Here is a 60948-nt window from a genome sequence, read left to right as displayed (position 1 = left end):
TTCTTTTGGTGTTGCGAGAGTTTTTCTGTTCTATGATTGGTCCGTTTTGTTGAAAAAATGGTGGTCTAGTTGGTTTTGGAGTGAACTAGGAAACTCCGGGTCAAAAATTAGGTTGAAAAAGTAGTGATGAGATAACATATTAAGCAAATGGTTGTGAAATGTGAAGTGGTGGGTATGACTTTAGGTGTGGGATGTCGAGTTGGGTCATGGGCATGCGCGGATCCTTTCTTTATCCAAAACGATGTTGTTTTTGGTCAATGTCTTCTATATAAAAGCCAAGTTTTTTTTTTAGTTCATTTCATCATTTCCTCAAAAAAAAATGCTCAACTTCAAAAAAACTCTCTGGCCTTGTCAAAATTTAGTGTTGTATCGTCACGCCAGTCGTCGTTTGAAGTCGTTGTAAGTGGTTGTCGTCGATGGTTACCAATGATCGAAAAATATCAAAAAACTTTCAAAAGCTCTCTTTAAGGAGATCTTTCAAATTCGATATCGTTTTAATCGAAAATAGCCTTAATCAGTGTAGATCGAGGTTTGAAGTTTTTTATCTTTTTTTTTATTTAAACAAAAATTGATAGCTTTTTTTTTTTTTTTGCAGGTAGCTCGTTGGTGCTACTGGTTTCTTCTTATGGGGAGGACTGTGTTGTTTTTTGTTTTGGTTTTTTTATTTTTTTATTTTTGGTAAGTGAAAAGTTTAGTCGGGGGTAATTGAGAGCTTGAGTTTTTAAGTATAGGATAGTTGGGGTTTCTGAGTGTGGGAGCTAAGGTTTTTTGGGTGTGAGATAGCTAAGGTTTTTGTGTTTGTGTGTTCGAGATCTTCAAAGGGAAAGAAATTGGGTGCTTTTATATGGCTTGATGCCTGGGATTGTGGGTGGAGCAAGTGCCTGGCTTAGTATAGGAGTTGGTAGGGTAAGATCGATGGTTCTAGGTAGTTAGGGCAACTAAGGTGCAAGGGCTCTGTTAGGGTTGGGAATGGTGGTGGCAAGGGCAGGTGAACATGTTGGTGTTGTGCATGATATTATACCAGTCCCTGTCCCAACCCTTTTTTTAATATTTTCTTTTTAACTCTTTTTTTAATATTAATTAAACTAATAATAATAATAATAATATTATTATTATTATTAAACAAAAACTAAAAATGAGTTTTATCTAATAGATCCGAATAAAATTTGGTGTCTATATTGTATAAAAGAAATAACAATTTAAAAAATAGAGAAAGAAGTAATATTTGTTGCGTTTTGAGTTTTAAATTTATTAAATGTCATTTTTTAAAAATAATTATATAAATTAAATGAATTAAATTTTGTATTAAAAAAAATATTTTTTGATAAAAGATGCATGAAACTTTTAACAAGTAACCAATATGATTAAAAATTTATCATAATTTGCAATACCACCAAAATTCGAATGTAGTTAATTGTCATGTATAGGATGGAAGATTAGACCAACCTAATCACGTATTAGCTTTTATTTCAAAAAATGCGCTCTATCCAATTGTCATGACATTTTGACATTCTATCTTACCCACTTATGCAACGGTTTGTTGCATAACTTTTTTCACTTATAGAAGAAAGGGATTTACTTTGATCCGAATTTATTTGGATTCTTGTATTTATTAAATAAATAAATAAAATAATAAAAATAATAAAAAATTTAGTTTTGAGGTATAAATAATATTTTTAAAAATAATTATATCTATATAATATAACAAAAATTTAAACTTTTCAATAAAAAATAGTAAAAATCATTATACCAAAATATTTATTTATAATAAATGAATAGATATAAATTTTTATTTAAATAGTTATAACTTTTTGTATAATCATAATATTTATAAATAATAATTTATTTATATTCAAATAGTTATAATAATTTATCATATAATAATTATTTCTATTTAAATATAATTATTTAAAATATGAATAAAATTAATATAAAAATTAATTTTATTCATCAATAATTAAAATTTTTATCCAATATGAGATGTATTACATTCTAAATTATTAACCGTATCTCTCATGAAACTCACATTAATAAAAAAAAATTAGGTTTACTTTGATATTATTTATCATAAGTCCAAATTTTTAATCTGAAAAAACTTATTTATTAAATGAAAAAAGATTCATAATTTATAAACTTAAAACCAACTCATTCTCTTATTCATGTGAGATTCGTAATATTAATATAATTACAACATTTCCAAAATCTTTATGTACCGGGCTTTTTGTATTCTTTTTTCAATCAAGTTTTTCTTACTTTGATTGAGTGTTCTTTTAAGTAACACACTCATCTATAATGATTTTAAGTTGAACTAAGCATGCAAGCCACACGAACACTCTTGGACCTGTACAAGCAGCCAACAAAGCCATCGCCCTCGTCTCAACTCGAGAGCTGAAGATGTGGTCAAGTGAGCAGTAAACCACCGGCCTTGTTCATGTGATCAAGGACCATACGAGTTGGCTGTTCGTTAGGATCTGTGAACTGATTGTGTTAATGGGAAGTTAGCCGCACCTCCGACCTTCGATCGTCATATTTTGAATAATCGGAATTAACTTTCATTTGATTTTATTTGATCGATTTTAATTATTTATAATATTTATAATAATTTTTAGTAATTATTTTTGATAATTTTCAACTTTTTTAAACATTTGGGCAGATTTTTTTATTTGGTTTAAAAATATGTATTAGAAACCTATTGACCGGATCGGTTGGAAATATTTTTGACAAAATTATTCAAAAAAAATACATTATTTTAAAAGTTTGAATATTAATTTGTATACTTTTATTATCCAAATATTAATTTATATATTTTAAAAAAGTCAATTTTTTAAAAGGACGGTCTCTCGTCACCAAACGACGAGCGTCTAAGATAAAAAGACAAAAACGAGTCTGAGAATTGAGAGCGGCGGAGTAGTACAAGAAAACGTACGATTCAATCGCTTTTACTTACTTTCCAAAAATCCATATTTTTTCTTTTCATCCCAATAAATGCAGTTTCAGAGTTTTTATAAGAAATAGGAAAACGATATCACCCCGGAATTTCAATATTAAAGTATTTCTTTCTTTCGTTTTCCAAGTCTCACTGTCTCTTTCTCTTCGTCTGAAGAAATGGCTTACGTCCCAGCAGAATACCCATCATCAGCTGGAAGAGCGGGTTCGCGTGCGGCGGCTCCAACCATTTTCGGTCCAACCCACAACCATGCTTCTGCTGCGCATCATAGAAGCCTCTCCGGTATCACACGTTTGATTCGAGGGCTTGATCACGAGGAAACCCGAGAGCAGTCTCTTGACCTTCTTTGCAAGGTATCAACTTTCTTTCTTTTTCGTTCTTCTGAAAAAGAAAACGTGTTAAAATTGTTTAGAATTTGACCGCATCATGGCTAGAACAAGAATCTATTTTCACAGCATAGAAAATATTATACGGTTAAAAAAAATCGAAAAAATCGAAAATCGATTCAAAATTAAAATATTTAATTTAATTTAGGTCAAATTTTTTCTTATTTTGTTCGGATTAATTTTTTATTTGTATATTAAATATATTTATTAAATTTGAATCAAATTTTAAATTAAAATATAAAAATAAAAAAATAATCAAACTAAATTATATATATTTTAATTTATATATATTTTAAATATTTATAAAATAAAAATAATAAATTTATATCAAAATTTATTTAAATATATTAAAATAATATATAAAAAATTAAAAAAAATTAAAAATTAAAAATCGATGAATGAATTAAATTAATAAAATTTAATTTAAATTTTTAATTTTCATGATATTATATTTGATTTAAAAAAATTAAATCAAATATAATCTTAACGGAATCGTTATCATTTTTAAAATATAAAACAACATAATATAAGAATTTAAGTTCAAAATTTACGTTATTAAAAATTGTTACATTCACATAAAATTTCAGCAATAATAAAAATTTACAGGTGCTTTTCGCTCAATAAATTTCATAATAAAATTGCTAAAAAAAATCAATAGATTAGAAGAATAATATTTTTTTTTTCTTTTTCTTCTCTCCCTATTTACTAAAAATTATTATGGAACATTGTACAAAATTTCGATTTACTAAAAATTTTTATGGAACATTTAGTTTTAAATAAACTTAATCGTTAAGTAATTCTTTAAACTCTTTAAACAATGGGATTTTTTCATAATTCAAAATGATTCCAATTAGAATTTAAGTTAATATCTAACGTAAATAAGGAAAAACCCATTTTTTTTCATAAAAAAAATGAAAAATAAACATAAATATAAGTTAAAGTAAAAAAGAAAAATTGTGGTTGGATTTTTAAACTTTGTATAACAAGATTTATGGAGAAATTATTGAAGGTCTATACTATCAGCAATGAAGTGAATTCGGATTAAGCATGTATTATTTAGAAAGCTAGATAAAAGAAAGAAAAAAAGTTGAAACATTCTAATGGTTTGAACTAAAAATAATACACTATTGGTATGTACAACATAAGGGTTCTTTATTATCATGCCATAAGGGAATTAGAGACTGTTAATGCTGTTATTAACCATGTTTCTTGAAAGAACTGATCAGGTAATACTGAAATCCTTTCTCGATGATTGTAGTTTGTCTTTTAACTTGACTTGTGACCTGAAATTTGTCTTTTAACACAGGGCACTGGTACAGTTTTAGAATTTGGAAGCTTGTTAGTATAAGAATTAAGTTGTTCCTAGATAGAGGCTTTCAAGGCTTTGTTTCATGACAGAATTTTGAGCATGTTGCATATATTTTAGAAGATAACATATTGCTCTTGATCAAGGCCAGTGTGTTAGAGGTTACAAATCATGTTTTTGAAGGGGAAAACAGTTTATAAGAGGAAAGATCATGGTCTAAAATTCTGTTGTAATATTTTTCTTATCAAAGACTGAAACCACATAATTCAGAGAATAAAGTGAGCCTACTAGTTAAAATAGTAGTTGGAAACAATTTGAAGTAATGAGCATGATATTTCCTGGATTGGCTCATTTGTAATATTTTCTTCTCTCCCCAGTATAGACAAGCTCGTGATGATTTGGGAATTTTGTTATGGAATTCTTTTGGTACCGTGAAGTTACTTTTACAGGTAGGTCTCGCTATTTAATTTCTCTAGTGTTTCTCAGTTAGCCTGTTTCATGACATGTTTCTCTTTGAAATTTTCTTGCTGTTATTTTACACATCGTATTAATTAGTTCTCATGGATCTCTAGAGTACTGCTATTTCCATACCATGTCACTCTCCAAGAAAATCATAGATTTGAAAGGTTTATTGATAGATACAACACCTACACCAATTCAATACTAATGATTGTTTACTTATTTATTATTCAGGAAATAACTTCAGTTTACCGTCCACTACTATCCGGTGGCCTTTCAGAAAGGGCAATGACACAAGTTTGCAATGCTATTGCGCTTCTTCAGGTTCACCTCACTATGCTGACCTCTTCTAGTTTCATTTCTTACTGCTGCCCGTTTGTTCATCTTATTGATCTATCTTCTATGATACTTCTATTATTCTCCTCAACTCAATAGTTTTTGTTAAGTTAATTCAGAAGCTAACTTTCAAGCTTTTACCAATACATTTCCTTTATGGTTAATGTCAACATGGTGAACATGAAATTTTGTGCCTGAACCTTGGCAAGTTTCAATCTGTTTTATGAATGAAAACCCTTGACCGCTCATGACGTCTTATTAGTGATATTTCTGAAAGTTTTTTTATCCATATCTTTGACTCATTGATTGATTTTCTACTTCTATCTTGAAAGAATTTTCGTGGAGATATACTTTGCTGTTAATTTCAGATATTATTTAGGTTCCTTATATTTACTCTCTTCTAGTTCGATAAAATCATTAACATTATTAAAATGTTAGTTTTTTTTTTATATTTTTTAGCAATTTTTCTATTAATGGATTCTGGTCCAATCTTAACATTATGATAATTATAATAATTTTATTGAACTAGAAAAGAACATAAGATGAATGAATATGCTGTTGTCAAGATATTCTTCATACATATCAGTTATGGAGTATTATTTGAAGGGGCATATTTGTCTAGACATCTAATAGGCAATGGTGAGACATGCAATATTGCTGAGAGATATTGGGTGCTTAGTCTCAGTATTCATCTTAAAGGAAAGAGGTGTATTATCACATGCCAATGAAGTTTATAGACAGATTTCTTTTTTGGCCTGTATACACCGAATGAAGAGTACTTAGATGTATATTTAATTTGTCTATATATATTTTTAGATTATGTAAATTTTCATTTCTTTGAAAATGTTAAGGACATACCATTCTGTTTATTCTCTTTCCAGTCAGTAGCTTCTCACCCCGATACAAGGATGCCATTTATCAAAGGTAATTATATTTGTAATCCTCCAAATATGTGATTATGGATGTATAAAAACTGTTCTAAGTGAAATATTCTTTGCAGCTTCTATCCCGGTGTATCTTTATCCCTTCCTGAACACTATGAACTCTGAAAGGAACTATGAATGTTTAAGGCTTACCAGCTTAGGTGTCATCGGGTCCCTAGCGAAGGTAGTCTTACCTCATATCTTCTGATCTTCTTGTGTCCTTTTTGGAAGAACTTTTATCTTTGGTTTTGATTTTGAACATAGTTACACCCAGAACAGATACCTCATTAGAGCTCATGGAGTTGAATTAAATTTTTTTAGTTCGGACTTATGTTTATGAAGTTTTTCAATTTCTGCAGGTTGACGATGCAGAAGTGGTTGATTACCTTCTTTCTACTCAGATATTTCCTAGTTGCCTACGCTGCATGGAGGTTGGCAGAACATTGTCAAAAACAGTGAGTGACTGAACTTTCTTCAATTATAGAAATCTACAACTCATTGTATCTGTTGTTTTCCATCATGTTCTTTCTTACCTATCTCATTCAAAATTAAGAATAATGGTCAAACCATTTGCCTTATGGGTGAATCAACGTTATGAGCTAATTAGAAATTTCAAATAAATTTGTATCTTTGGAGTTCGAAAGCATGGAGGTTAAGTGAATCCCAGGAAAACTGGAAAAAGTTGAAAAAATGAATTAAACAACATACTTTGTGGCTTATGCTTACACTTAAGAAAGAAATATTATTAATTGAGAATGTTGCAAATTTGATATTATTTTCAGGCCCTTGGGGAAAAAGTTTCTGGCTTGGCAATTATTATGAGGGAAACATATGAGCAGTTTGAAAGGTTATTAGGACTCTGTGTAGAACACATTTTGGCTTAGACTGATTTAGTAAGAAAAGTCGAAATCTCACTAAATCTAGAAGGGAATGGATGCTTTTCACAGACATTCGAAATTTCTGTTTACTGTGTGATCTTTTTTTATATATATTTGAAGCTATCATGGATTAAACCTTAGTTACTTGAAGTAAGAGTCTAGCACTCTATCAACAAATCACATGGCTGTCAGCGTTTCTGTGTGATCTTGTGGCAATTGTGCATTATGCCACATTTTCACTGCAAAAATGAGAATAATAAGTTCTTAGTAAGTTCCACGATACCTTGGCCATGGCAATGAACTCAAGGGACAATGTGAGATCTTTGGAATAAACCAATGAGCTCAAACACGTATAATGATTTCAGGACCTTACTTCTATGGCATTACTACATCTTGTACATGCACGCTGCTTAGCTATACTCTTGATTGTAAAATGTTTAACTATATTAGCTGCAAATATATTGGAATCTGCAGGTTGCCACATTTATAATTTACAGAATCTTACTAAATGAGAAAGGGCTGAAGTATTGTTTCATTCTTGCGGATCGATATCTCTCGGTAAGCCACGCTTTGGCAAAAATGGTTGAAGGACTTGCTGAAGAAGATGAAAATTCACCACGCCTGCTAAGAAACATCATTGGTTGTTATCTTAGACTCTCAGAAAACCAAAGGTTAGATACAAACACATATATTTTCACAGTTGCCTGTCCTGTCCAGCATCTAATGTTCGAAACTTTTTGTTTCAAAATGTAGGACACGACAACGATTGTCAACTTACATTCCTTCAAAGTTAGTAGACAACACATATATTGATATCCTTCGAGTATGTCCTTCAAAGCCTTGTCTCTTGCATCTGGTTTTTGTGAAATTTCAAACCCAAAAGCTTAGAGTGTATCTAATGTTGTTCTTAATGTTTAAAAAATAATGCTAATCATCTGTGTTTTCCGAAAAAGAATGTCTTCGAAATAATTCCTCATGCTAATTTATTTTCCAGGGTGACCCAGAAGCCATTGGTAACCTACAACAATTGATCTACAATTTAAAAACTAGCCAGAGGTCTAGAACACAACCTATAGGCTTGGTCATTGGGGCCGTTCATTAGATGGAGAATGCAATTACTTTATTCAAGCTGGCCAAGGCAGCATCATTGGGCGCATACATTATACTGCATCACCACAAATTGTGCTGTAAGTGTGAATAGAAATGCATCTTTACATGAACGTAGACCAAATTTGTTAGCCCGTGCTGGCTGCTCCTTCCCGTTGCTTTTCTAGTCCCCAATCTGGGAAGAAATAAATTTATCCTTAAGTATTATCAGTTCACAGTTTTATTTACATGCCAATTTGCTCGACTTTGCTATAGATCATTAGTCGTTTCGGGGCAAGCAGCGCCCCGACTTTGTGTAGGCATTGTTCAGGTTAGATTATAATTTTAAACATATACGGCGACAATATAAAAAAATATGAAAATAATATAATTTAAAATAAAAAATCATATATAAATTCGACAAGAAAAATATAATATTTAATGTGATAACATAAATTGTGACAAAATATTTTTCTTTTTTAATCCAAGAGAATAACGAAATAAAAATGATAGAGAATGCTGAAAATTATGGCAAGACATTTTTCATAATTTACACATTAAACACAATAAATAAGTACAAATTTGAATATACGAATTGTTATTTCTACTTTATTAACAATGCAATTTAGCTCAATCAACGTTTTTAGTATTATAATTAAAACAATATAAAAAAAAAAAGTGTCTATGACGTTTGTTAAAGATTTCATAATACATTCTTCTGCTAATAATAAAAGGAAGAGCAAAGCCATAAGACCACCACTGAATACGGTAAAGAATACAGATACATGGACCAATCAAAACTATAATACAGAGCAGTCAATAACCGGTAAAACAATAAAGAGTTGAGAGAGGAAAAATATGGCTCCCAATCTTTAGATAGTTAATTATGCGCATCTACTTTTGGAGGTATTGAATGATTGCTTTCCAGCATAAAAGATAGATCATGCAGTTGTGACATCAATATCTCTATATCATCAGTTTTTGACCCTGTTGTTGCACTGGAAAAATCTCCATCTTTTGAAAGCATTATTATTACTACCTCCTACATTTGCATCAGCCATCCTGAAACATGTGAAAGCAACTATGAGAAGTTTCTCCTCAGGTTCTCTCTCTCATGTGCATGCTCATGTAAGCCCATAATTATTGGGGGAAGAAGTGAAGGGCTTGATTTAACATGACCTTCACCAGGAAGAAAACAAGAGCAAGTAGTTTCCATGGCCTGATGCAAGCAGTAGGGACAGAAGCTTTCATGACTTTGTACGGAGATCCAAAACAGGTTTTTCACAGGAGGCTCAATAGATCCTCAATATCAAGAATTAGAAAAAAATTTTGAAAACAAATTCCCTGGTTCAGGTAACAACGGAAGTACTCGGGACTTGGGAGAGATCTGACACAGCACAAAAAGTCCATCTACAATTTGAAAGTCTGGCAACAGTAAAACGCATCTTGGCACAAAGCATAGATGATATGACCAGTTAAATCCACATAGATGAAGTCACAAATAACAAGATACCGATAAAGTTTAGTCTCAACCTAACTAATCCTTTTTATCCAATTCCGCTAATCATGAAGTACCTCTTTTGGGATGGGTTAATACTTACCAACTAAGCTATGACTTAACACACTTTAAGCCTCCTTATTTGCAGCAATGCTGCCATTTTAAGAACCACACCCTGAAACAGAGGCAGCAGCCCCGGTTATCCTCCAAAACAAACTAGATTTCTTTATTTCCAATGAAACAATCGTCCCAGAAGGCCAAATCAGTATCATTCCCTATCAGCAAACACATTTTCTTTCAATTTCCTGAGCCCTGCAGGAATCTCCAAGTTGTACAGCCACAGTTATTCTTTCTTTTTAAACAATACATTGTACAGCACTCATAGGAGTATTACAACCTTATAAAGAGACCCCCATCCAATCTACCAGATTGCATTAACAAATATGTCATCTACCCCTATTCTACTTTCATAAATTTAAAAAAAAAACTCCCCACATCAGTATATTAACAAAAAGGTCAGAAAGCTGTGAAAAATGGTATGTCCTTTTCTAATTCGGCTTTGTGGAAAAAAAAATTTTTTCCAGTTCCTATCCGGAGCTCCACTTGTTTTATCTTGTTTGATCTTCCAAATATATTCTCTCAAATATTTCCAATAACAATTAAACAATTGAGCAAAAACTGAAAATTGCAATTACTAGAAGTAGAATATCTTAGCACCAAATTACATAAGAGACAAAAGACAATAATATAAATACAGTTTCACAGGATACTATAAAATTTCAATTCTGTTAGAAGGAAACTGACAGAATAAGCATACAGACCTGTCTGAAACAGGAGCTTCAGGCCGCATAATATTTATTTCAGTAGAGCCATATTGATTGCTGAATGCCCCTGAAAAGAAATCAGCTTGAGATAAACTACTAAAATTATTATTATTATTATGAGAATTTCCATCCATACTGAACAAGTTTATTTCTGAAGTTTCAATAGAAGACTTCCCGTGATGGACAGTTTTTTTGAAAGAAATACTTGAAGAATCTTTTGCACTAGTTGAGCTAGTAAAATTGTTCCAGGCAGCAGACAAGTCATCATTATCATCAATGGTCTGATAATCAGGTCTAGCAGCTTGTTTCCAAGAATTACTAAAAGCGTCTTGGGTAGTAGTTGAGCTTTTAAAATCACTCCAATCACCAAATGAATTGTCTGATTCATCAACAGTGTTTCTATCAGATGCCTTGTTGTTGCCTGTTAGCCATTGATCATCTGGAAACCAATCAATATTCATGGAGGGAGAATTATGCATGGTCTGAGCCGTTCTAGAATCCATAACATCAACAGTTGCATCAAAGTTTTCAGCTTGACAAGTTAACTTCGAGGTAGAATTACTCCATAGATCATCCTGAAACCAACTGTTAACATTTGGTGCATTGGATCCATCTTTGGCTTTCCCATCAACTAAATATTTTCCAGATGGAAAGACTGTATCCATGTAATAGGAAAGATCAAACGAGGAACCGACAAAAGGATCAGATGATTTTGATCCCTCGTGATTACTTTTAGAATTAGCAGATTGAAAGTCAGTGTTCCATCCTGAAAACGGGTCACTACTCTTTTCTTCAGTAGAACTAGTATCGATAGTAGGTTCTTTCCAAGAACTTATTGAAGAATTTAGGATGTTTGAGCTTTTCAAATCATTCCAAGCCCAAAATGAATCATCATCTTCGTCATTGGTTCTGTTACCAGCTTCTTTGTTGCTACTTGTTGGCCATTGATCATCTTGAATTCTGTTTATACTCATGGAAGAATTATTTAGATTTGATAACATCTCACCATCCCTACCACCCACATTTGCATCATATTCCTCAGCATGATGAAGAGTCCCTGAGGTGGAATTACCCCATAGATCATCCTGAAACCAATTAATAGTGTGTGATGAAGTTGTGTTATCTACTGCTTTTCCCTGAAACGAGTCTTTTCCTGTTCCAAAGACACTATCCATGTGAGTAGAAAGATCAGCAGAAGAGCCTGCAAAATGATTAAAAGATTTGGATACCTCTTGGTGAGTTTTAAAAACAGTAGATTCAGAGCCAGCCCCAAATCCAGAAAAAAGGATCACCACATTTTTCATGCATCGACTTCAACCATTAACAGTCCGGTCCCAAGAAGTGTGAGCAGCATCTTGTGCACTGGTGGAACCCTTAAAATCATTCCAAGCATCGAAAGAATCATCACCATCATTGGTAGTTTTCTTACCAGAGGCATTTCTGGCAATGATTTGCGCTAGATCACCTGAAGCAGAATTACTCTTTATATCATCTTGAAAACAGTCGTCTGTTTTGGATTCCGAAGAAGTTTGATTGGCATTTTCTTTTCCATCAAATAAATTTTTACCCTGTCCAAAGACTGTGCCCATGCGGGAAGAAATACCTTTCGAGGAACCCACAAAAGGATCAAATGACCGAGAGCTAATAGCATTTTGATCAGTTTTAGTATCAGCAGACTGAAAGTCAGCCTGCCAACCAGAAACAGAGCCACTTCTCTTAGAACCCTGAAAATTATCAAACAAACTAAGGTTTTCATGCGATTCAAACGCTTTACTTCCAGCAGAATCAGTCTCTTTATTTACTGTCAATGTCACTTGGGATGGTACCGAAACAGATTCTCCTTTTCTTTCAGCTAAAAAATCATCACCAAGATCAAGTCCAGCCAAATTCAATGGATTAGTCATTCTCAAACCAGATTCAAATTTCTGGCGCTCGTCATCATTCCATCTTATTTCTAAATCTAAAAGATCAGATAATTGAAACTCCTCTCGAGGTCCTCTGTTTGATCCATTCCCTTCTAAAGACTCTCCCACAATTTCCGACTATACCCAAGTTTTATTTTATAAAAAAAAAAATCAAAACAGAAACTAACAACATAAAATAAAACTTTAACAGATAAATAATAATAATAGAAAAAGAATGACTTACAGATCCATCTAAGTAAAGGGAGTGGAGGAACCAGCGGTAACCGGAAGTGGACTTGAATTTGATGGGTGAAGGCCGCATATTGGTCTGGTGTTTGCCACAGAAAATGCAAAGGAGGGAGCCGGGGCCTCTGAGGAGATGGGCTTTGCAGTGGAGGCAGCGGAGGCGGGGAGAGTCGGAGATTGAGTGAGGTAAGGAAGGGAGAGTGGAAAGCGACGAGTCGCTCGGATCGTAGGAAGGAACGTTTAATTGCTTGCGAAGTGAGATCTGGAGTTGGGTTATTAGATGCTTTGGGATTTCAACCGCCATTTCTTGCTTTACGCTTTTCATCTCACCATCTCATCTCTTCTCATTTCGAAGGCGAAGATGGTGAATGGCGAAGCGGGGGGCTTCCTTCTGTTCGTGATTAAACGACGTCGGTTAATTCCTAGCCGTTCTTCGGCTTTTAAATTGGGTCGTTACTCTATACCGACAGGAGGTAATTTTTGGGGTTCGGCCCAAGTCATAATTGGGTCTTGTCAAATCAAAAATTGACATAAACTTTTAATCTTTTCCTTGAAGAAGCCTCGGTCCACGCAGTCATGGGCATATGGTGGGCAATTTTATTCGTTGCGATGGAATTCAATTCGATTCGTTGATTTTTTTTTTTAATCAAATTTCAGGTTGAATTAGATAGCGAGTAAAAAAAGGTTGAATTCGGAGATTTAAATTTTAAATAAATTTAATTTGATTTAATATTATATAAAAATAAATTTTAAAATAATTATTTATTTAAATATTTATATTTAAAAAATAATATTTTATTAATTTCGAATGATACATTTATATAATATTTGAGTTTAAATTTTAATATTCAAAAAATAAAAAAATTCAAATAAAATTAAATTCAAATTTAATGAGAATCGAATTCGAACGGAATAAAATCTCGCTCCGACATGACCCGCTGCCATTCCTAACGCTACGCGTATTTTTGTTCCATTCACACCCTCTTCGTTATAACTTCGATGAACTATGGACAACAAAGTACAAACGCACAAATTACAACCGTCAAAAAACTCGAAATCCTGAGCAATAGGAAGTAGGATTTGAGACTCGCCCAGTACTATTGCATCAAACTGGTTTCTGAATCTATAAAAATTGATCGAATCTTTCTTCATTTCATTTTCGGGTACTTAAAAAGTTAAGAAAAAGAAAGAGATGACAGTGAACCAGGCGACGGCGTTGAAGGTGGGGTTGGGTCTATTGGGTCTGTGTTTGTTTGGCTACATAGTGGGTCCACCTCTTTACTGGCATTTCATGGAAGGCTTAGCGGCCATCAGTCACACCTCCACCACTTGTCCACCTTGCGTTTGCGATTGCTCTTCCCAGCCTCTTCTCACAATCCCTGAAGGTAATTCCAGATCTGGGCTAGATCTCTACTCTTTTTCTTTTCTTCATTTGTAAATCAAAATTACATTCTAGCAGTAAACTTTACAGTTTGGGTCGATATGAAATTAAACTTTTTTTTTTGTTTCAAAGTATTTTATGTGTGTCCTGTTTATCTACAATTGGAAAATGGAGATCTTGTAATTTCCTTTTTATTCAGCGAATGAACAATTAGTTACTGCCAAATTTTATTTTTCAGTATATTGTTTGGCAATTATATGATAATCCAATATTCCTTCCCAATTTAGGTAGCATTTGTGAAATTCTCTGTGGAATTTGCCCCAAAGGCATAATCTTTAACTTAGCACATTTATATGTGTTGCTTCTAAATTAAAACACCTTACCCTTGGTTACGTAGGTATTACTTGGTAATTATGCAGCTAATTGTTGAAAGCTGAAACTTAGGCCTGTTTTATTTGTGCTCATATGTTTTGAGTGACGTTCATTTTTTTTTTCTATTTCTCTGCATGGTCTTTTGAGGCTTATTGTTTTTCATTAGCATTCCATGTGCTACTTACCCTGCGAGGTTCCAAGTTTCCATCTTTTTATCCAAAACCCCTTTCTTCCCTTTTCTTTTTTGGTTCAACTCTATGCTAATTTTGTGATTGTGTCTTTAATTCATGCAGGGCTGAGCAATGCTTCCTTTTCAGGTCAGTTTCCAGTTTCTATATCATGGATATATTCAGTGGAACATCAAACTAAGTAACTTAATTGAAAGGAAAAAATCGGTGATTTTTGGTTATGCATGATTATAAGCATGTGATATTTAGAGCTGTCCTAAGTTAGCTTTCTTCCCATATCTACTTGTGTAACTGGCATGTATTATTAGTGATCAAAGTGGATATATATATATATATATATAGAGAGAGAGAGAGAGAGAGAGAGCGAGAGAGAGAGAGAGAGGTACATCAGGTTAAGATTTCCCTTCCTTCTCTTTGGCTGTCAACTCAACACCATATGAGAGAAAAAGGTGGAAGAGTTTGTTCAGAAAAGTAGAGAATGGTTATCACTGGGTCCTACACTTGATTCTTTGAATGCTGTGCCTTTAGGATTACCCCTAAGTTTAGCATGACAGCAGGCGGATACAGGATTTCTTGGTTAATATATGACCTTTTTTGCTCCCATCACTTTCTTTAAAGTGTCGATTTTAACAGATGTTATACCTTACATATCATGAAGTGAGATCAGTAATTTTCCACAATTTCTCTTATCCTTCTGTTTTTATTCAGTTATTGCTCTCTAATCACATGAAAACTCGACGTGATTTCCCCAACCAACTCCCCCCCTTTTTTTTTCTTTGTTGTTATGACTGATTGCAAACGTAACAATGAATAATTTTCTGAAAATTGAACTCTGCCACAGTAATACCTAAATAAGATCAAGTAGCACCTCTGGCAGAAACAAGCATACTTTCCTACACAATGATTTGACAAACACAGTCCTGCTTTCTTCGTTTATCTTCTTGTGTTGTCTCAAGGAGATTAGAATGCAAGATTACAGTAGGTTGCTGAGAGATGTGTTACCTTCTGTGTTATGTCTGAAATTAAACTTTGGGAACCTTAAGCAATATGAGGAGGTGGAATTGGCAATAAGGTGAGACTATGTATTTTATAAGTGACAGTTCATATTGAGGCTTAAGAAAGAATCAAGAATTTTTAAACTGGAATAAATAGTGCTTTGATGGTAATATTGGATTTGTTTGGCATGGTACTACTATTTTCACTCTTAATTTGTTCAATGTTAATTACATTCTTCTAACATGCTTCAGTTAAAATTCCTTAATAATTGATATTGTGGTAATATGTTATCTCAGGTAATTTGGTAATATTGTATGTATTAACCCTTTCTCATTGCGTTGACAAAACCACTGCCTTCAAAGATTTGAACAAATTGTGGAGTAAATGATTTTTATTCCAGGGTGATGTCAGTCATTTGGGTTTTATGTTGTATATGGTTGGTGTGTTGATAGTTGAATTTAAATATTCTGCAGATTGCGCAAAGCATGATCCTGAGGTGAGTGAGGATACTGAGAAGAGCTTTGTAGAACTTTTGACAGAAGAACTGAAGCTAAGAGAGACTGAAGCTTTGGAAAGTCAGCAACGTGCAGACATGGCACTACTTGAGGCTAAGAAGATAGCATCACAGTATCAAAAAGAAGCAGACAAGTGCAATTCAGGTATGGAAACATGTGAAGAAGCAAGGGAGAAAGCTGAAGCTGCACTGGCAGCTCAGAAGAAATTGACAGCAATGTGGGAACTAAGAGCTCTTCAAAAAGGGTGGAGAGAAGGGGTATTCAAATCTCATACACAATCAGAGGGTAGAGTCCAGGCTGTCTAAGTGATCCACCATGGCCTCATAGGAAAGTATTTCTTTTTCCACACTGCTTATTGCTCTGCATGTTGATTCTGGAGTAACTTATTGCATCTTACCGCAAAGCGGGCCATATAGATTATTCATGAATTCCAGAGTTAATCCTATACGTGTAGTCTGGTTCTTGTGATTTATCGTAAGCATAGTTACCCTTGTTCTTATGGAGCCACTAGAAACAACCACCTGCTTGGAAAGGCCATGTTGGAATTATGGGTGAATGTTGCTCTTTTAAGACCAGTTTAAGTTGCACTCCTGTAAGACTCTTAAAAGTGATTATGGTTCATGTGGGAAAAAAAGAAAAGTGGGAATATAAAACTTGTTTGCTAGTGAAAACATAAACAACTATGAACTGGAATTTACTATCAATCTATTGTAATTTTCTATCATATGGAGATATAATTTTCGACTTTTTATCTTTGATAGTGACAATTGTACTAGAATTTTCCCTTTTTCCTTAGCCGTTAGGAATTCTAATACTGGAGTTTGTGCTTGGGTGCGAATAATTTCTTTTTGTACGTTAAAAGGAGTTTTGTTGCCTCCAAATTTTTTACGTGCGCAAGGATTTTAAAGTTACGTTTTCAGAGGGACAGTCTCTCCTGCCCTATAAATAGGGTTGTAAACGAATTAATCCAATCAAATGAATGTATTGTTGCGGTTTATTCCTTTAATTGTATTAGTATTCGAAATTGATTTGTAGTTAGTAAAAAAATTACTTGTTTGTTCGAGATCGGTTTATTTAAATAATAAAATATTTACATTCGGTTTATATTTGATTTGATTAAGTTAAATGAATTTATAATTTAATATTAAAGTAATATACTCATCATCATATATGAATGAATATGTTCATGAATAATAAATAAATTATAATTAAATAGATATAAATAAATAAATCATAAACGAATATAAATTAATATAAATAAATCTTAACATACAATTAAGTTTAAGAATAAATGATAAAAATATAATGTTATTATTATTATAAACAAATAATAAACGGATGAATTTTTAAAAAATTTTAAATGAGTTTGTTTGAAAATATAATCAAATCAAATAAATTTTTATTCGGATTCGATTCATTTAATAAATAGACGTAAAAATATTATTTAAAATCATTTATTAAATTTAATATACGAACATAAATGAATAAAAATTGAATATATTTAAGAACGATTCATTGAAAACATTATTTGTTTATAGCTCCACCTATAAACTTATCTCATTTATTTTAGAATTTAAAATTTGAATTTGAAGTTTTGGTGTTAAAACTCATAAATGTTTGTTAAGATTTTTTATTAAAATGTATGAAACTTAATTATTATTTTAATGTTAATTATCTCTATACAAAATAAATACACGAATTAATTTTTGCTGTAAAATCAACGAAGAGCAAAGGCCCTAGACAAAATTTTATATACAAGAATATTAAGGTTTTTTTTTTTTTTTTTTTCACGCATGTAATTTGGTTGTCTAATGATACTTATATTTAAAAGGTCATCAGTGCAAAGGGTTTAGTATCATGCTTGTAATCTCTCTTTATTCAAAATAAATTCGAACTAGTTTAATCCATAACCGATGATTGTCCAATCCAAAAAAGACACGACAAATAACATCCGCATCTAACTCGTTTTCTTTGGTTTGGTTTTTTTTCCCACTTCCCTAACACTCTCCTACGACCAAAAATGCATGCCCTATACTCTCATTCTCCAAACCTTCTTCGGACCACTGACTTTAGTCATCGGTGAGTTTTGTCAGAATCACATCTGACATTCGTCATTGTTCTTTGATTTGGTCATGTACATACAGACAGGCAATCTTTAGTTATATGTAAAAGTGCTTGAAGAATATATAGGACTAGACAATCCAATGAAATGACATGAATATGGCATAAAGAAATTTTAAGAACAGACCCGATTCTTTTTGAGCGATTCCTCCAAGGTTGGCTCCATCTTCCAAACAGTTATTAAAAAGAACAAACTGCTCCGTCTTCCAAACAGTTATTAAAAAGAAGAAACTATCTTCCTCCTATGTGCCACTCCATGAAAATCTTATTACGCTTACTTTTGGTGTCTACAATATGTGAAAATCACTATGAAAGTTTATATCTTCTTGTTTTCTACTTCTCTGCTACCCTTTTTTTCCTAAATTAAATGATAACTAAGGCGCTGCATATGGAATGCCGCCGAAGCAGCATCATTGAAGATCAATGGAGCGCTCAGTCAACAGGCGATCGGCTGCTCTAGGTGTGAACTTCCTTGCAAATAGAAAACAAGGAGCAGTTGTAAAATTGACATGGCACGGCTCCTTCTGGTCTTCATACTTATAATAAACATGGTTGATGACCTGCATGTGTCAATTGTAGTTTGGTTAAGCAGGAAATGTAGTGTAAGCACATAAACTCAACGCAACAATAATATTAAGCATCCAACCTAAAACCATTGGCAATAGGTGGAGATTTCAATTTAAATATAAAATCACAAAAAACTCAATATTTAACAGATGCTGGAAAATACCACTTAAACAAGCCCCCACCACATGTGGGCAGAGACAAAAGCATTCTATTTGACAAAATTGTAAGGGTAACAAGTAGAGTAACAGGTAAATACCATGTTAACCAAAAACCAATTAACAATAGGTGGAGGGATGTAACTTGAATATAAAACCACAAGAAAGGCAATATTCAACATATGTGCGATAACACTACTTTAAACAATAGAATTTTACTGATAGAGCATTCTAAAACACAAAACCAATATATATAATCCTGGAGACTGATAGAAGAAGAAATCCCAAAGAGAGTGCTATAGAGCTGGCCAATGTTCATTGCTCAGCACTCACCTTTATTTCTTGAATTAGTTGGGGACCCGCATCAGCATAATCAAAATGAAAAGGGTGCCATAAGCTCATTTCCCCTCCTTCATCAGATTGATTCCATAATGAATAAGTCAATGTTCTTCGTTCAAGTTCATTTTCAAGCCCACCGATCTAGTTGTACAAGTGGAAGGCAGTAACCACATTTGAACGAAATGCCAAAAATAAAAGAAGAGAGGAAAACAAATTATACACCAGAAAATCTAACACATATTACCTACAGAAGAGCAGTTTAGATGCTTACTTTGAGCAATGTCTGGACATAGTGTTCATCAGGTATACAGTTATGGCCATTCTGAATATTCCGAAACAGCTCCTACATGCAATTTCTAAGAAAATCACTCACTTGATTGAACCAAAAAGAATTTTAATCATACATATATATAAATGTTAGATACAGATTTGTTTTGCCTTTTTTTTAGTCAGGATATGGTAAGACTTTGTTCACTTACAAAAGCCTGCAGCATCTGCCATCTCATTTTTAAGTTTGCAGGCGGCCAGCGCTGAAGATTAAGTAACATTATTAGAAGCAATCTATAGCTGCATTCAACAGCAATACATCAAGAAAGAATCCTAGAGTAGTACTCAAACCAGATGAAAATTGAGGAGCATGAAAGGCTTTCCATGGAGTATATACCTTACAAAATTTCCTGAAAACAGGAAAAACAATATCATCATCTACGACAATTACAGCATCTCTTCTAATCAACGTGATCCACTGAATTTCAATGAGTAAAATTTTCATCATCAGCAAATTTAGGTCATTTAAAAATGTTGAAGTATCATACAAGAAGTTCAAGATCCTTTTCAAGTTGCATCCACTTGAGAAATATAGCTTCCTTGAATAGTTAGATGAAAAATGAACAGGTAAAAACGATAGTATAAAGCAAGAACCTGAGATCCTTTCCTCCATTTTTCCTTTGGTATGACAGGTGACATCTCAGGACTATACCGATTTTCTTTAACATCAATAAAGCTGTAGGCAACAGACTACTGAAGATTCAGCTTAACTATTGCACATGCTATGAATTCAATTAGAAGATTTTGTTAAAAATTCATTGTTATTTGCTCTACCATTATATATATACCTTTCCACAAAGCTTTTGGGAGAAGACATTAAGTAGCTGTAAATATAGCTGAAGTTGTACAAAGGTATGCAGCTGTAAAATAGACAACTCATGAAACAAAATTAAGTCCAAAATCTCAATCTATATGCATACAATTTCTGGGAAAATGGAAATTTATCAGATAAAATCTAAGGATTATTGTTTCACATTCAGCTAGTGGAGTGTAAAAACTCCACGAGTTTATTTTTTAATATCCCGCCCCTTTACTACAGTTTAAGGAGAGGATGTATCAACCAAAAGTATACTCATCTTCGCATTTACTGGACAGTAAAACATGAAAGGCAAAAATATATATGTAATTACTACAGTTCAAAATTTATAAAATTAATACTTTCAGATATTAGGAATAAGAGTTTCACAATAAGCACCACCACTAACCTATCAGAGAGAAGTACAAATCTCTGATTTGCTGGATCATCTAGAGCAGCTTCAAATAATAATCTCTCTGCTTCTATCATACTTGATTCTCCCCATGCTACCTGAAATATGGAATATACATAAAAATTATGAAAATCAAGCACTTTGATCCAAATATAAATTGCAGGTGATCTTGAACTCCAGATGAGAGCAGGGGCATAAATGATATCCTCCGCATAATCAACCACTACCTCTATTGGCATGATCTCGTAATAAAGCTAGATTTGCGGATCCAAGGGAACCAAACTTTCTCATTCCGTTTGTTTTCCCTTATCTTCATCTAGAAATACTAAGGTTCCATTTGATTAATGTTTTATTTGCAAAAAATAATAGAAAACAAAAGACAAAGTATACAAGTTGAATAGAAAATAGAAGACAAATAGCAAAAGCATTAACCAAACAAAGCCTAACTTAATCATCGGAGGGTTATGTTGGATCAACTTTGACACTGTTTGTTGCCCTTATTTAGATCTATTAGAAAATAAGATGCTGTTCAATTCGTAGGATTCTCCATCATATATATACAACCAAAACAATTGGGACTCATAGCAGGGCACTTGTTTGTTAAGTAATGCAGGAGGTATTCGGAAACTGAGGCTTTCAATCAAATCAACATGGATTACGTTAAAGAAGTACCTGAATGCTATTATTCAAGTGCCGACCATAAAAGAAACGTGACCTCGTGTTCGATTCGTTGAAATCAAAACCAGGTTCCGAGTGAACATAAATTGAGAACATTCCCGCGTCAACATTCTGTAAGTTTCACCATTCTCTTAGAAGATGAGCCATAAATACCTTATTAATGTTATCCCCATGCAATATACATTTTCGTCTTTATTCTAATAATAAAAAATAAATACCAACCTTAAAGAAGGTGCCCCAAAGAAAATCAAGAGGCAGGTTTCTGCGAGCAAGAAAGAGAAAAGCGATCTTAGGAGTACCTTTAAAGGGATCATCACCGAAAACACGAGATGACAGATAAAAAGAGTGCATCAAAGACTGAAACGTGGTGTGAAAGTGAAGTCTGAGAACAAGCACAAGGCAGAGAAGGATGATGAGTTTCGAGCCAAACTTGGAGAGTAGGCGTGCAGGTGATAATATTGCTCTCTTCCTCTTCATGGCTTAGTTAAAGAGAAAGCTTGCTCGTGCAATGCGAATGGCAGTGAGGGATTTTAGCGGGACAGTTTTAAGATTGGAGCAGAGCATTTATGCATAGGTTTAAGTGCATTAAATGAAACGTTAAGCTCCTTGGACGTTATAAAGTTTGATTTCTGATGGAAATTGAGATAGAGTTGGTTGAGAAAACCTGTTATAGATTTACAGTGAAGCACTCAAATGTGTTTTTTTCAGGGGTTTCAGCCACTTTTCAGATTTTAATTCAGGGTTTTCCTGACGTATTCGAAGTCATCAGTTAGAAGGGATCCATCTGGGACTGGGTAAACCAGCAGCAACTAGTTCATTCGTCACTGAGTTATAGCACAAGTGCTTCGTGGTTAAGTCTGATCAATACATGCCCTTGCCTTGCACTTTCTCAGAGGTGGATTGAAGTCTCGAGAGACATGTAACGTCTGGTCTTGTGTAGGTCTTGCTACAAGAACTCAAACACACCTGCCAAATTCGGTCTACTTAGGTATAGATCAGTAACTCGTCAAAACTGGCCTTCAGATATCATACAAGAACTAGTCTCGGTCGCAGCCAATCAAAAGGGAAAGATATTGAATAATTGCATTGAATCTGCTGGATAGAAGGCATGATGTACAGATTCCAATTGTTCACACTTATCATCTCAGCCTCTCAGCCAAATTCGGATATGATAAAATATAAAATGGCAAGGGCAAATTAGGAGAACAAACCTCAAGGGCAAATTTTTAGCAATTTTCATAGAAGGCATATCAGGCGCAAACAACTCAGTATAAACAAGTTAATGTGAAAAAGAATTCAGGAAGGATATTCATAACTATATTTGTCCTAAGAATTGGCAAAGCAATAGTATATAATTGAAGTCCATAGTAAACAAAAATCAGTTCATATTTATCCTCTAATCACTTTACAAGGTTTCTACAATAGAAACTTTTAAGTTTTGACACCAGCTCTTTCTTCCCCTCCTTGCCGAGATTGATATATACTCCATCCCGTTACTGAAGGATAAAGAATCAATGTTGTTTACGTAACATCCTAACCAGAATTTCGCATCAGAAAAGCCACTATGAATCCCAATAAAGCACCAGCAACAACCTGACCATACCATATACAATAATTATTTATGCCCATAGGTAAGATTGTTAGAGTGCTTAAATGACTTATGTCTCCCTAGGTAAATAGATGGATGCTACACTCCTTTTATTTTCCTTGGTAGATTTTATATATTAGCATGCCTAATCCCATCTTATTTATGTGAAAGAAGGCAGATATTATCACTAGACTTGATTAGACAGCAAAAGTTGAACATTCACTAAATGGTACAATACTAATTCAAGTGGGAAATAATCTCCCAAACTATAAAGTGCTTCTCCTGGCTTACTATGTGACAATCCATTTTTGTGGCAAAAAAAAGTGACAAGCCATTTCTTTAAAAGATAAAATAGGAATGAAATTATTGAGCCCCATGGAAAGCCTTGTTGTTTTGCAGCTGGTAATTGATAAGTGAGTAAACATCCAGAGTTTCAATTTAACATCCTTAAAAAATAGAGGGTAGGGTTGCCAACAGATTTAAGACAGCAATCCAAAAGGTTGCAAATTTGGCAGACTAAAAGAACCTTTCTGCTGCGGGGATTTCAACTGTAGACTTTGAAGCCTTAAAGACATTGTTTCCTCCTATCTTTTGTTTTGGAGTTAAATCATTATTTTACTATTTGAGTTTGCTGAACGTTAAAGGTGGAACCCCAATTTGATGTCAGGCTTACAGAATCATTGACATTTATAAAAGAACAACCAACTACAGTGATATGCTGGGAAACAAATGCTTTTGGAAGAATTAACAAAGTAATAAGCAGTACTTGGAACCAAGAAGCAATAAGTTATTTTAACTAAATGTGCAGTGCAGAGAGTATTAGACCTGGAGTGGGGTATGCCCAAGTAATTCACGCAGAGGCCTCATACTAGATAATGGGTGTTCAGGAGGAAACTCACATACAATTTGATTCAGCAACTGCCAATATGGAAAGAAAAAGTATGAACAGTGTATCAGGACATTGTAATATAGCTGAATCAAAGGCAAATAAACTTTGCATCTATATATCCAGCAGAGTAGGACTTACTTCAGCTTGACGACTGGCATGAAGTCGGACACCTGAGGCATCATACATCACCTGCATATATTGAAAACTCATCAAATAAGCATGTAAATTCTTTTTCATTGAAAACTATTTTCAGGTTAAAACTAAAATATCGGGGAACAAGAGCATCAATGTCAATACAGTGCAAATATTTTGATAACAATCCTGATTCATTCATCCATATTTCGGGAGAGCCTGATATATGGTCACTTTGGTCTTCCAAACATAGTGCATATAAAAATTAAAGTACTTATCACTAACATTCTATGCATAAAGCTAAATATCACGTTTTTGCTTCATGCTTTCTATTCTCTGTCCTTAAACAAGTGCATCTCCGGGTTGAACCTAACAAAACAGCCTCTCTGGTATTCAAGTATAGATTGTAGAGTCATCTGAGCAGGAAGCAAACCCTAAAGTAGCAACAATAAATTCATCTAACAGAACTATGCTGTAATTATACCACATATAAAAACTTCTCTTAATGTGTCCTAGATATAGCTTAATCAAATTTTTTTGAAACATATTCTCTAAGCAGGTAAAAAGAATTTCAAGCATCATAAGCAGCAAAACGAAAAACATAGCAAATTGGGATAAAGGCTGAGTTCACCACTGAACTTATAACCACTATTTAACATTGGGACTCCTATTTTCTTCAGTTAGCCACTGAACTTTAGCTTTTATCCGGTTTCATTCAAAATTTTACTATGAAAAAAGAAGCAACATTCTGTCAAACATTTACTTACAAATTAAACCATGAATCAGTCTCAACTTGATCTGGACAACAAAAACCAAATTCTTCACATCAGCATCACTCAAACCAGTTGAAAAAACCAATCTAAACTCTTTCGGAAACAAGATAATAATAAAAAAAAAAAAAAGCAATCAGCACAAATTGTTACAAATGAAATGCATATAAAAAAAAGTGCAACAATGAAATTTTTGAAAATTGTGTAGAGAGGATATGTATTGTAATTAATCAGAATGCAGAATTACCCGCAGAATTGCTAGTACACTGTTGATCATGGGAAGGAAAGAAGAGGTTAGTGAAGATTCTCTGGAAAAGTGAGAAAAAACCACAGAGATCATTGTTGAAGGACATGCAGGCAGCAATCTGAGAAGGTGGTACAGGCCTATGGTCATGGAGGAGATAAGAGGGAAAAGGAATGAGAGAAAAGAAAAGTGAAAGGAGGAATTACCCCTGGTCACCTTCTCATCTGAAACATTCCATGCCAGCAGGAGCGACAGGTTCCAGAGAGAGGGATGTCTGTCTCTGTCTCTCTTCATTAATTATTTTTCTTAATTAGATTTAATAAGGCTTTACTATGATTTAGTCATTTATAAAATTTATCATTACGGCATATAATCCATTTATTTGTTCTCCTTAATCAACATTAGTGCTGATACTTAATAAAGATAGTAGCTACATGATTACATGTGACTGCCTTCTTTACTTTTTAAGCAAATAGCACCAAATCTGGAGTTCAGTGAGCTAATTGAGAAGAATTAAGAATTTTGGGTATAAGTTTGGTGGCAAAACTGGCCATTATCCCTAGCAATTTCTAACTCAAATTTAGCAATAATACAGAAAATAAGCATCACCAAAATGAAACTTATCAAGTTCAGGGAAAATTTTGGTATACAAAAACATCAGAGATATGAAAATCTAATATAGATTCTAAAATTAGATTAAAATGAGAGAGAAAAAAAAAAGAGGCAAGGCAATAAATAAATAGATTGTATGTGAGAATGTCACCACAAGGATATGAAAAGTTAAGAAGCACATACAACACATGCCAAGACAACTGCAATTGCAAAAGCTGGTCCTCCTGTCCCATCCTGTAGACCTATAGCAACTGCAAGAGCTGTCACAGTTGCAGAGTGTGATGATGGCATACCACCTGAATCAATCATCCTCTTAGAATCCCATCTCCTTTCTTTAAACCTGAGTATCTAGGAGAAACAAGTTCAAATGTTTGAGCTACTATTCAAAAAGCACTGGACCAGTGATCAAAATCAACTGAAACTCGAAAACCCAATTAAAATTAATACTTTGTCGAAAAGTAAATAAATAAATTAGCTATGCAAGTGAACACAAATTTAACCTAAAGAAAAAACCATGCATACACAAAAAAATTTTAAGAAAATCCTTGTGTTAGAGGGTTACAAAGAACAAACTCTTAATTTCCAGAACCCAAGATGTATTGTAACTTCTACTCGGGCAGTATAGTGATTTCCCCTATTTGAATCCTCTCTCAGATGTCGTTGTTTGAGTACAGTTCTAGAACCTAGAATTAACATATGCTTTCAATGAGTCCATTGCAATTCTAGAACTTAGAATCTTAATTTCACCAAATTTTAAGAATGATAAAAAGGAAAATGCCAAAATATTTTTGAACGCTTCCTCTAACCTCGGTAAGCATTTTCTTTTCAGTTCCTCACAATTTTTAAAGACATGCAGGCATTTCAATCTAGGCTAGTTCTATGAAATCAACTTTTCACCTTTTTCTTAAAACAGTATTAAAATAAAAAGAAAAAAAACCTAAAAATACAGTACCAGATCCAGGGGACTAAAAGCAGTGCCATAAGAATGAGATATAATCAGTCCCCTTTCACAAGACAATTCAGTTAAGCATATTCGTAACAGCACAAGTCATCGAATCGAACCAATCACACAAGAATTCAAACACAGGTTTCCCCAACTAGGCTAAACAAGTTCTTAGCAATCAGGGTTTATTAAATTAACAAATATACCAACATTTCTATTTACATTTTCTCACGGTTAACTGCTATGTTTTTTTATGAGCAGTTGATAGTTAAATTGTATATCAAAACCCTAACCAAATTCCAAAATGTTCCAAGATTCGAGTAGATGAAAAAAAAAAAACAAAAACTGAGATTAACAAAGAACGAACCAATTAGTGAAGAGTTTAAGGAACTGAGCGATGGCGAAGGCGAGGAAGGCCGTGATGAGAGGGAGGTTGTTGAGAAGCAAATTCGACGGAGACGTCGCTTCACTGCCTCTCATTGATCCCGCATCTGCTGCCGTCATCACCTCTTTCTAAAACCTTAGAATGTCTGAGTCAGAAGAAACCTGCCTGATCTGGATTCGTCAAAGCCTGGCAGCAGCCTCGGGCGACGACGATTCAGCGAACAGCGGCAAAATGAGAGATAAAAAAAAGTGCCACGGGTAGGAAATGCTGGGATCCGTCAACCAGAATAGGCCCACTACTGGCCTGGTAACTTTGGACGCTTTGACTGACCTTTTGGTATTTTAGTTTTTGGAATAAGGTATACGTAAACATTTTTTACTTTCGTTACAAATCAATTTTTATCATTTATTTTTAAATAGATGTAAATTATTATTTTTACTTATAATTAAATTAAAATTATAAAAAATTAATAATAAAATACTTCCTCCTTTCTAATTGTTTGAATGCTATTGATTTTTATGGAGTTTAAATTTTTTTTTATTTTAATATATTTAATATTAAATTTTAAAATTTTTTTATAAAATTAAAGTTTCATAATTTTTAATGTTAAAAAATTTTGAAATCATAAAAAATAATTTTAAAATATAAAAAAGTAAAAATTTTAAATGTTAAAAAAACATAATTTTGAAACGTCCCATAAAAAATATGAATAAAAAATGAGATGGAAGGAGTAATATTTTACATTAAAAAAATTTTAACTTTTGATACATATCAAATTAAAAAATATAGAAGAGAAAATTACATTTGTTTCAAAATAAATAATATATTTGATTCATTGTTTTTAATAGAAAATTAAATTTAAGTCAACAGCAACCAAATTTTAATTTATGACAATTTCAAAGTATCAAAAAATTAATAAATTTATTATTTTACTTAAAATTTTGAGTTTTCATAATAAAAACAAACATTTAACTTTTTTTTTAAACAGTTGTTATTTACGAACGAGCATATGACCAAAAAAGCTTTTTAAGATTTGTTAACTTGAGACAGGGAGAGCGATGATGCCCCGTGTTTACTAGGAAGTGGGATATATCTTCTAGAAGAGCGTTTTGTTGGCATGAGGGCAGGTTCCTGTTCCCACCCTTCCATTTCCATAGCTATAATATCACTGACACTGTCATCTGCTCTTTTGAAAACCGGATGCATATATGCATTCTGAAGGAATCCTTTCATGTTCAAGTTTGTTTCCCTTGCACGCTCCATTGTATCCTTCATCATTGCTTCCTGAAAACACACACAAACACACACCAAAAAGAAGATGAGATAACATATTCAAAGACAGCAATGGAACTATGGTTTCTTTTGTTGAACTGTTTCTAATAAAAAAAATGTGGGTGTAACGTACAACTGACCTGTCAAGGATATCTGAAAAAAGCTGGTTCATAACGCCCTTTGCAGAATCTTTGGAACCATATGGTCAACACAGGAAGGGTGATAAGCAATGGAGTTGACTGAGCAGCTTCTTTTGTGCTCAATAATCCCATAAGTAGCAGCAATGATACGTACATGAACATCAATGCTGCCCCACTTTCATATTCCTGATTGTAGACAGTTATGATCTACAAGTATGTATTAGAGCAAGAATTTCCGAGAGAAGATGAAACAACAGGAAACATTAACCAGGTGGAACTATTATTGAAAAGCCTAAATTCATAATGACCTGGATTAGTATTACAAAAATGCTGGCCGGAAGCTATTCTAGTTGCAACTTGAAACATGAGGCTATAGTCACTAGCAGGACAAACATGGCCTTAAAACTACGAGTTTTTCCCCTTGAAAAAGTAACAAACGTACTTCTGGAACATGTCAGTTCTTACCTGATGACGATACATGACATAAGCCAAGCCAAAGAATACTATTATGAAGGGAAGCAGGATAGGAGCTACCACAGCATAAACTAGACCAAGTAAGAAATAAAGTTGTATTTGAGGTTCGCCTGTATTGAAACCAATGGTTTCAGGATCCATCGCCTCTGCCCTGTCCTTTTTAGCTTAACCAAGAAGAAATTCTTTAAGTGATAGATTATTAAGGGTCTCAACCTCAGTATCTCCGCAGCAACTCCAGCCCAACCATCAACCATTATAAAAGTAATGAAGAATGTCGCCTTCATTGGAATTGAAACACCAATTGTCTTTGGTATCCTACAAGTAGCCGTGTGAGATCATATTAGAGAAAGACTTGAATGAGAACTTACTATCACTAATAGAACAGACAAACAGAGGATAGTTCACACAAGCAAAGTAAAAGTTTTGGTATTGTATGGTGTAGAAGCTAGTGAGAGTAATGAAAGAGCAAACAAACTGCTTGATGGATTAAGCTAATGGACATTTAATATTCTTGGCAAACAGTCTATGCTATACTCAAGGTTCAAGTTGTAAGCATCAAATTAAAGTTGATATCCATTACCCACGAAGTCTGCGTGAAACAAACCAAAAACGGAAACCAAGAAAGAGCTCATGAATCATGATTAAAATTTTGAGGTGCACAGCAGGAAAGAGAAGGTACTATGAATGTCATCATCAGCAAAGAAATGTATTCCATAAAGAAGAAGGTTATCATGAAAATGCAGAATGATCATGATGATGAATTATCTTAGAATCCATTTTCCGTTTCACTACATTTTGGTTTCCTTCTACATAAAAACAGAAAACAGTTTCTTGACTCGTTTAACTTCAGTGCTCACCACTTAGTGCGTGTTACCAATGTCTGTATGTGAGGGGCATACAATAAGAACTAGAAGCCAGTGAAGATGAATGGCAGTAAAGAGAAATATTTAACTAGAGCATATCAAGCTGTATTAACAATGTTATCACTTCTAAATTAGATCCTAAACTCTTAAAGTCGCTATGGACAAACTAGGCAAGATAAAAAAATTAGGACAAAAACTATGAATTTGCATGCACACACGTAAGCCTGTCCAACAATCATACTATACAGAAGAAAGCATATACAAGAACATACTGATTAGTAGACTGGTTAATAAAATTATTTAGCTGCTGAAATGCAGTTCCCGGAAATTATGCTCCCAAGAAAAACATTAATGAACAGGAAGAAATAATATCTACTTGCTGATCTCCTTTCTAGAGCCAATACACTAATAAATCCTTCGAACTTTGACATTATCATCAATATTGTGGGCAGAAATAAAAGAAAATTCTTCAAAGCAATCCCAGGAAGGAAACCTTGAATGAATGACTTTATGACTTCCCTGCAGGAAATATTGATGTTGTTAGTTTATATTGGGAATGAAGAGGAAAAATAATTGTATAAGGGAAAAGTTTTAGAAGTGTAATTGTCCACTAATAACCCAAAAGGTTGGCCTAACAGAAAGAAGTTGTTACCTTTCAACGGGGGTGTCATGGTCCTAGGTCCCTCTCCCTTTTGAACTTCTTCAATTTTAAAAATAATTAACTTTTTCTTCAAGGCAAGGCCAGAAATATTATAGAATACTACTATCAGGTATTCATTAGAAAGAAGAGGAAGAAGAAAAAGAAACTCACTCTTCAATTATAGGTTTCAGGAAGGGAAGCGCTTTCTCAATGCCTTCTATATTAGCAAGGGATTGTACTAACGTTATAGGAATCATGAAAAAGAATGTAAGGAAAAAAAGTGCAACAGCAATAATGAGCCTCCTAATTGTAAGAAAAACAAATGGAATTGCTAGGTTTTCCCAGTACACATCTTTTGGCTCTGGAGCCCACTCAGTCAACCACATAGTTGGGTCTAGATTGTTGAGTTTGTGCACAAACAGCAGCTCCCCTAGGAGTTTTGATTGATTTAGGGTTGTTAGTAACCTTCTCCCTCTAGGCAGACATCTGGCAGTCATTGAGGGAACCGATTAAGCAAATACTTCCAGATTACACAATTCGAAGACAAACAAATTGCTGATAAGTTGGTAGATTAACAAAGAAAAACCCAAAAAACCCCTCCAGATGTTAATTTCATGCAATAAAGTTGGATTAGAAACTGAAACCAAACGATTGGACATTTATGATGCATGCAGGCAGTTTAAAACTACAGATACCATTTTCACAACCTTGGTGTCTGAAACAATTCTTACCGTTCTATAATTGTCATAAGCTTCCGGAATAAAAAGGTGGTGGATAGGTCAAGTATTCGGGGTCTCAGATGAGTGTGATGAATAGATATGCCAGCTTCAAATAAAACTGAGCTTAGATTTGCAGGTAAGAGTTTCTCCATTGGAAACAAGAAAATGTTTGCAAAGAATCATGCAGTCATTAGAGAGAGTATGCAGCTGCTATCCACCCCTCCCCTCAAGGAACTTCTAAGGAAAGGAAAGTTGATATACTGAGACTTAGAAGTAATAACACATTACAGAAAGCAAGAAATGCTACTTACATCACTAGATGATCTCTCAATTTTGGATGTATAAAACTCGATTGCATCTACGCTGTTCCCCCAAAGGCCAAGGAAACCAGTCTGCTTGATAAAAGAGAAACTCGTCAAAAGAAGCCAGGAATAGAAAAGGAAAACTAGCAAGATTTCGTCAACTTTATTTTGAGTTGAATACTAAAAGATAAAATTAATTATACTCGAAAAGACAAAAGAAAGGGTAAAAGAATAATTCTAGACATGATATAAGCACATTATTTGTAAAAACAAAAAAAAAAAAAAAGAAAAAAAAAAAAGAACACTTTTAATGAAGGTCTCCTAGATGGATTCCTTTCATATTTATTTTGATAGAAGTCGAGCCAATTCTGAATTTTCTTCTTCGCATTGACCAATTCTGAAAGCTTGTTAGCATTATAAACAACCTGCAAAGAAATAATTACAAGAAAAAACCATAGAAAGATGTATTTCCAGCATTCAAAGGTGTTCCAATTAAGCTAACAAATTCACATATAACTGTGCTGCATTCAAAGGAGTTAAACCTAAGCTAAACATGCCCAACGATAAGTAAGGTTGTGTAGGATCATATAATTTTCATATCAATGTATAATACCAAACCAGGTAGTGATGTGGATGGTTGACAAGAAAGAAATGTGCAACAAGCTCAGTAACTGATTCATTGGGATCGGGTGGGACATTTCTGACCAGTACCTTTACCAAGAAAATGATGTCAGAAACAAGAATTGAACCAGTAAAATAGATTAAAATGTTGTAACATAATTTAAATCTTCGTGAGCCAGCAATAAAGAGAGCTAAAACTGGAATACTGTCTGACTGGCTTTTTCTTTTGAACTTTGGAAGCCAAAGGGGAAAATAAAATCAATAGTAAATCTCAATAATTGCTCAGTAAACATAGAATATGAAAAGAGGACATGTAGCTTCATATATCACTTTAGGATTAATAAAATAGTAGAATTGTGCTCACTGTAAATTGGCCAGGGCGCCGTTGTTCTGATGCAAGAAAATGTAATCTCATTGCTGCCACTATCTCATACTCTCTTTTCAGCACGTAGCATGTCCAAAAGGTAAAGACATAAGCTATTACCAAGTGTGTCCAAAATCTGCACGCAAAATATGTATTAAAAATATTGTAATTTATTATAAATATTATTGAAGCAATATTAGAAAAAGCAAACTAATTCAGCAATTAGAGCCTCCCAGAAGTTCGACTGAGGAGTTGGGAAAACCCCAATTCCATTATGGATATGGGTTTTTTCAGAAATGAGAAAGCAATAACTTTCCACATTACAGCAAAAAATGGAAGAAGAAATGGCAATTCAAGTTCATCATTCAGGACACCTACACTCCAAAGCATTCAAATCAACTATCTGGAAAAAGGGGTTTAAACATCTGTACAATGAAATATTCCTGCTCAGATATCTTATGTCTGAGAAATTTAACAGCCTTCCCTTCACATAAAAGTTTTCACCATCAAATTGTTGATACCAGGGATCCCAATCTGCAGATGCATCATATGTGATGCCCCTGACTGTTGAAACTCCTACAAGAGTGATGAAGACTACAAAAGCTTTATTAGAGACTGCCCATTTGCTTCTATTTTATGAAACAAAGCCCATTTTCTTCTATGCAACTTCCAAATGGTAAAAATTTTATTAATTCTAATTAATGTACGTGAAAACACCTAATTTGAAATTATAAGGACAAGACATAATACATATAACAATAAGTTAAGAAATTGCCCTAACTCTCAACTATGTCAGGTTTTTGTAGAATTTGTCAACCATGTCATAGAGTAGGTAAAGATAAGCATAAAGCATAAAATGTGAAGTTCTGCATACCTATGTGATCCAGTTGGAATATTTGATAGAGAGAGCTTATCTATATAGCTGTATGTTATATTTAAACTTGAATGCTCCAGGGTATTATTGGTCCAATGAACTGGTACCATGATCATAAATGCTAAGAATCCAATAGGAACAAAAATTTTAAGACTGCACTTCAATGGGGAGAAAAACAAGAAAGGGGAAAAGCATGGCGTTAGTCCAAGATGATAAAAGTAATAAATTATATCTTTGCTGTGTAAAAGGGATTTAGAATCTCAACCATCCATGACTGAAGGATTCTATGTCTTGAGGATGGCTGAGAATCGAGATTCAAGTTTGTATAATTCTCTTGAGAAAAAAAAACCAACAAAACTGGCAGTTAATAAGAACCCATGTCTATACATGTATATATATATATATATATAAATGCGTGTATGTGTGTCTGTGTGTCTGTGAGGAAACAGTATGCTCTGCAGCAGATAGATGCCAAGCCAATGACGACTAAACTAAGTCCCTTGAAACAACATGAAACCAGAAAAAAAGTACAAAACATTCCTAAAGTGATACCCTACTCTAAGTTTGCTCATTTTGAGTTTTCAAAGCCAATTAACAGTTTAGACCATTTCATTTATGTATTATCATTTATGTAGTAAAAAAAGTAAGGTATTTAAGTTTAATAAGCTGAAAGAAGTTTTTCTGATGATTGCAGATTTACCTTTTTGCTAATAAGAGTTTAACTTTGACATAAAAAAAAAAAAAAAGATCTATATATGCATACACAAGCGCACCAAAGGGATAAGATTTTCCTCAACTGAACACCAAAAGCTTCCCCAAAAAATAAATAAAACAGATAGACAAACCCTCTTGCCACTCTTTAAAAAGCTTTTTTAATCCGTAATCATTATTACAGAATCTTAGTTCAGCTAAAAGAAGACTAAGTTTGAATGTTCCTATAGTCCTACTTTCCATGCCTACAGTTCCACTTATTAATTTTCAGTTGTATCTATGAGGGTTGAAGCACCAAGTAGCCTAGATATTACTGCAGCTTGTTCAACAGCACAAATTATTCAGCCCCAAAAGCACCAACAAGTAAATCCTCAAGTAAACAGTAGAATCCGATCCATCATGGTCAATTAGCTCAGGCTCCGGCATTTGGAGTGCGGCACGCATCCAGTTCAGAAACTTAGTATATGACCTTAAGTCCAATTTCACAAATTTGCTTACAAATGCACCATTCACTAAAGGACTGCCCCTTAAACCTTTCAGATACCATTTTGGAAAGTAAACCCTATCATTCACAGGTTGAATCCGAAGAATTGCAAATGCCAAAAAGAAAGCAAATGCAGTGAGAATATTGATAGCTGCAGCAACTCCAATATCGTTTGTGGTAGCCATGTAGTTGCTTCAACAATGAACAATGACTACTTTGCTGAAAACAGAAAGGAAAATAAAAAAGGGTACAGCTTTAATCTATGCAATGAGCTAACAAGAAGCAAAAAGTTTAACTTTTGGCCCAAGTGATTATTGTTTTTTAGTTACAGGAAAGACCTACTACCGTCTTCATGAATGATAAAAATATGTAGTATAGTTTTAAAACTTTGGTACCAAAGTGCATGCAAAATAAAGATACTTTTTGACTTTTGTGCTAAAAATTTGGAAGAGGTGTTGCCCTGTACCAAAAGCAGCAAATGTTGAAATCAGAAGCTAATATCTTTTGGGTTTTCTCTTTTTTTTTTTTAATAAAATCATTTAAAAGAAAAAATTAAAAAAAAAACATTTTCTCGCAAGTTTGAAACTCATACAAAGCAATAGCAACCTCAATGAAATCCAAAATTCAAGAAATTTATTCTGAACAATAACATAGGAGAAAACAACCAAACAGACTGTAAGATTCGAAAGAGCTAAATTCAGCCTTTTTCAATTTTTTAAAAAAACAAAGATTATTAGAAGAAACAAACTGTCAATGCAAAGCGTTTTTTGCTCAGATTTTATCGGCAACCAAACAAACACTTATCAAGTCTAGTTATCTTTTACCTCCCAACTTCTTAACAATAAAGCAACCACTAAAGATCGACGTTGTTACCCCTACCAATCCCGAAAACGCAGCGTTAGAAGTCCAATGCAGTTCAACTTCTCGTCCAAAGCAGCCGGAACAGATCAGAAAACCTTAAACACTTAAAGCGCTTCTTTTTAAGTTTCTCTTTTGCCTGAAGCAATCGATAATTTGAAAATATACAGAAGAGAAAATCTAAAGTTTTCAATTTGTTCGGTCAAAATCAAATCAAGTGAAGTAGTAATATTTAGTACTGGGTTTGCACATTCCTTCTTTGTCTTTCTTCTAAAAGGCAAAAGAGCAAAGAATAAAAGGAAGCTGAGGTGGGAAGAATTTGTTGTTTTATATATCAACAGAGATGGTGGAGTAGGTTTTTCCTTGTTTTTTTTCAAAAAAGAAACTTCTGTCATGAAATCGTAGGTCGACTGGCATGTGGGAGAAAATGAAAATCTCCAACGGATCCCCCATTACCCAAAAGAAAAACCTGTCGTCTTTCACTTCCCTGAATCCATGAAATAATAATTTTTTTATATAAATGAAAATAAACAGATTTGGTCCATTTTATCATCGTTCATGACACGTTTTCTTATTAATTTTACTTATATCTATTACATAATATAAAAATTATCCCCTGTTTCAATTGAAGGGATACATCATTAATATAAAAAAAAAAATTTGTTTAGGATTAAAATCATATTTTGAGACTTAAGATATTTTTGAAAAAAATTGTTTAAAAGTTAAATAAAGGCAAAATGTTCTGAAACCTTGAAAGTTCTAGAAGCTTCACACAAAAAAAATTAGGAATAAAGAATGAGAATGAGAAGCGAGGTAAAAAGAAAAAAAAAAAGAAAAGAACCAAGAGTGGATTGATGATTGCCTATTTCGACATCGAATCAAGTCGACAATGGCTTAAATTATGGTAGAGAGTGTGGAGAAGAGATTAAAGGGGATAATAAAGAGAAAAGGGAAAAACAAAAAAAAAGGCCAATAAAAACAACCTTTCAACTGCTACAAGTACGGGATCCAGATCTTTACTCTAGGTGGCGGCAAAGTAATAATCAACTTGGAGTAAGCAAACGAGTTGGCCCAAGTCAGATCACCGATGTAAGCATAGCCCAAACATCTCAATCTACAAACGATGATTTTCTTTTGAAAAGAAACCTATAATGTAGGTGAGTATACCCTCTCTTCTCTTTTCTTTTTTTTTTTTGCAAGAATTTGGATCTCGTCTTAAATTAAAGCGATTGAATTTTATGCAATTTTCATTTTGGTTTTTATTTTTAATATTAAAAATAAAATATGAACCTAATGAATTTTAAATTTATTACTAATTTAATTATTATTCATAAATAAAAAATCAAACTCCATTACAAGAAAATAAATAAATAATGATAATTTTTTAGTAATGTTTTACTAATAAATGTCGTTAAATTTGTATTTTTAAAAGGTTAATGATATTTTTATCATAAACATCATTATATATTCATATAGCAATATTTATTAATAAAAACGAGTAACCAATAAAAATTAATGACATTTATTTATGAAAACGTCATTATTTAAAATATTTTAATGACGTTTATTTATGCAAACTTCACTAAATTTCCCCTAATTTGAACTATAATTCTTGGAGCCCCTTTTTTTCTCCTTTTTTATTTTCCCCCATTGTCGAGTCCTTTCTCCACGTGTCCTTCTTTTCTCCATTTCCTTTCTCTTCACGTAAACTAATTATTGAAATTCTATTCATCACCGAACTCAAAAACCCTCAATGCACTGCATATCCCTTTCATTTCCACCTAAGGTTTTTCTTAGAGCTCCCATTTTGACATTTTCTTTCTCACTTCTTAACCTTCAAAATCGTCGACAAGTAAGAGAGAGAAAGAAAAAGAAGCAAACATGGCCGCACTGAAGCTCCTCTCTGCTACGTTAGCATCGCTCGCCAATCTGCTGCTTTTCGCCAATAATTACCGCAAAAGCAATGAAAAATCGATGACCCTCAAGCAAAGAGAGAAAAATGGCCCTACAACAAGATGTATACACTTCTTTTCTCAAACAGAGTAACAAGTTTCTAGATTTCTTTCAACAAGTTACTGTAGCTATTGATTGTATTGAAACTCCAATATTTGTCAGGTTGATAAACTGAAGAAGAAGCTTAGACAGGAAGAAAATATTCATAGAGCTCTGGAGAAAGCTTTTAACAGACCTTTGGGAGCTTTACCTTTTCTTCCTCCGTATCTCCCTCATTCTATTAGTAATTCACCATCTCATTGACTTTTTGGATGTTGGTTTTTTTTTTTTTAATTTAAAGAAATGATCAATTAGTTTGAAGATCCCATATTGGTAATGCCCATGGCAGTTAAAGAAATTTGAAAGGAGAGGCAGAGAAAATGATTGAATTGCATATTTTGACATTTTCCAAACAGGAATTCTAATGTTGGATTCTGATTTTGTAGACATTGGAGCTTTTAGCAAAAGTGGCAGTATTGAAAGAGGAGGTCGTCTAGCTCCAAGAACAGGTGGTACACTTGAGACAAAACCTGTATCAAGAAGTTGTCTATATGTCATTGTCAAAAAGGAACACAGAAAATTCAGCTGATTTGAGTGAGGCTTGCCTGGATCATAGTTCTAAACCTCAAAAACCTAAAAGTTTAACTCGAAGTACATCCATAGCAAGGCATTTGCAATCCTTTTCAGGTAAGATTTTTGGTTTTTTAAATCCTATTCTCATGCCATTAACATTTGATACAAACACCTATTGAATTGGTATTGAATGAAAGTAGGCCTTAAAACTTTACTCATATTCTTTCAGATGATGCGAAAGGAAAAGAGAACCAGTTATGTACGAATTCCACAAAAATCAATAAGGGATCTTTGGTGCATAAAAGCCAATCAATAAGAACTCTTATGAAGAGACCTCTTATTGATTCAAAGCCAGCAGAAAAACGTTTAGATCCTCAAAAATTGCAGGCATGAACCAGTTTCATTTCCATCAAGTTATAGTAGACTTATTTGCAATTTAATAAGTATGACTTGTTTCACATGTTCAGCTACAATGCAGAATGAGAGACCAAGATAATGCTGAAGCAAGAAATATAAGCACTCTAGATGAGAGACCATTGGGAGACGATGGCCCAAAGAAAGTTTATGAGGAACTTGTAAAATGCTTGTCCAGCATTTTCTTAAAAATGAGTTCAACAAAGAAAAAGTCTACTGCAGAAAGTTTTCCTTCCTTATCATTGTTATGGCCCCAAGAAAACAGTGAAGAGACAGAATTTGGGAATCCTTAATGGTATTTGTTCAAATTTTAAAAGGAGAGATATCGGCCCATATAAGCATTTACTTTCAATTGATGCTGGTTCAATCAATCTAAATCGCACATCAAATTATTTATTTCTGCTATTCAGCTTGAAGTAAGTAATCTGTTATTAGGTTGGTTTTCTTTGTTTGCTTAATTTATTCTAATGGCTTTAAATATTCAAAAAATATTGTGATCGATTTATATAAGAATTGTGATCGATTTTTTTTTTTTTTTACATAGCAAAAAGAAAATGGTAATAACACTGAACAAAGGATTCAAAATGCCAATAGTTGGTCTGGGTGTTTGGCATATGAAAGGAAAAGACATTAGAGATCTCATCATCAACTCTATCAAGATTAGTTATTGCCATTTTGATTGTGCTGGTACTCTAGGTTTTTCTTTGTTTATATATATATATATATATATATATATATATATGAATCCACCTCGGGTTTTCTTTCTTTTTTTTTTTTTTCTATTTTAGTTGAACTCTGGATATTATTCTTGACTGAAGTTCTTTAGTTCAAATGTTGGAACAAAACTTGATCATAATAATTATGGAATGATAACTGTTAAGAATATTATGGAAAATAAAATGGTTTTCTGCTAAGCCGTTTTTATGTTTGAATTATACTAGGAATTGGGAATTCATTCTTGATTGAAGTGCCTGAGGTTTGTGATACTATCATACAAAATTTCAACTTTATGAAAAGTGTGGTGTCCACAATACTTTAGTTACATAGATTTATTAATTTGGTTATTCTAGTTTTTCTACGTTGCTTCAGCATTGTCTCAAATATTTTTATTATTTTTCTAATTTATTATCTTTGATTTTGTAGGTTTGCCTCCCTTGCACCTTTCTAGTGCATCAATTCCACTATTGAGTGGGGATTTAGATGGTTTATCTCATACAGTACCCTCATTCCCTAGGCGTAGGAGCTTTGTTTTGGTGCCTCGAGCATCAAAGGATGTGTCATACAGTTTTATATTATTATATTAAACTTTGTGGTACAAGCATATTAAAATAAATTATGTATTTAAATATTTATAATATTTATAATATTTAATTTATAAATTTAATAATTTATTTTTATTTCTTTCAATAATTTTTTATTTAATTATAATATTAATATTTAAAAAAGTAAATTTTTAATTTAACGACGTTTATAATAAAAAAATCCCACTAAATTATCAAAATTTAGTAGCATTTATGTTTAAAATGCACAAACACCACTAAATTACAAAATTAGCAATGTTTTTACGTACAAATATCACTAAATTTAACAGTATTTATATAAAAAAATCGTTAAATTTTGGTAATTTAATGACATTTGTGCTCATAAACATTATTAAGTTAACGGAGTTTTTTCTTAAAATGCCATTATTTTCCTTAACACAAGAATAGTTGACGCCAAAAAACATCACTAAACGTAAAAAAAAAAATGTCACTAAAAAACTATTCCTTTGTAATATTTTAATTTTTTTAATTAAAATATGCAAAAGGACAAGTCTACAGAGTTATTTGCAAATTAAAAGTGTTGTTTAAAAAAAAAAGTAATCATTAATTGAATTAGATTTTTTTATGAATCTTAACTTACTATATCTTTTGGTTTCTTTTTCTTCTTATTGACAAATTTGATTTTTTTCCTTCAATTTTTTGTGAAAAAAATTCTTTAATAGAGACTTAACTAAGGACATAATTTATATTTTTTTTCGGTATGTATGCTTCATCAATTAAGATTTTTATCTCAAATTGTTTCAAACTTAGACTTTTGTCTTCTTTAATGGTTTTTGCTATTTATATTATTAAAGAATATTTGGGCATATTCCTAGTATGTATGATATATAAGTATTCTTTTAGTTTTATTTAATTTTATATGTAGTGAAATTTTCTAAATATAGTTATAGATATATTTTGTTTTGTTCATTAGTGGATATTCTAAAGTTTGAACTTCTTTATTGTAGACTACTTTTTGACAAAGATTTTTATCCAAATATTACATCCAATGGTAAAATTTGTGTAATCCAAGTCTGTGATTATGACATGTATTCATTGTAAGTTCTATTGGAACCAAACCTCATTCTGTATCAATTTGTTTGATAAAAATTGCCTTTAGATTGCCAATTTCTTTTAATAGTTCACCTTTGGATTTTTGGTTTGATGTTTTTTATTTTCCTTGACACTAAAATTTGTGACTACAGGTGAATAGGTGTTTATTGATTGAGCCATTTCCAAAATCATCTCTAAATGAATAGGCTAGCAAGATACTACTTAAAAACTATGAGGAATGGTGAGCCAACTACTTCATTGTGTATGCTTAAAAGATAGTAATTTTAGTTTGCTTAACATCCAATATATGTAGATTATTTTGTTAATTTTAGTTATTTTGCTTCACTTCAACAATTTATCATGGGAATTTTTCATGTAAGATGTTAGTTTGCATGTCTTTAATTATGCCATCAACCTAAGTTTGAAAAGTATTAATAACTATTTAGGTTATCGCATGAAAGGCTTGGTTTTTTATTTTTTGTAATTCTATTTCTCCATACTTGAGTAGTTTTCTATTATATATGTACATTTTTTTTTATCTTAAATAGTTATGCTCTGCAATGCACAACTATATTTGTATTCCAAAAGTTTTTTTTTTAAGTTCAACTTTAATATGGTGATTTTAAAAACAAAAACAAGGTAGGGATTTTGATATAATTTTATATGCTTATAGGTCCAAAGATCTAAGATAAAACTTATAATCTATCGCAATATTTTTTTGTTTTGAATGCTTGCCTTATTCTTAAATGGAATTAGCATACAAAAATTGGGTTGCAATGATGAACTAATAGTTTATGGATTTGGTAAAAAGCTCTAGGAGGAGCTTGTTTATACCTTGATAAGTTCAAAGCTACAATGTGCATTGCTTAGGCTTTTTTATTAGATAATAATAGAGTTTGGCTTTATTTCTTTTATGTTGGATTATTACTATGGTTTCAAGTTTGAATCATTTATTTGGCTTTAAAATTAAATTTTCTTATGCATTGATCAATGCATTTTTTAAAATTGATTCTTTATTTTTTTATTTTTAGGTCAATATTAAAGCTTTTATTAGTGCTGCAAGTGATGACATTTATGGGTTCTTATTTCTTTTTTTATGCATGGTAATTAAATTTTCTACAATATTGATAGTTGCATTTTTTTTCAAAGTTGAGTTTTTTTTTTTTTTCCATTTTTTGATACTGTTTGCAATGTGATATAGGTTTTTGGTTACCATAGTGTATTTTTTTATAGGTCTTTTTTTTGTGTTCAAAATTTGTTTACAATGTAGTACAATTTTTTTTTTTCCTTTAAGATTTTTTTGTCAATATAAGTTGGCTGGAACTATCAGTTTTCTTATTAACTTTTAGGCATGAACTATCATTATAAATTAGTATGAACTAACACATTTTCTACAATGAGAATTTTAGTAAATTTTGTGCATTCATGATATCATGCAGCTGAATTTGATTATCTTATATAATTATTAGTTTCATTCATCATTATTCCAAGAGATTAAGTTAGAAAAGCCATGACATAGTATGGAATAGAGAAGAGGTGTGACTTTCCTATAAAATTAAGTAAAGCACTTTCTTTTTTTGGTCCTAAAGAGCTATTGAGTGTAGAGGACAAATAAAAATGTATATTTTTATTTGATATGATGTATATAAATGTTTCATTCTTTTTTAATGATATATGTCTTTTTATATGCTATTTTATTTTATTTTTGTTCTATATATTTTGTTGCTAGAGTTGGCATGAATAGTTATTTTGGTATAATTTTTGCTATTTATTTGCCTTGAATAAGCTTAAGAGATTGTGTTTTGTAAATTTTTTTTCTAACTTCCTTCGTTTTTTTTTTTTTCCTATATAGGTTGCTCACTCAATTTTTATCTAACTAAATTCTACAAATGCAATTTGTTTAAATCATTACGAAAATGTATGCTTGAGATTTTAATTTTTCTATATAACTTTGTATCCATATTACATTGTTTGGACCACTTATATTGCTATCTACCTACTCTTTCATGGTTAAATCTTTTCATTGGCCATATTAGCATTTTAAACAAGATGGATTTATTCTAGATTTTCATGATCTAATTTAACAATTTTGCTTTTGGGGTAATAGCCATTAATATCTACAATAACAATAATAAAATATATACATTCATGTTCAACTTTTTTTAAGTATATAAATTCACATATATATGTTCCAAAAATATTGCATTTTTCCTATCTCTTTGAATTTGAATACTATCATGAATATCAACATGCTAATATCTCCTTAAAAGTTAAAAAAATGTTTAAGTTATTAATGGTTACATTTTTAATTGACAATAAATTATGGTTGTTAATGAACCATTATATCATTTTTTTATTATATCCACTTACTTTAGTAACATAACATTTCCTGATAAAAATTTTGTCATCTTTTTTTAAAATAATTTTCATGATTCAATGCGAGTTCAAATCTAGTGATGATTATGGACATCAAATTTGTCCGATCACAGAAAAATAATAAATAAAATAATAATAATATTATTAAATACAATAATAAAAATTAAATAAAAATATAAAATACAAAAATATAAAATACAAAAAAATATAAAAATACAAAAATATAAAAATACAATAAAAAATAAAAATAAAAAATAAAAAAGGGGCTGGTGGCAGTGGTGCCTGGCACGGCACCGCTGGCCACCTTACCCCACCCCTCTAATCACCTATATTGTTACCCCCTTACTCTACTACCCATACCTTATTTACTACAATCACTGTTAGATAAAACAAAAATAATAAAAAAAACATAGGGCTCGTGCTTGTACCATATGTCGAACCCTGTGCTACGTACGGTCGAAGCTTTATAAATAGAGCTCTTAGCCAAACCCTGAAACAGGGGATAATGAAAAAGAGAGGAGGGGACCCTACTAAAAAAATATAAAATTTTTCTGTCAAAAAAAAGAAAAAAAAAACAAAAGCCACAGTACCTTGGAACGGGGAACTTAGTGCCAAGAGTTCTTGCAAAAGAGAAAGTACAGTCAGTTTAAAAAAAAAAGGAAGTTATAATACCTAAAAAAAAAATTTCACAGAAACTTCGAGAGCAGATCTAAGGAATTTGAGACACTTCCAGGTGCACCTAAGCTCAGATCTGTGCTCAAGAGGCAAAGAGAAATATTTTGGTGTTTTTGGACATTTTTCAACGACTGACCGGCAACTACCAACGGTGGCCGAAGTGATGACGATGGCGGCTTGATCGGTCTGTCGATCGACTAGAGAGAGGAGCTCTGAAGAGTGTAGAGAGAGAGAGGGGAGGAGAAAATGAGAGAAAATTTTTTTTTTTTGACTTTTATAAAAAGCTGAAAGCCAAAACGATATCGTTTCATTAAACGCCTAAAACGACATCATTTTAACCCCTGAAGATCTACGCGTCAACCCGACCTGCGACCCACGTCTCCTTTAGCCCCTGACCGGTCCGTCCGAACCATTAAAATAGAACCGGACCAACCCGAACCGTTGACGCTAAACCGAACCACCGGACCGAACTCGAGTTGACCGGTCCGGTTTAGGTAAAAAAAATTATTTTTTGAATTTTTTCTTATTTTTTATATATTATTTATTGATATTTATGTATATTAAAATATTTATATTTGTTAGATTAAATGATAAAATTTTTAATTTTGTTAATTTTTTAAAATAAACTTTAAAAACAAAATAAAATAAAAATAAATTTAATAATAATACAAAACTAATAAAAAATATAGGAAAAGGAAATTCTTATCTGACGATAAGATTCAAAGATATTTCGAGCAGTGATACCTATGAAATCTTTAGGTGAGAAGATTTTTTTTAAATACTACCAGTGTATTGGAGTGTTTATAAAAATTTTTTTAATAAAATAAAAAATTTTCTTTTTTTTGTTATAAAATGATAATAATAAAATTAATTAATAATATAATAATAATAATAATATAAAATGAGAGAAAAAGAAATTTTATCCAATGATGATATTCTAAAAGTATTCCGAGTAGTGATACTTTACGAAATTTTTAGGTGAAAATTTTTTTTTAATGTTACCAGTATATTAAAATATTTATAGAAAATCTTCAATATAATAAAATTTTTTTTTCAAAATTTCAATTGAAAAAAAAATCAAATAAAAAAATTAATAAAATTACCAAAAAAAGAATAAAATGTGTGCATAACATGGTAATATTCTACATTGCATGCACGACATAATTTTTTACGAAAAATAAATTTGAGCCTTTAAGGATGAAATTCTAAGGTATTCCAAGAAGTGATACCTAAAAAATCTCTAGGTGTGAAAAAGTTATTCTGATGTTACCAACGTACTGAAATATTTTAAGAATTATTTCGATAAAAAATGTTCTAATTTATCTTTCTCGAATAAAATTTGAATAATAAAAAATAATAATAAATAAAAAATCAAGAAAATTATTTTTCAAATATCGAAAATGAGACTATTTTTTATCAAAATCCAATGATAATACGTAATTAATTAGTACCATTTTAAATGGGTGTTGTAGGGGTATTAATCCTTCCCCACACATAATCGACTCTCAAACCTAGACTGTTACGCAGACCTTAAAATTATCATTTTAATAAATTTTAATTAATTTCATTAAAAAGATATATTTTAATAGATAATCAGTCACACATAGTAAAAAAAAGATTGGTGAAAACTTCGTTATTTATTTTTATTTCATTTCTAAATTCGTCAGACGAACACAAAACTGTTATGATAATGGTAATTTTTGAAAAAATATTAATTCATAAAATATACATGTCTCACATACATAATTTATGATTGAATAAGCTATAGATTTAGTCAAAAGAAAAAATTATCTCATTCATACAGTAATTAAATTCAAGACCATAATTAATAGAATATATTAAAAATAAATAAAACATATATAAATTTTTTTAATTCGTTTGTAAACTTAAAATCTTCGCCAATGTGCAATGATGCTTACCACATCATGATAATTTTTAAATATAAATTACTAAAATGTTACGTCCTTTTGATGTTTCTCTATGGTTAAAAAAAAATTCAAAAAATAGTTTGTAGGATGATTAACACACCTTATTTTTTGTTTACATCTTTTTTTTTTAAATTATTTTTAAATGAAATTATTTAATTAATTTTATTTTTTCACATCTCTTTCACTTTTATAATTTCATATTTACAATTTTGGAGTTTTTAAAAATTTTTGAATTTGCAGATCTAAAATTTTTAAAAAATTTTTGAATTTATATATTTAAAAACTTTTAAAAGTTTTCAAATTTATATATTCAAAAATTTAAAAATTTTTAGGATATTTTTTAAATTATTTTTCTTTCAAAACTAAATGTATTTTTTAATTTATCGAATATAAAAATTTGATAAGTTACATAATTTATCGAAAATATATATTTAAAAGCTTTAAATTTGAAAGAAATAAAATAATAAATAATTTTACTTAAAAAATTTTTTTAAAAAATTAAGTGTGAAAAAAAATATTATATTTAAAAATTCTCTAATTTGTTATTTTTAAAGTTTACAAGTGACGTGACAAAGATATATGTCACAATAATTTTTCTTCTTTACTGATTTGTTCCATGAAATGACAGTAAAGAAAACGTTCAGAAGCAGACAGCCTGCTATCAAACCTGACCAAAGCTTGAAGTGCTTCATCCCCAACCCAAAGCAACTAAAGCTTGAGCGGCGTCATCCCCAACTCAAAGCAACTAAGCTTCAAATCTGCCTTTCACAGCGCCACCTATCGGATCACTGTATTTGCCAGTTATTATTAAATTTATGTGATTCTTCTTTTGAATTCCGATCATGGACAATTTCATAGTACATCCCATTTGAGGAAATGTGCGTCAAATGAAAAATACTATTCACATGATAAATATTTAATATATATATATTGTCTTTTTCACAATCACAAGGAATCATGCCTCATAATTCTTGCAATAGATAAAAATAATTACACCTGTCTCTTTGATTCATGAATTTATGTCGACAGCCGCAGTATTGATTTTTTTTCTTTGAATTTTAAACATGAGCCCTGCGAAATAATGCTGATTTTGGACTTTACTGGAATCGGGAATTTAGGCTGATATTAGTTCTTCGGGTGAAAGGCAATGTCCGTGTCCTTCAACATTACAGAAAGCCCACAAGAATCACATGGAGCAGTCCTTGAGCCACAAATGCTCTCATTCTTTCTTTCTCCAATTTCAACTAGGCCCTTTCCTTCCTTTCCCTCTGTTTTTTTTCAAGCGTCTCTCCCTCTCCTAGCACAAAATCCATAACTCTCAAATGTAACTTTTATTTGATGATCGAAAAATTCGAGTTTGCTTCGTTATATTTGTGTTTTTCTTTTTTCTTTTGTTAAATCGTTCGCAATTTATGATGTTTAATAAAAGGTATTACAAAGTTGGATTTCATGTTGGTCTAGATTTTTTTTTTTCTAATAATTGAGGATGCCAACACTAATCATTGGTGTTCCCTCTTTTCATTAAAAAAAAAAAAAACTACGGTGATCGTTGGAATTTGTTGGCTGGTCAAGATTCAGAAAAGGGGTGGGCGGTTTGATTTTTGGTTTCTGAGTTGGAGAAAGGTCTGGGGCTCTGGGCATTTTACCGAATGGATAGGCTGCGTTTGGACAAACATTTAGGGCTTGTTAAAGTGGGGCTTGTTTTGCTAGGTTAAGGCCGCCAGATCGATTGATCAAAATCGAACTAAATCCCAAGTGAACCCAATTTGAATATTGATTTCTTTTCCCCGAAAAACAAAAAATATATTAAAAAATTATCTCTTATATTATTGGTATAGTTTTTAAAACTTATATATATAATAAACATTTAAAGATTTGAACAAAAATTTCTCAAAATATTGCTCGCTTTTCCAAAATGAATATTATTTTCTTAAATATACCTTTGATTGAAATCTGTTGATGTAATATCTTTCATTGAAGCCTCTTCAAACTTAAAAAATGCACCAGACGTTTGAAGCTGCCAAATTAATGTGCATAGCAAATAGGAGCAATTAGAGATATGGCAGCGGAGCTTTTTGATGCACTTATGATAGAGAATAGATGAGTTCCAGCAAAACTTTAGCTAAAAATCCAATCTGATCTAAAAAAATATGTTAATGAGTAGGCTTTATGGTTATAATTGTTAGGCCAGACGTCTAATTCAATAATCTTATAGGGAAGTGAAAAAAAAAATCAAATAATAAATCATATTCATGCATCGGGCCTCTTTTTTTCTCTTTCTTGATCAAGAAGAAATTTAAAAATAAGAAGTTTATTCCATATTTAAGGTTAAGGTAAGTCATCAACTCATAAAAAAAAATTATGAATTTTTTAAAACTCTTTGAACCTACAAATCACCTACCGACATAAAAAAAAAATGTAAAATTTGAACTTGGGTGCTTTATCTTTAGATTCTAAATCTTAATCACTTGCTCCAATTTTTATTAGCTTGCCTCTCTCTTTTGTGTCAAAGGACTTTAAGAGTGCGCGTATTTAGAGTTGTGATCAAATTGGCTGCATGTCTGATCTGCACCATCTTGGTCTCTTTTAGCAAGGGAAGCGAGCCAATGCACCTCAAGAAGCTCTTCAGTTTCTAAACATTGTTCTTCGTGAATTACCCGCTACCAGGTACTGTCCTGTTGGCCGTTCATTTTATTCCCCTGACCTAGGGAGAAGGCAGCCTTTGGGTGAGGGATTAGAAAGCTGTCGTGGTTTTTACCAAAGCATTCGTCCTTCACAGATGGGATTGTCACTGAATATTGATATGTCTTCGACTGCTTTCATTGAGCCATTGCCAGTTAATGATTTTGTAACACAATTGCTAAATAGGGATGTTTCTTCTAGACCACTATCCGATGTTGATCATGTAAAGATTAAAAAAAAATTTCTTAGAGATATTGGCGGTAAAATTGACTCTAGTAATATTAAAAAAAATGATAGAGATTCAATTGGTTATTATAGTAGTTAAATTAAAATCAATGATAAAAGATATATATTTGGATGTAAATATAACAATAACAGTAAGTTGAATTATAAAGAAAAGAAAAATTATTATTAAAAACATTAATTTAAAATGTATAAATTATTTAATATTTATAAAATTAATAAATTATTAATAAATTATTTTATGTCAAATAATAATTTTATTAATAAATAATTAAAAATTAATAAAAAAATATTAATATATCAAATAATATTTTTTTCTTTATTTTTTCTTATTTTATGTAGGATTGTTAAATAACAAAATAATCTCCAAAAATTTTTATATAATATTAAAATTTATTTATTTATTAGTTTATTACATAATAAAATTTATTTTTTATTAATTTGTTTATTTATTAATTTATTATAGTAAAATTAATTTATTATATTAAATTAAATAATAATAAAGTTATTTCATAATTTTAAATAAAAAATCTAAATAAAAAACTAAAAAGAAGAAATATTTTAATCACAAAAATCTACCCATCTTTACAGGCTTACATGCTTAAATAAAAAAATTTATTTAATGAATTGGGACCACTAATCCTTGCTAGCTTCTACTAATTTAAGAGTAAAGAGAAAAAAAAAAAAAAAAAAACCAATATCAGTTGGCCCCTGATGAATTTTTGGTTCGGTAGATCATTGAACTTGACACTGAGAATGTCGCTATCACATTGAAATCAAAACATTCAAATGAATAGCTAATTCAATTGATTTTTATTTGAGAGTTGAATTTTATCGCACCGAAGATACGGTGAGATTCAAACTGACTTTTAAAGGAGTAAAGGTTGAAGTTACACACCGTGGAAAAATATTGACATCACAAGCAACTAGAGAGCTGATTTTTCCGGTAGATGAAAGAGGAACAATGAAATCTGTTGTGAAGTACTTTTATGAAACCTATGGTTTCATCATTCAACATACTCAATGGCCATGTCTACAAGTCGGAAACCAGCTGAGACCAAATTATTTGCCAATGGAGGTATGCAAGATAATTTCTCTTATTTTTTTTGTAGAAATAAAAAACGCTTATCAAACAAAACCTTATTAATTAATAAATATTCTAAAATATGTGTTAAATTTACTTCAGCTTGTACATTTTGAATCCATCATGTCAAAGAGTTTGTTTCTTCAGCAATACTATTATCCTTTTGATCCAAGATTCTCCAAATATTGTCCAATGCATCCTTGGCAGCCCTGTTATGTGCAATTTCCTTTTTGAGCCCACATGCACCTCTTCCCACAAGTTGGTCATCTATGAACACATCGAAAGCTGTGCTTTCTTTCCATAAATCTACGAATTTCACTTTCAAATTTCTCTTCTGGCACACTTCGTACAGCTGGGTCACTGGGTGTATCTCCAGTGTCTCTCGCCTGATTATGGGCTCCAACAAATCCTTGAACACCTATACAATATTCAAAAGAAATATGTAAACTACTGACGAGAAGTTCAAGAAATTATCAATGGTGAAAGTTAAAGAAAAATGCGAGGTACCTTCCACACAGTATCAATGGAGGAATTGCTGTCAATGAAAACGGCCCCGATGGTGGATTCAACAAGATCGGCTAACGCCTTTGGCACGTCAATCAGTCCATTGGAATGCAAAGGATAGCACTGTATTTCTCTAGAAAATTGTCGAATCTGTGGACCCTTTTAGATTAGATTGTAGGAAGAAATGACCAAATCAAAGTCAAGCACACTTGACCCAAATATAGAATTACCAAATAATGACCCATACAGAAGAAGATGCTTTGGGGACTTGAAGACAAACCTTTTATGGATGCCTCTACTCACGAAATCTAATTAGCATCCAAATCTGCAAGGAATTCACTAAGCTACAAACCTTAATTAAAAACATAAGACAATAATTCATGATCATTTAAATGCTAATTTATTCATTAAATATAGATTAAGTCTCATTTGAATTTCATCGTAATGAATTTTTTATTGAAATTAATTATATTGTGAAGTGCATTTGAAATACATTTCATACTGCAATTAAACTCACTATCTTTTTAATTTGTCACCGGAGAAAGAGTCATTTTCATTTTTAATTTTATCGTAATATCGTAATTACATAAACTTATATTTCAATCACTTATTTTTATTGTATCTAATTTTATCATTAAATAACTAATTTCACTAATATTATCATTTTTAATTTTATCATAATCAATCATATCATTTAATGAAATAGATTTTAAATTTGTAACTTTACGTTATTATAATATATTCCCACATGCAATGAGAATTGCATAACGAAAATAAGATTGATAAATTGCTTTTTTTTCTTTTTATTGGTTTCAACAAAAGGCATCACTACTAATAGTAAATTACTTTTTCTACGAATATAGGATCGACAATTATATTGATTGAGTTTTATGAATGTAAACAATATTTATGATAATGTATTGACAAAAAACAAATAAAAAAAAGAAATAAAGAAGACTTTAACTAAAGTTTAAAAAAAAAAAAAAAGAATTGAAACTCTTTTTCTACCCCTATATGCATAGGATCAAAACTGAAACTCTTTTTCCACTCCAACTGGTCTCTTGGTTCAACTAAAATTTAATTAACCAAAGTTTGACAAATTACCAATGAAATTGAAAGGAAATTAAATGTCGGGATCCTTCAAAAATAAATATAACTTGTAATTCAAGCGAAAAAAGCTCAAAACTTTGCACGTGTATTTGAAAATGTCAACTCGGCCTAAAATCTATAAACTAGAAACATCACTATCAATTAAGATTTCAACAGTTAAAACTTTACTCAAAACTCCTAACGATTCAGAACTATTTGATTAACTAAAAAAAAGACAAACAAGCATCAGTTGATTCATGAAAGTTACTCATAAAATATTATAGTCAATAAAATTGAGATTTAAACTCTACTGCATGCAAATTTTTTTTTTTTAATTTTCAAAGCTTTTGTTAAAAGAAAAATCAAACTCCTAAACGAAAATTAATGTAAAAGGCACTTACTTGCTCCTCATGAAGAGGTTTCTTGTGACGCAGATAGCGATGTAGCCCATGTTTAACAGCGACACGAGCCAATTTCTCGGTGTTGACATTAGCTGCTCGGAGCCTGGTCAAAGCTCCCGGCGGCAAATCAGGGTATTCAAAATACTGCTCTTTGGTGAAGAGTAGGTTAAGAACGGAGTCACCCACGTACTCTAACCGCTCGTTGGAGAAGGCCTCTCCTAGCGAAGCATGTGTGAAAGCTTCTTCTAACAACAGTTTGTTGTTAAACTCGTAGCCCAGGATCCCTTCCACTTCATCGAGGTTCCGCGACGAGTTTATATCTTGGGTTGACTCGATTGCTGACTGTATGTCTTGCAATTGCTCCAATGTTTCATCCTCTAGGGTTTCCATGGGTGGAGATCATTGTAAATTGCAAATGGGATAGGGTTGATGAATTGAAATTGCTATTGTTATTTATTTATTTATATAAGGAAAGAGATTTGGATTATAGGAAAAAGTTGAATAATGGGAATGTCGGTTTTGAAAAATAATAATGCCAAAATATTATTAAGAAACAACAGACAAGAACCAACTGTTACGACTCCTACATGGATTCGAAATTGGATGTTTTGGGTTTATAAGTTAGTTTTCCCTCGCTGTGTAGACATTATTTTTAATTGAAAATATGGCTTGGTGACAAATAATATTAAACTCTATCTAACTCTTCGTTAATATGAATTTTTATGAAAAATATCAAAATCGAAATAATCCAATGCTATGAAATATTACATACTTAAATGAAAGAAAATGTCACTAATTTTATATTGATAAAATATAATGATGATCTTAAGTTACAAATTATAGATCTTCCTCCAATTAATGCATATGATTTTTGGAATCATTACTTGATTCGATTGCACCAAAATACCTGTTTGATCTAAAAATATATTTTAAACTATGTGAAGTCATCAAATCTATTTTAAAAGCGATTTAAAATTGAATTTAATTGATCAAATCGGTTGAATCCAAAACTTTATGGACGTACCAGTTCAAATTCTTAGTTAGTCCCACTATTAGAACATTGACTAGAACTAAAACTAGAACTAGAACAAGTTAAAAAAAAAAAAGATAATAATATTTCTATTATAAAAATTTTAAACTTATCGAACAAGTTGGAAAAGAACAGAGGTTTTTTTTGGCATTTTCGTTTTATGAAAAGCATTAAAATGAAAAGACACAATTGGTAGAATACATAAAATTGCTTTTTAGGTTTACATATTAGTTATATTTACTCTGACAAAGAAATAAATTTGTTTTTGAATTCTTTAACTTTAAAAGACAATGTAGTTGTAACCGTTTTAATAATTAAGTAATTAAGGGGATGTTTGTTTTTGTTTTTAGTTTTTTTGTTTTCGTTTTCAATTTTTTTAAAAATTAAAAATAAAAACATATTTGGTAGGTTGTTTTTGTTTCTATTATTGAAAAACTGAAAATAAATTAAAGTTGTGAAAAGTATTGGAAAATTTGAAAGTACAAAAATTGGTATTTTCAGTTTTTTGGAAATAATTTGACACTATTACCACATTGGCATTATTCATAAAATTACAATTAAACCATTATAGTGACATAACAATTATTATATTAATAAATTAATATTTTTATTATATAAATATTATTTTAATAAATATTATATTAATAAATACTATTATAATATATTTAAAATAATATATTAATAAATAAATATTATTATATTAATAAATATTATTATATCTTATATAAATATATAAAAGTCAAAATTTTTGGCAAAAATAGAAAAAACCCTACGTGAATAGCTTAAAATGTTGATATGTGGACGATCTTAAAAATCGTTATGTGACATCTAATAAATGCATTTTATTTTATTTAATACATTTTTAATTTAAAAAACTAAATTGATTATATTTATGTTTTTATTATTAACCTTAAATTACTCTCAATTTAATTCATATTAAAAGTATTAAAATTTTAAAAATTTCTTAATTTGACAAATTAAATAAATTAATATATAACTAATAAATTAATAAACACTATAATTACAATTATAAAATAGTTGATTCTTTAATCAATTATTTGATACATTTATATTTGATTAAATATAGTATCCAGTAATTGATGTATTTTGTGCATAAATATATAAAACAAATATAATTCAGAAAACTAAATTGATTATATTTATGTTTTTATTATTGATTTTAAATCACTCTCAATTAAATTCATATTAAAAGTATTAAAAATTTAAAAACTTCTTAATTTGACAAATTAAATCAATTAATATATAATTAATAAATTAATAAATACTAAAATTACAATTATAAAATAATTGATTCTCCAATTAATTATTTGATACATTTATATTTGATTAAATATAGTTTTCATTTGAGTAATTGATGTATTTTATGATGTATTTCATGTGTAAATATACAAAACAAATATATCAAATTAATTCTCCATAATTAAATTAATGGAATAAAATATTTTATTAATTTATATTTGATTTATATATTTATATTTCATTAAATATGATTTTGTTTGATAAAATATTAATATACGTTGACTTTCTTTGTTTTCATTTGTAACATTTTATAATTTTATTATTTAATATTAATACACGTTGATTTAATTAAAATTTAATTTGTTTTATTGCCATCATTAAATATAATAAATTTAATTTTTTTTATTATTCTAAATTAAGAGATCTCTAAATGTTAATAGCAGAATAAAATATTTCAATATCAATCAACTTGTTATTGTTAGACAATTATTCACTCACAATTTTTATTATATCAATATTAACTTTCATAATTTAAAATTATTTTATTAATTGACTATATTTATTTTGTATTATTGACTTTAAATCACTCTTAATTCAATTCATATTAAAAGTATTAAAATTTTAAAAATTTTCTTAATTTGACAAATTAAATAAATCAATATATAATTAATAATTTAATAAATACTACAATGACAATTACAATTATAAAATAATTGATTCTCTAATCAATTATTTGATACATTTATATTTGATTAAATATAATATCCATTTGAGTAATTGATGTATTAATTTCATGTGTAAATATAGAAAATAAATATATTAAATTAATTCTCCATAATTAAATTAATGGAATAAAATATTTTATTAATTTATATTTGATTGATTGATTTATATTTCATCAAATATGATTTTATTTGATTTCATTTAGTAAAATATTAAGGCACGTTTTATTTCATTTGATAAAATATTAATGCACTTGAATTTCATTTGTAACGTTTTATAATTTTAAAATCTAGATATTAATGCACATTGATTTAATTAAAATTTATTTTATTTTATTGTCATTATTAAATATAATAAATTTATTTTATTTTATTGTTATAAATTAAAGGATCTCTAAATGTTAATAGCAAAGTAAAATATTTCAATATTAATCAACTTGTCATTATTAGACCATTATTCACTTATAATTTTTATTATTTCAATATTAACTTTCATAATTTTAAATTATCTTATTAATTAATCTACAATACACTTTTTGCATAAATAGCTATAGGTGAAGCATAATTCATTTTTAACCACTTTTCACTAATTTTATATCTTTTGATCACTACTCAACTCTATTTCAATTTTCTCTCTATTTTTCACTTTGCATCGTTTATTAGTCTATGTTGTTCAAAGGTTATTCTATTTTTATACCTATATTTCATATTTTTTTAACTATGATATTGGCTTTCTTTTTTTAATTTATTTTTGTTGATGATTGATTTAAAGATGATTGGGTATATACAAGAAATCTTTCACCAGTAGAGTCACTATCATGAAAATTGATACCACTTTTTATTGGTACTATATGTCGTGTGGGTGTAACGAGAAACTATTTGAAATTGATGAGAAATTTCAATGTTAATGTCCCTTATTCAACTATAAGATAATTAGTATTTATAAATTTTATATTTGATATTTGATATATAAAAAATTATTATTCCATGATGATGATAAAAGTATTTTAAATTATTATATTATATTTATAATTGTAGAATTTTTCATTTTTATAGGTACGAGTTAATTATTGAGACATGATAATTTTGGAAGGTTGATATTCGTACAGTTTAATACAAAAGCTAAGGATTTAATTAATAGAGATATTAACGATTTTTATGAAATATCTGTTAAGTTATTAAGTTAAAAATTATTTTAATATTTTTAATATTAAAATTAATTGGATGATATATTTATACTTATGATTTAAGAAAATGAAGATTATAAAATCTAAGAGATATTTGAAGATCTCAAAATTTGTGTATTCGAGACGAGGGCAACCAAGTATAATATTAAGACAAGTAGTACCAAACTTATAGTGAATAAGATGTATAATTTTGATATTAAGCTTGAATGTCAAAAATTATTGGAAGAGATATGTATAAGCTTATTATAATGATTATGTTTGTTAAAAGTTATATAGTCTATATTATAACTCAACTATTATCAAATTATAAATTGCTATTTTATCTATCTTTTTACCTCCATCTAAAAAAACTATTGGCTCATCAAGTAAAATGATACCTACTTTAAAGATAGCAAAAAATACTGAAGAATAAATTATTACATCTTTGCTTCAACAACAACTTATGAAAGAATCTCCCATGAAAAAAGTTTGTATGCAAGATTGATTTAAGGATGAAAATTTTAATTTCTTGAAATCGAAAACATTATTGTCTTTTATTTATAGATTATTTAGATTTAATAAATTATAATTTGAGTTTTCTTTAGAATTAATGATAATTGCATAAGTATATTCAATATGTAATTAATTTATTTTATTATATTAAAATATATAAATTTAAATAAAAATGATTATATAAGTTATGAATTGTTCATAAACTTTATAGCTTATATTATCATTTAAAAAAAATTATATCTATATAATATTTATTGATATATGAATACATTTTTGTGCATCAAATGGGTTCAAAATTAGTTATTAATAACAAATAGGACCTAAAAGTTTTAACCACTTTCTCTTACATGTTTTTGTTTTCAAATTTTTAAAACAAAAACATTTTATTCAAATATATTTTCAAATTTAGTAAATTAAAAATAAAACTAAACAAAAATTTCAAAAATATAAAATATAAAACACACAATAATACCAAACGATCCCTAAATAAATAACCAAATGTAATTGTAAAATAGTTATACACATTTTTTTAACTCTTAATTTTAATAAATTCAAAAGATGAGAAAGATAGAATATGAGAAGGATAAGTAAAAATAGAAAAAAAAATTAATCTTATCTAAATTATGAGGGAGATAAATAATTTTTTTTTACAAAGTAGTCTGTAATCTAGTGTTAAGAAAAGAAATTATAGGTGTTGTGATTTAAATATTAAATTGGGTGACTATCACACTACATGAACTAATTAAATTAAAATTTGTTATCCACTATCAGTGCATAAGTAAAGAAAATTATAATAAATTGTAATAATAATTAAATATTACATTTATATAATCAACTAAATAATTAATTATTACATTATAATCAAGTTACAATTATTGAATAATAAACTAACAAACTATTACATAACTAAACAAAAAACCCATATACAATGGGACTCGAACTTAGTATATGAGGATTTTAAGGTTTTTTTTTTTTTGCCACTAAACCAAAGAATTATAATATTCTTTAATACAAAATCTGTTTGTATTGAAATAATGACCTAAATATATATCTTCAATATAACTGAACATAATACTTCAGCACTACCATTTTTACTACGTCTAGGAGTCTTGCTCATAAAATTTTTAAATTTCATTAGCCATTTAGAAGATGTAACCCCCTTCAAAGTTTCCTTATGCAATCTTTTTTTTTTTTTTGATGCAATTTACAGGTGAAGTTAATTTTTAAATTTCACAAGCCCAATTAGAATATAACCTAGTATATTTTGAATAAATCATATTAATTTATAAAAAATTATTTTAAAATATTTTAATAAAGTATTGATAGACTTTATATGTTCTATATAACTAAAAAAATACTTTAGGGATCACCAATTTTTACTATTGCTTCATTTAAATGGGCAACAAAAAGAGATTTCCACCATATCAAAATGTCGGTTTGTCATTGACACCTTTTAAACAAAGCATAAATATAATAGTAAGACTTTTATAGATAGCTTTCCTTGATTATAGCATAATGATATATAGTGATTGCTTCTTTTTGTTTTTCTTCTAAATTATTTTCTTCACCATGAAAACTTCCATTCTAAATTTTTGATACATTTTCAACTTGGGCAGCTAAAACTAGCAAGAATAGAGCAAACAATCATAAAAGTAAGGTGTTTAAGCATGTAAAATGATGCCAAAAAGCAAACCCTATTTTGATGTACAAATATATTAAGGGTGTATTTGAATAGACAGTGAAATAATAATAAAAGTTATTGTAACTATGATTGAAAAAAAATTTATAAAAAAGTTTATATTAAATGAATCTCATTAAAATTAATATTTAGATTTAACTAACAATATAATAAATTCAACTACACTGCATTAAAGATGCGATAGAATTCAAACCCCTAAAGCATGTAAAAATGCTGCCAAAAGCATACCAGCTAAGTTTGATGTATAAATATGTCAAAGTGTTTTAGCCTTTTAGCAAAGCCAAAAAAAAGCTACATTTAATAATGAGGTAATAACCCCTTATTCTTGCGGTACAACCGTTGGGGGATTATGTGCTTCGATGAAAGGATTTAAATTCAACTTTTTATGAATATAAATTTATCTTTAGATCAAATGTTTTGGTATTTGGTATTTGGTATTTGACACTACTACTACTACTGCTACTGCTACTACTACTGCTACTACTACTGTTACCACTACTGCTATTGCTATTACTGTTGCTGCTATTGTTGCTGTTATTGTTGTTGCTATTGCTACTGCTATTGCTGCTATTACTGCTGTTACTGCTATTGGATGCATTTTTAATAAAATTAGGAATGATGCATTTTCATTCATTTTTTTTAATACTTTTTTTGTTTTTTTATTTTTTCCATACATTTCGCTAACACATCCTATTTCATTCAATTTCAAGTCTTTAAATAAATAAAAAAATAATCATGATAATGCTCAAGGGGTTAATTTTAAAAAATCAATTAACACTGATGCACTTGATAATGAAGATGATTCTAAAGAATATGTTATCCCTCCAGACCTAATGAGATTGTTTGAACAAGAAAGTAAACCCATTGAGCTTCATCAATAGACAACTTATTTGGTGAATGTAGGAGATGAAGAGAATAAGAAAGAGGTCAGAATTGGTACTTCCCTTTCATTGAGAGATAGGCAATGTTTCGAAGATCTACTTCGAGAATTTATAGACGTGTTTGCTTGGTCTTATCAGGATATACCAGGTCTTAGTACGGAGATAGTAGAGCATAGACTGTCTCTCAAGCTAGAATGTAAGCCAGTCTAGCAGAAACTAAGGCGAATAAAGCCTGAAATGCTACTAAAGATCAAAGAAGAGATGAAGAAGCAATTTGATACAGGTTTCTTGCAAGTGGTTAAGTATCCAGAGTGGGTAGCCAACATTGTACCAGTTCTTAAAAAAGATGAAAAAGTATGAATATGCATAGATTATCATGATTTAAATAAGGCTAGCTCAAAAGATAACTTTTTTCTACCTCATATTGACACATTGGTGGACAATACGGCTAAACATTCAATGTTTTCTTTTATAGATGGGTTTTCAGAGTATAACCAAATAAAGATGGCTACAGACAATATGGAAAAAACCACTTTCGTGACCATATGGGGAACGTTTTGTTACAAAGTCATGCCCTTTGGTCTAAAGAATGCTGGGATAACATACCAAAGAGCTATGGTTACACTTTTTCATGACATGATGCACAAGAAGATTAAAGTGTATGTAGACAATATGATTGTAAAGTCTTGAGAAGGCGAAGATCATGTCACCAACCTCAGAAAGCTATTTAAGAGGTTAAAAAAATTCTAACTCAAGTTGAACCCAGCTAAGTGCACCTTCGAGGTAAGATCAGAGAAGTTACTAGGCTTTATGATCAGTGAAAAAGAGATTGAAGTCATTTAAAATTTGTTACCTTTCAGTACGCCAAAAGAAGTTTGAGGATTTTTGGGTAGATTGAACTACATTTCTCGATTCATATATCAATTGACCTACAAGTGTGATCTTATATTTAAGCTTCTTCGTAAAAATAACCTTAGAGAATGGAATGAGGAATGCCAAATGACTTTTGATAAAATTAAGCACTACTTATCCAATCCTCTAATGTTAGTACCACCTGTTCCAGGGAGACCATTAATCATATACCTCACGGTATACGAGAATTCAATAGGATGTGTACTAGGGCAGTAAGATAAGTCTAGCAAAAAAAAGAGGGCTATTTATTATCTGAGTAAAAAATTCACAGAATATGAATCCAAGTATTCCTCTTTGGAGAAAATATGTTGTGCATTAGCTTGGACCACTAGAAGACTCAAACAATATATGTTCTATCATACCACATGGCTCATAGTAAAATTGGATCCAATTAAATATATTTTTGAGAAACTTTTTTTGTCTGAAAGAATTGCTAGATGACAAGTAATGCTATCGAAATATGATATCATATATGTAAATCAGAAGGCAACAAAAGGGAGTGCTATAGTTGAGTTTTTTGCAGATCGTGCTGCGAAAGATTATGAGCCGATAAGATTGGAATTCTTTAATGAAGATTTGATGGTTGTGTCCCAGCTGGAAGAGGAAGGGCAAGAAGTGAACCATTGGAAAATATATTTTGATAGAGCTACCAATGCCTTGAGACATAGAATTGGGACAATCTTAATCTCTTCAGAGGAACAATATTATCTCATAACAGCGAGGTTGAATTTCAATTACACAAATAACATCACTGAATATGAGGCATGCACTATAGATCTACAAACTGCTTTAGATAAAAAGTTAAAGCATTAAAAGTATTTGGAGATTCAACTCTAGTCATATATCAGTTGAAAAGAGAATGAGAGATGAGAGATTCAAAACTCATCCTATACCGTAAGTATATCCTAAAGTTGATCAAACAATT

General features: G+C 30.7%; 4 protein-coding genes and 3 pseudogenes across 55 annotated transcripts; 3 read left to right on the top strand and 4 right to left on the bottom strand.

Moving 5' to 3' along the window:
- Nucleotides 1–2832: 2832 nt before the first annotated feature.
- LOC111313139 (uncharacterized) lies at nt 2833–8549 on the top strand. Its single transcript, XM_022913834.2, has 9 exons — nt 2833–3300; nt 5017–5088; nt 5333–5422; nt 6316–6358; nt 6435–6541; nt 6717–6812; nt 7710–7906; nt 7989–8058; nt 8230–8549. The coding sequence occupies exons 1-9, from the start codon at nt 3106–3108 to the stop codon at nt 8335–8337; spliced, it is 978 nt and encodes a 325-aa protein (XP_022769569.2). The 5' UTR covers nt 2833–3105; the 3' UTR covers nt 8338–8549.
- Nucleotides 8550–8945: 396 nt separating this feature from the next.
- LOC111314558 (uncharacterized) lies at nt 8946–13255 on the bottom strand (annotated as a pseudogene). The gene is made up of 3 exons (XR_016332701.1): nt 12792–13255; nt 10641–12685; nt 8946–9383 (listed from the first exon to the last, which is right to left on the bottom strand). The product of XR_016332701.1 is annotated as an uncharacterized LOC111314558 (transcript).
- A 481-nt stretch (nt 13256–13736) lies between these two features.
- On the top strand, nt 13737–17003 carry LOC111314557 (uncharacterized). Its single transcript, XM_022916027.2, has 3 exons — nt 13737–14178; nt 14840–14863; nt 16204–17003. Exons 1-3 carry the CDS (start codon nt 13986–13988, stop codon nt 16548–16550), a joined length of 564 nt encoding a protein of 187 aa, XP_022771762.1. The 5' UTR covers nt 13737–13985; the 3' UTR covers nt 16551–17003.
- Nucleotides 17004–18435: 1432 nt separating this feature from the next.
- LOC111314555 (glycosyltransferase BC10-like) lies at nt 18436–27544 on the bottom strand. 50 transcript variants are annotated; one of them, XM_089752274.1, is made up of 14 exons: nt 27186–27320; nt 26438–26558; nt 26059–26223; nt 25267–25551; nt 24256–24306; nt 24054–24167; nt 20960–21060; nt 20543–20614; nt 20349–20430; nt 20092–20172; nt 19907–19957; nt 19699–19770; nt 19422–19568; nt 18436–18926 (listed from the first exon to the last, which is right to left on the bottom strand). In XM_089752274.1, exons 3-14 carry the CDS (start codon nt 26182–26184, stop codon nt 18777–18779), a joined length of 1332 nt encoding a protein of 443 aa, XP_089608400.1. In that variant the 5' UTR covers nt 26185–26223; nt 26438–26558; nt 27186–27320; the 3' UTR covers nt 18436–18776. The 50 variants fall into 50 exon arrangements, 40 of the variants coding, with proteins under 40 accessions (XP_089608400.1, XP_089608401.1, XP_089608399.1 ...); XM_089752275.1 differs by having other exon boundaries at nt 26449–26558; XR_016332431.1 differs by lacking the exon at nt 26438–26558 and having other exon boundaries at nt 20040–20172; nt 26059–26215; nt 27186–27534.
- Nucleotides 27545–28224: 680 nt separating this feature from the next.
- LOC111313138 (hyperosmolality-gated Ca2+ permeable channel 1.5-like) lies at nt 28225–34914 on the bottom strand (annotated as a pseudogene). Its single transcript, XR_016332417.1, has 12 exons — nt 34545–34914; nt 34025–34030; nt 33473–33625; nt 32599–32734; nt 32232–32324; nt 31919–32038; nt 31623–31703; nt 30764–31078; nt 30225–30471; nt 29081–29404; nt 28616–28822; nt 28225–28487 (listed from the first exon to the last, which is right to left on the bottom strand). The product of XR_016332417.1 is annotated as a hyperosmolality-gated Ca2+ permeable channel 1.5-like (transcript).
- A 2574-nt stretch (nt 34915–37488) lies between these two features.
- LOC111313137 (uncharacterized) lies at nt 37489–39741 on the top strand (annotated as a pseudogene).
- Nucleotides 39742–49961: 10220 nt separating this feature from the next.
- On the bottom strand, nt 49962–52230 carry LOC111313136 (ribonuclease 3-like protein 3). The gene is made up of 3 exons (XM_022913832.2): nt 51841–52230; nt 50354–50500; nt 49962–50264 (listed from the first exon to the last, which is right to left on the bottom strand). The coding sequence occupies exons 1-3, from the start codon at nt 52228–52230 to the stop codon at nt 49968–49970; spliced, it is 834 nt and encodes a 277-aa protein (XP_022769567.2). The 3' UTR covers nt 49962–49967.
- Nucleotides 52231–60948: the final 8718 nt, after the last annotated feature.

This window comes from Durio zibethinus, chromosome 23 (assembly GCF_047325235.1).
Source record: "Durio zibethinus cultivar Kanyao isolate XHJ-2024 chromosome 23, ASM4732523v1, whole genome shotgun sequence".
Taxonomy (NCBI): Eukaryota; Viridiplantae; Streptophyta; class Magnoliopsida; order Malvales; family Malvaceae; genus Durio; species Durio zibethinus.
Note: the sequence above shows the minus strand (reverse complement) of the source record. Positions and strands in the feature narration are given on the sequence as shown.

Coding starts and splice junctions, on each gene's coding strand:
- LOC111313139 (XM_022913834.2), top strand. CDS start 3,106: ATGGCTTACGTCCCAGCAGAATACCCATCATCAGCTGGAAGAGCGGGT. Junction 5,089..5,332: donor CCGTGAAGTTACTTTTACAG/GTAGGTCTCGCT, acceptor TTTATTATTCAG/GAAATAACTTCAGTTTACCG. Junction 6,359..6,434: donor AAGGATGCCATTTATCAAAG/GTAATTATATTT, acceptor TATTCTTTGCAG/CTTCTATCCCGGTGTATCTT.
- LOC111313136 (XM_022913832.2), bottom strand. CDS start 52,230: ATGGAAACCCTAGAGGATGAAACATTGGAGCAATTGCAAGACATACAG. Junction 50,501..51,840: donor AACCTCTTCATGAGGAGCAA/GTAAGTGCCTTT, acceptor AAGGGTCCACAG/ATTCGACAATTTTCTAGAGA. Junction 50,265..50,353: donor CCATTGATACTGTGTGGAAG/GTACCTCGCATT, acceptor AATATTGTATAG/GTGTTCAAGGATTTGTTGGA.
- LOC111314557 (XM_022916027.2), top strand. CDS start 13,986: ATGACAGTGAACCAGGCGACGGCGTTGAAGGTGGGGTTGGGTCTATTG. Junction 14,179..14,839: donor TCTTCTCACAATCCCTGAAG/GTAATTCCAGAT, acceptor TAATTCATGCAG/GGCTGAGCAATGCTTCCTTT. Junction 14,864..16,203: donor GAGCAATGCTTCCTTTTCAG/GTCAGTTTCCAG, acceptor AATATTCTGCAG/ATTGCGCAAAGCATGATCCT.
- LOC111314555 (XM_089752268.1), bottom strand. CDS start 27,322: ATGACGGCAGCAGATGCGGGATCAATGAGAGGCAGTGAAGCGACGTCT. Junction 26,216..27,185: donor CTTAAACTCTTCACTAATTG/GTTCGTTCTTTG, acceptor CTAGATACTCAG/GTTTAAAGAAAGGAGATGGG. Junction 25,552..26,058: donor CAGTTGTCTTGGCATGTGTT/GTATGTGCTTCT, acceptor TAATTAATGAAG/AGAGACAGAGACAGACATCC.